Below are 72,089 nucleotides of genomic sequence, written 5' to 3' on the forward strand. Positions count from 1 at the left end.
AGTCTAATAATACTTGGCATTGAAAAATAGCAGGTACCTTATACTGCACTAAGATGGGATTAATTGTCAATAATTACTAAGGTTGGCACTGGAAATGTATGTTGGAGAAAACATGATTTAAAAGTGTCATAGCCTGGTGCTGGATTGATAGCAAAGCATTTGCCTCGTATTTGGCTGTCCCAGGTTAGATTCCCAACATCCCATATGGTCCCCCGAGCACCAGCAGGAGTATTTTCTACGTGCATGAGCCAGTAGTATCCCCTGTGCGACGTCTGGTGTGACCCAAAAAGAAAAAAAAAGAAAAGAAAGTGTAACGGCCTTTTGGCTTTTGACGGAAATACCATCTCGATGTCTATTTTATTCCAGTACCACACTATTTTGACAGTTACAGCTTAATAGTACAATTTAAAGTAAGGGAAAGACAAGTCTCCCATCTTCTTCTCCCCCCACCTCCAGGTTTGTTTTAGTTATGTGTGTGTGTCAGGGGTGTGGGGGCAGTTCTTATACCGTACATATTTCCAGAGTATGTTACTGGAATAAGGATGGATCCTCAGATTAACGGAATTGAATTGAGAGTCCAGAGACAGAGCCCTGGGTCTATGGGAAGCTAATTAGTTATTGATAAGGAATCAAAAAGTATAAAATCAAGCAAGGAATGCCGTTTTTTAAAAGTGGTATTGGGATAACAAATCAGTTATGCAGAAAAATGAGTAAACACCCTTATCTAACACCATGCATACAAGACAAATCAAAATGGATTAAAGACCTCAATATCAGACCTAAATATGAAAATCATTTTGAGGAATATATTGGTAGGACATTCCATTTCATTGAAGTGAGAGGTATTTTCAAATGAATCAACCCCGTTGGCCAAGCAAACAGAAGCAAAGTTAACCAAATGGGACTATATACAACTAAGAAGTCACTGCACTGTAAAAGAAACAAGGACCAGAATACAAAGATACACCAAAGATGGGGAGAAGAGATTTTCCCACTACTCATCTGATCAAAGGTTAATATTCAAGATACATAAAGCACTGATAGAATGTTAGAGGAAATAATGAGGAAAATATATGAATGAGAAATTTCCGAAAAGAAAACATAGGTATGGCTAAAAGATATTTAAAAAATACTCATTTTCACTTATGTAGGAAATGCAAATCAAAACAGTAATGAGATATCATCTCTCTGCTGTGAGTTTGCCACACATTGCAAAGTACAAAAACAGCCAGAGCCGGTGTCTATGTAGATGGGAATGTCAATTGGCCCAGCCTTTTTAGAAAATAATATGGACACCTAAAAATAGTCGGAATTGAGCTTCCATAATATCTAGCAATTAAACTTCTTGGCACTTATGTCAAGGGCCAAAAAATTCTATTCAGAATAAATATATTTACACTCTGAGTTCCTTGCAACATCAATCTCAATAGCCTAAATCTGTAAACTCAACTATCCAAGAACTGAAGACTGGATAAAGAAACCCTGGCACATAAACAGGATGAAATACTATAAAACTATAAGAAAAGACAAAATCAAACCATTTCTTGACATGTATAGCATGTATCTGTAAAGCATCATTCTGAGTGCAGTTAGATGGAGAGAGACAAGAGCAAGAACAACAATATGGTGTATTTGTAGGACCCAGGTTTGATTCCCCAGAACCACTTATCATCACCAGTTCCCTCCAAAAGTGATCCCTGAGTACACAGCTAGAAGGAAGCCTGAGCATTACTGGGTATGTCTTCGAACACCACCAGGTTTATGCCACCACCGCTACCACCCAAATGGTAAGGAAAAGGACAGAGACAGGATGTTCTATCTCATATATGGAATATAAAGAAACAAAGAAGTGTATAAGAAATGCCCAAAGTCAACAGAAGCTTAGAACTGATTTTCAGTACGAAGCTTTCCATAGGGGAGAGATAAAACTGATTAGACTGAGGAGTAGAATTCTGGGACAGTAGTTTAAAGAAGTGGACGTCTTGGGGAGAGTGTGGTGAGGGATTGTGTTATGCATAAAACTTATCACTAACGTTATTTTAAACCAGTGTTTCTATATTTTTAAATGACCCAGCAAACCACTGAGATGCTGATAATCAGGTTGCGAGGATGACTTTCTTAGAGGAGATGTGGCTGGATACCCTGGGCAGAGAAGCTTAGTCTCTGAAACAAAGGCCATAAAAAGAATATAATAAGACTGTCAACAGCTCCAAGCTCACCCCCTTGGTAACCACCCTAGCAATGAACTGGGTGGGAGGAACTGTTTATATGCTAATGTGGCAGTGGAAGATGCACATTTGCCTGTGTCTCTTCTTGAGTTGTGGATTTTTTCAGCTTGCATTTCCTCTTTGACCACCATCTGCTTGAGATATAAACTTGCTTACTTTATAGTTCATTTTCTTATTCTGGAAGTGTTAAATGGGCAAAAGTACTATGCTCTCTTTTACATTAGACAAACTCACAGTCTTATTTATTTTTGTCTTTTGGGGTTGCACCTGGTGATGCTCATGGGTTATTCCTGGCTCTGTCCTCAGGGATCACTGCCAGCAGAGCTCTGGGGACCATATGTGATGCTGGGGGTCGGACCAGAGTCAGCTGCATGAAAGGCAAATGCCCTACCTGCTGTACTATCAGTCCCAACTGAAGTCACTATCTTAAATGCCCATTGCTCCTTTGCACTCCCCTTGTTTCCAGAATAAAACTTGTTTTACCTCTCTGTTCCTCTATTTCTGAAATTTTTTTCTGTGAATAAAAGGCAGCAGGCCTGAAAGGCTTGGATAAGTTTTAGGACTGACTTTCCTTTCCTGCAGAGAGTAATTCCTTGCTGCAGCATGTGTTCCATGGCTCCTAGAGAAATTGGGTAGCAGAGATCATTTCCCATGCTGGGCAGAACAAGTAGAATCCAAGTATTGTTTGATCACTGCCTCATGGAACCGGTGATAAGTGAGGTCTGCATCCTGCTGGTGCTTACTGCAGAATTTCATCTGTCCAAAATTTCCCAAGCATTTCTTCAGGTAAACAAGTGGAATAGAGAGTAAAGTGATAGATTACTTTCTTGAGACCATTGCCTTTCACCTGAGCCACCTGGGGAACCCCACTTATTCACTGGTGGGTGTCACATCTCCCACAGGCAACAGAATTAAAGTGACAAAGATAAGGGAGAAAAATGTTGTTTCTTCTACTGCCTGAGTTTTTGACGGAGACACATATGTAATAAAATATTAATAACATAAAAAGGCAAACACAAATTTAATAATGTATATCTTGTGCATACATGAAAGAAACACAGGAAATCTGGATAAGTTACTAAAGTGGAATAAGACTCATCCTTAAGAAATATATTAAGTTAAAGATAAAAAAGTTTTTGTGGTGGGCACCAGGAAGGAGCTGTGTAAAAGGACTGGTGGCTTATGGAAAGCTACTAGGACATGCATTATATTAAATTCATCACTAGAAATCTAATTCTATCTTTTAACATTTAATTAAATCTTTTGATGTGGTTTATGAAAGGGTAACTTATATTTTGTGTTTCCAAGCTTTTGTCATGTTTCTACATAAATAATAAGCTAAAAATAATCTTTACTACGAGGAGTACCATTTTCAGGTGTCAAATTTTTCCCTTTACTATCATATAGTTTGAGAGTGGGAAATTGTCCCTTTCCTAACAACCTCAAGCTTGGGATAATCATCTGGGTTAAACAAGTTTAACTTGCTTCCTCTTCGTCCCCCAAACTGTGCTGGTTTTCTCCCCCACCCAGGTCATTTTATCCACCGGTATTCGAACCCGGGACTTGGATTTCTCCCTGCAAGTCCCCCAGGCATTCTCTCGGACCATGGGAGAAAAGCTGCCCTGCGCCTCTGCCTCTTCCTCTTCGTCCCCCAAGCTGTGCTGGTCTTCTGCCCGAACCAGTCTTTACTTCCCCCATACACACCAGGTCTCCATGCGGCAGATGCCTCTTCAGATGTGGGCATGGCTTCTATAGAAGTCGGCATTGCCTAATTATCAGCGGGCAGCCTCTCATGCAGCCGCAGGCAATTTAGTCATAACAAGAAATCTAGTCCCCACACCTACACACCAACATGAAGAAAGAACGCAACTCCCCACTACTCGGGGACAAAGATGAAAAGAGTCCAGAAGCCTCAGTAGGTGCTACTCACATAAAGGACCTCTCTGACAAAGAATTCAGATATGAAGTCATAAAGATGTTCAATGAACTCAATGAAACAGTCAGAAAGATATCCAGTAACATGACAGAAACTATTGACAAATTACGGGAAGAAATGAGAGCAGAATTGTCACTAATAAAAGATTCTGTAGATGAAATAAAACTCAGTCTGTGCCCTCAACAGTAGGATGACCGCAGCTGAAGACAGAATCAGTGACCTGGAAGATCAGCTGCACCAACAACAAACAGCGGCAAGGGTCCTCAAAAGAGCTCTAGAGAGAATCAGAGTCCTAGGAGATGATTCCAAGAGAAATATTAGAAACATTGGACTACCAGAAGCTCACGGAAATAATCCCAATGAAAAAAACCCGGTTAAAAAAATTATTGCTGAAAAATTCCCAGAGTTCGACAATGCAGCCATTCAGGTTCAAGGACCCCAAAGGGTGCCAGCTAAAAGAGACCCTAACAAAAATACTCCAAGACATATCATAGTTAGAATGATCGATGCCGCCTATAGAGACACAATACTGCAAGCACCAAGGGCAGAGAAGGAAATCACATACAAAGGAGCACCCCATAGATTCACAGCAGACCTATCAGAGGAAACCTTCAAAGCCCAAAGGCAATGGCAGGATATAGAGAAAAAACTCACTGAAATGAATGTTTCACCAAGAATACTCTATCCAGCTAAATTCTCACTCAAAATAGAAGGAACGGTACACTATTTTCTAGAAAAAAAGCAGCTCGGGAACTTCATAGACTCAAAACAAAACCTAAAAGAAAGGCTAGAGGGGTTACTATAAGAAAAAACAAGCCCTACAGGCACAACAGACCCTTAAAGAAAGATGACACAAAACCCCATAACAATAATCACTCTCAACGTCAATGGTCTAAATTCATTAACTAAGAGACACAGAGTGGCAAAATCGATTCAGAGACAGAACCCAACATTCTGCTCCCTACAAGAAACTCATCTCAACAGTCAGAGCAAACACAGACTCAAATATAAAGGATGGAGAACAATCCTGCAAGCACACAGCTCCCTCAAAAAGCTGGGGTGGCCGTACTAGTATCTGACAACATAAATTTCATGTTGGAAAAGATTAGAAGGGACAGCGAAGGTCAATTTCTCTTCATGAAGGCATACGTTTAACAGGAAGAAATCACACTCTTAAATGTATACACACGTAATGAGGGAACAGCTAAATACTTAAAAAAAACTGCTAATAGATTTTAAGGAGGACATCGCTAGCAAGCCAATAGTAGCTGGAGATTTCAACATCGCCTTATCACCTCTGGATAGATCAACAAGAACAAAACTCAGCAAGGAAACATTGACTTTGAAAGGAGAAATAGAAGAGAAAGGGCTTATAGCCCTATACAGGGCTTTACACCCCCCCCAAAAAAAGAATACACATTCTTCTCCAGTGTGCACGGAACATTTTCCAAAATGGCCCATGTGATAAACCACAAAACATACATCAATACAATGAAGAAGATAGAAATAGTATCAAAAATCTTTTCAGACCATGATGCACTGAGAATAGAAGTAAATCACACACAGACACGGAGAACCAAATCAAACACCTGGAAATTAAACAACTCAATGCAGAACAATGAGTGGATCAGGAAGGAAGACAAGGACGAAATCAAAAGATCCTTGGAAACAAATGAGAATGAAGACACAAGCTACCAGAACTTATGGGATGGAGCTGAAGCCGTATTAAGGGGAAAATTTATAGCTCTGCAAGCATATCTCAGGATGGAAGAAATGATGCACATAAACAACTTGACTTCACAGCTCAAGATCTTAGAAAAGGATCAACAGAAGGAGCCCAAATCGGGCAGAAGGAAAGAGATCATAAAACTTAGAGCAGAGGGGCTAGAATGATAGCACAGTGGGTAGGATGTCTGCCTTGCATTCATCCGACCCGGGTTCGATTCCCAGCATCCTATATGGTCCCCTGAGTGCCACTAGGAGTAATTCCTGAGTTCCAGGAATAACCCCTGCGCATAGCCGAGTGTGACCCAAAAAGAAAAATAAAACTTAGAACAGAAATCAATGACATGGAAACCAAAGAAACAACCTGAAAGATCAATGAAACCATTAGCTGGTTCTTCGAGAAAATAAATGAGGTAGATAAACCACGAGCAACAATCACAAAGAAAGAGAGAAAGAATCCTAAGAAACCGAATCATAAATGAGAAGGGGGATATAATAACAGAAACCAAAGAAATTCAAAAGATCATCAGAGACTACTATGAAAGTCTGCATGCGATGAAACAAGAGAACCTAGAAGAAATGGATAATTCCTGGATTCCTATAATCTCCCAAAGCTGAATCAAGAAGGCATACAGTACCTGAATAGATCTATTAAAATCAAGGAAATTGAAACTGTAATCAAAAGTCTTTCCAAAAACAAAAGCCCAGGCCCAGATGGATTCACTAGCGAATTTTTCCAAACATTTAAAGAGGAACTACTGCCAGTTGTTCTCAAGCTTTTCCAGGAAATCGAAAAAACAAAAACTCTCCCAAACAGTTTCTATGAAGCCCATATCTCTCTAATACCAAAAGGAAACAAAGGTACTACAGGAAAAGAAAACTACAGGCCGATATCACTGATGAACACGGACGCGATGATTCTCAACAAAGTACTAGTAATTAGAATTCAACAACTCATCAAAAAGATTATACAATATGACAAAGTGGGATTCATCTGGGGGATGCAAGGATGGTTTAACAATTGGAAATCAATCTACATAATCCATCATATCAACAAAAGCTAAGATAAAAATCATATGATCATATCAATAGATGCAGAGAAAGCATTTGAAAAGATCCAGCACCCGTTTTTAATGAAAACCCTCACCGAAATGGGGATAGAGGGGACTTTCCTCAATATAGTTAAAGCCATCTACCAAAAGCCTACAGCAAGCATCATCCTCAATGGCGAAACACAAAGAGCCGCCTCCCTAAGATCAGGGATGAAACAAGGATGCCCACTCTCACCACTACTGTTCAATATAATACTGGAATTACTTGTAATAGCGATTAGGCAAGAAAAAAAGATATTAAGGGCATCCAGGAAGGAAAGGAAGAAATCAAGCTCTCACTATTCGCAGATAATATGATACTATATTTAGAGAACCCTAAAACCTCTATCAAGTAACTCTGAGAAATAATAGACTTGCAAAGTAAAGTTGCAGGCTATAAAATCAATACCCAAAAGTCCATGGCTTTCGTATATGCAAATTGTGAAAGAGAAGAAAGTGACATGAAGAAAACAATCCCGTTCTCAATTGTGCCCCAGAAAATCATGTACCTAGGAATCAGCTTAACTAAGGAAGTAAAGGACCTGCACAAAGAAAACTACAAAACGCTACTTCAGGAAATATAAGAGGACACGAGGAAATGTAAAAATATCCCCTGGTCATGGATCGGGAGAATTAACATTGTCAAAATGGCAATAACTCCCAAAGCATTGTACAAATTCAATACGATCCCTATAACTATATCCATTACATTCTTCAAAGAAATGGAGTAGACTCTCTTAAAATTGATATAGAACAATAAACCCGCACGAATAGCTAAAACAATTCTTGGGAAAAGTAAATTGGAGGAACCAACCTTCCTAACTTCAAACTCTCCAACAAAGCAGTAGTAATTAAAACAGCATGGTCCTGGAACAAAAGCAGAGCTGTAGACCAATGGAACAGGGTTGAACATCTCCCCCCAAACATATGATTATCTAATCTTCGATAAGGGGGCAAGAAAAGTGAAGTGGAGCAGGGAAAGCCTCTTTCACAAATTGTGCTGGCAAAACTGGATGGCTACATGTAAAAAAGTGGGCTCAGACCTCTGCTTAACGCCATATACAAAAGTAAGATCAAAATGGATTAAAGACCTCCATATCACACCGGAATCCATAAGGTACACTGAAGACAAAGTTGGCGAAATCCTCCATGATATTGAAGCTAACGGTATCTTCAAAGATGTCAGAACACTGGCCAAGCAAGAGAAAACAGAGATAGACAATGGGACTATATTATACTAAGAAGCTTCTGGACCTCAAAAGAAACAGTGACCAAAATACAAAGACAGTCTACAGAGTTGGAAAGGATATTCGCCGAATACACATCCGACAAGGGGTTGATATCAAGGATATACAAAGTAATGGTTGAACTCCACAAGAAGAAAACATCCAGCCCCATAAAAATGGGGGAAGGAAATGAACAGATACTTTCTCAAAGAAGAAATCCTAATGGCTAAAAGACACATGATAAAATGCTCTATATCATTAATCATCAGGGAGATGCAGATCAAAAGAACAACGAGATATCATTTCACACCACAGACACTGGCCCACATCCAAAAACAAAAGCAACCAGTGCTGATGCGGATTTGGTGAGATATGGACCCTTCTTCACTCCTGATGGGAATGCCAACTGGTTCAGTCCTTTTGGAAAACAGTATGGACGATTCTCAAAAAATTAGAAATTGAGCTTCTATTTGACCCAGCAATGCTACTCCTGGGAATATATTCCAGAGAGGCAAAAAAGTATAGTCGAAGTTAGTTCTGCCCTTGATTGTTTATTGCAGCACTCTTTACAATAGCCAGAATCTGGAAAACAACTGAGTGCCTGAGAACAGATGACTGGTTAAAGAAACTTTGATACATCTACAACAATGGAGTACTAAGTAGCTGTTAGAAAAATTGCAGTCAGAAATTTACATTCAAGTGGTACTACATGGAAAGTATAATGTTAAGTGAAATGAGTAAGAAAGAGAGGTATAGACATAGAACGATTGCATTCATCTGGGGAACATAAAATAACAAATTAGGTAATTAATACCCAGGAGTGACCGAGATTAATACCAGGAGTTTTGCTCCGTGACTTGGAGGCCAGCCACACATGGTGGAAAAGCCAACATGGCTGACCTGAGTTCAATTCCTCCGCCCCTCTCGGAGAGCCCGGGAAGCTACAGAGAGTATCTCGCCCGCACGGCAGAGCCTGGGAAGCTACCCGTGACGTATTCGATATGCTAAAACACAGTAACAACAAGTCTCATGATGGAGACGTTACTGGGCCCGCTCGAGCAAATCAATGAACAATGGGAGGACAGTGACAGTGACATACCATGATTACTATACTACTATGTGAGAAATGTTACACTCTAGAGAACTCTAATGGCTTTGCAGGTCAGACAGGACTGGGATAGTTCTATAACCTGTATTATATTTTACATTGTTAAGTTATTTAAACTGTATAAACTTATTCTTTCAAATCTCTCAAAGCGAAATAATAGTGTCAAGATCTACCAATAGCATTGCAAGGATTCAATTTCACTGTGGATGTATATTATCTTACATGGCATATGAATTACACTGTTTTGTTTAATAAATGTTCTTGCATAACTCTTTAAACATGTACATAAGCAAGTGTTTTCTGCATTATTATTGAACTGAATTTCTGCATTCAATGTTTTCCTTAATACAATACATTTAGTTAACTCAGTTCCACCAAAGAAAGCCATTTAATTTCTTTCAAACTAGTTTTACATATACAAAGTCATTTTAAGAAAATAAACATTTGGCAAGAGTAAATAATTTTAACAGACATTGCCTTGTTTTTTTTATATCTTCATCTCATGGTAACAATATCTTGGTAAACAAGCAAATATGTTTTATGTCTTCTGGGATGAAATAACTGGACAAAAAGTTCTTAGTATTAACACAAAATTGTATTGAATCACAAGTGCTAACAATATTCTGATGCTAAAATAGGAAGTGTGGTAATCTCTGAAGTCTGCAAGATTTCATCTTTTTTTCATCTTAGTGTCTAGACTCAAATGATGAAACTGGCACAGAGACTGTATTTCTTAAAATAACATAGCCTATTGCAGTATTCAAAAAATGTATTAGAAATAGAAATGTTGGACACCATGAGCAATGGTGTATTTGGTGAATTATTCAGTCTATGTATTAAAATGGCAATCATGACAAATAATGATGCATTATTTTCAAAAGACAGGGATAGCTCAGAGAAATGTGTTGAAATTTTAACTGTGACACTGATAACCAAAATGAAATCTCAGAAAATGTCATATTATATTTTCTATTTCCTATGTGAGCTTTAAAATAAATAATTTAGGGCCTCTCAAGCTCAGATGATTCACATTGCAATGTTAGTAACAATACATCCTTGGACAATTTTCTTCCAGATACCTTTATTCACAGATACCTTGGTGATATTTTGGAGGGAGCACAAGACTTAAATCTATAAAAATTTTATTTCCTAATAATAATTTGAAAAATTAATATTTCTAGGGATTGAGATTCTTTTCTGATCAATAGAACAATGGAAACAAAAAGAATTGCTTTTTCTATCTTGCGATCAAAAATGTTCACTTTTTGTAAGTGACTTTTCTCCTCAGAAACTTAAAGCAATTGCACTATGAGATTTTTTTCTATTAGATAGGATTAACTTTGTTATCTATGAAACTTGCTTGCTTTTCTCTGCCAAGTAATACTGTAGTTTGGTGTGTTGTGCATTATTGCTCACTACAGACCTTCAAACTCATTTCATTTGTGACAAGAGCTGAAATTAAACCTTGTTCCCCAGAAATATAATACCCATGTATTAATCTGATCTGTGCTTCCTTCTAAGCCATCTTTTATATTGCAATGGCTCTCTCTCTCCCTCTCAAATCCACCATATGTATTTTTCTTTATTTCATTAAGTAAAAAGAAAAACATCTTTATATTTGTGCTATCTGTAGAAGTAAGTTTCATTATCTCTTTTTTGGCAAGCAGTAAGCCTCCTACAGGGACCAAACAGATGTAGAAAAACTTTAATTTATTGTTTCTCCTTATTTACTATCTACTGATCTCATTCTAACCTTGTCACTAATTTAGCAACTATTCCTAATAATAGGAAGCCTCAATGCTCAAGGTATACCATACTGTCCTGTTTATATCAGAAGAGTTCATATTTTTAGGAGATGTAATTGAACCATGCCCACCTGTACTCAGGGATTACTCTTGACTCTTTGTTCAAGAAAAGTCATTTTAAGAAAGTCATTTTAACAAAGTTAAATCATCTCCTATTATAACTTAATTGAAATGTGAATCAATTTACAGTTTGGCCTATTAAATTGAAAACAATTTCTTCTTATTTGAATTGTACAATTTGAGAGAGTTTCCAAATAACACTAGCAGTACTGGGGAACCAGTGCCAGGATCAAAGACATATGCAAGGTATCTGCCTTGCTTCCTTCACTATTTCTCTAACCCAATTTTTAAAGACCTTTCGAGACTACAAATAATTTTCTTTATATTCTGCTTAAAGATGAATAAATGGGACAGGAGATGGAGTATTTCTAGTAATATGTTTGTCTTGCACACAGCTAACCCACATTCAAATGCTAGGTACAGCCTATAGAGTCCCCCCACCCACAGTAGTGATCCTGGAGCACAGGGCCTGGAGTAAGCCTGAAGCATATTCACCCAAAACATTCCTTCCTGAAGCATATTCACCCAAAACATTCCTTTTAAAGATTACATAATTTGAAATTTGGACATAGAATGATTCTTAATTATTCCAATGAAGAATAATGAATAAATAGTTGATTCCTATTTTTAATCGCATGTATCTGAGCCAGCATTGGCATATGTGTTTTTTTCCTTTATGGAAACATTCAAATACTAGCAAAGAAGAAAAATGTCAATTTTGTTCAACTGATGTTTCCCAACTGAAAATACTGAGGTCATTTATAATTATCATAATTGATTTGAAGTTAAGTAAACATATTAAAGTAAGATACAAATGCATCATCTCCTATTATAACTTAATTGAAATGTGAATCAATTTACAGTTTGGCCTATTAAATTGAAAACAATTTCTTCTTACTTGAATTGTACAATTTGAGAGAGTTTCCAAATAACACTATTTTTTCAAAATTGAATTACTAGCTAAGAAATATAATTAAGCATAAATGCAATAGTAATAGTTATGTTGTGGTCACCCTGACATTTTAAAACACTCTTGCTTACAGGATTGTCTGTTTATTTTGTGTCTCAAATAATAAATTGGCTTTGGTTGTTAGTAAAGCACTTGGCACAATGCCTCAGCCTGAAAGTTTCTTAGAGAGAATACTTTTGAAAGAATGTTCAGATATATATTCATAAATCCGTGAGATGTATTTAATTTTATTTAACTTACAAACATCATGTCAGAACATCTGTATACTATTTACCACCTTTTTTATGGAATCTGTTACCTATGGCTAGCAGGACATATAGTAATAGCCAGATTTTAGTGATAAGATATTTAACCCCTAAATATCATCATTATATTGGTTTTGTTCTGTGTCAATTAAGGACCATGATTTCATTGCATCAGTTACTGGACTAGACCAATTATCATAATGTATAACATATAAAATAATTCAATACACTTATTTTGATAGGTTTTGCTTAGATAATCTCTGGAAATATTACAATTGCATTCTAATGATACATCTGACTTATTTAACTCCTTTCTAGAGATCTTAGGCACAGTGTTATAAGAGTGTCACTAAGGTGTGAACCAAAAACAAAAAAAAAAAAGAAAAAGAAAAGTGGGCATAGTTTTAACTTTGTCCTATATTAGTCCGTCCAGAAAGAATATTTAGGATTATATTTTCTTCCTTATCTAAGTAATAAAGAAGACTGGAGAGGCTTCAATTATTCATGGTAAAAATTATGAAGCAAGTCACTTCATCACAGGGAATTACTGAATCATAATTTTGTCATTATCAGATTAGGAAGGAAACTACTTGATGACCTACAGTTAAGAACAAAACTATGTGTGCATTTTATTTTGTTCTCATAATCTCTTTCTTATCTATGGTACTAAGCAATGAATATGTTTGTTAGAGAAAAATAAATAAATATTAATTTTCACTGTTTACAATAGTAAAACATTATGGCTACCCTCATTCATTGTTTTTTAGAGCATAAATTAGAGCATAAAGGTCATTAAAATGCAAGAAGGGCATTGGTGGAATGAAGTGGACATTGGTTTAGGGATTGGTGTTATACTATTGTATGCCTTACACTTAATAATGATTAACTGTGTAACTATAATTCATGATGATTCAATAAAAGAATATAGAATAAAATATAGAACAAAAGTTAAAGGAAAATGTTTTAAATGTTTATTTATATTTTTAATGGGTGAGCAGGAGATTTGGGGCCACAACCAGTGGTGCTGAGGAGCTGTTCTCAGGATCTGTGTTCAGGATTTACCTCTAGAAGTGTTTAGGGGATGGACTGTACGTGTTGGCAGGGATAGAAACCAGGCCACCAGCATGCAATGCAACTATCTTTCTTCTGTCATATTTTTAATTAAAAATTCTCTCAAATACTGATTATCAAAAATGTAGCAAATTCAATTATCTGAGGTGTGCTTTTAACACAGAAAAAAGTCTTGCATAAATTATAGCATTTATTGTGTTACATGGAGCACATAGGTTAAGAGGTTAGAGTAATCTCCAAGAAATTGAGAAAAGTAGATGAAAGGTGTGGTGAGCAAAAAATACATGAAAAGTTATGGTAGGCATAATGATAATTAGGAAAGCCACAATTCCAGTTTAAATGGTATTAGGATCAATGAATGCTGATTGAGGTATTGATGATAAAATATTAAAATGTCCCATGTCAATAGCATTTCATGGTTCTCAGTAAAATAAAATATAATTCTTCTTTGGAGAAAATTATTGAACATATATAAATATGAAGGATTTAAATTCTATGCTCAGAGAAACCACAAAATGCACAAAAATATTGACCTATAATGAGTTAAAGTTAGCCAGATAAACCAACATGACTAAAACCTCAACAAATTTAGACTCAGAGAGGTTATGCAACCTCTTGTTTTTTTAAATACACTTTTATTATTTAAAAACATATTAAAATTATAATTAAATGTCATGAAACACACTGAAATAGAAGTATAAAATAATCAACAAAATACTAAAAATGTGATCATGCAGATTTAAATGGAACCCCATTAAAATACCAAAACAGTGTTCTTTGTAATTGTTTTTTTTTAACCTATTTTGTTAAGCTGATTTCCAGGCACTTGATTTTCAGAGGTGTATTGTCAATGGTATTACTTTATATTGGATTTTATCTCTTTTCTATTCATCGGTAGCATAATTAAAAGCCAAAGATTTCTGTGTAGTGATTTTGTAGCTTTCTAGTTCTCTGTATAAGACTCATTTCTAGGACCTTTAGGAGTGTAAAGTGGGGATTGTGGAGCCTATGATTTTCTACATACAGTATGATGTGAACCACATGGACTGAGAGATTGGATTCTTTTCTGATCTCGATACTTTAAAATTCTTTATTTTCTAATTTCTATGGCAAGGACTGCAAGCACTAAAATAGTGACCAGTAAATATAAGGACATCCTTAGTTCATGAATTGGAAAGATTAATATTCTTAAAATGACAACCTTGACCAAAACATCATACATATTCAATAAAGTCTCTACAAAAATGACCCTTGACAATATCTAGAACATAAATTAAGTGCCAGTAAATGTTTATGGAGTAGATACTCCCTGCATAACTCAAACATCTAAACAATCCTAAGAAAAATAAGATTGGAGGCTTTTTTTCTCCCCAACTTCAAACAATAATATAAAGCTGCAGTAATCAAAAAGTTCAATTCCTGTGCCCCTCTTGGAGAGCCTGGCAAGCTACCGAGAGTATTCGATATGCCAAACACAGTAACAACAAAGTCTCCAATGGAGACGTTACTGGGCCTGCTCGAGCAAATCGACGATCAACGGGAGGGCCTTTACCTTTTACCTTTACCTAATCAAAAAGTATAACACTGGAATTAGGATAGACTCTCAGATAAGTGGAATATAATTGAGCATCAAGAAACAGATCCGCAGTTATATAGATAGTTATTGTTTGATAAAGAAAAATATAGCATAAAGGAGAGCGGGAAAGCCTCTTCAACAAATGGTCCTTGGGAAAAAAATTGGTCTCATGCACTGTCCTCCCGTTGTTCATCGATTTGCTCGAGCGGGCCCAGTAAATATGTCATGGGGAGCTTGTCAGGCTTTGCTGTGCAGGTGAGATACTCTCGGTAGCTTGCCGGGTTCTCCAAGAGGGGCACAGGAATTGAACCCAGCTATGCAGGGCCGGCTGCGTGCAATGTAAACCCCCTACCACTGTGCTATCAGGGTAAGGTAAAGGTACTTTACTTTACCTAGTCTCATGCAACAAAAAACCCAAAAAAGCAAAAAAACAAAAACCTGGTGAATACGGCATGCTAGGGGAAAAGGCAGCTCAGAAAGAGAAGGGTGTTGGAACGATCCTCCCAGGATGGGATATGCATGCTGCAAGTAGACTACAGACCAAACATGATTGCCACTCAATGCCTCTTTTGCAAAGCACAGCACCCAAAAGGAGAGAGAGAACAAAGGGGAATGCCCTGCCACAGAGGCAGGGTGGGATTGGGGGTTGGGAGGAATACTGGGATCAGTGATAGTGGAGAATGGGCACTGGTGGAGGGATGGGTACTTGATCACTGTATAACTGAAAGCCAAGCACAAAAATTTGTAAGTCTACAACTGTACCTCATGGTGTTTCACTAATAAAAATTAAGTAAATAAAACAGTGATTCTATGGGGAAAAAAAACCCTGGTGAATACAGACCTCCTTCTATCATGCATCAAATCAAATCAAATGGATTAAATACCTCATTATGGGATGTGAATATATACGTTCTATTGAGAAAAACATAGGTAGATCACTTGAAGACATTGTAGCTAGTTGTTTTCAATGAAAATGAATAATTTCATTGGCCAAGCAAACAGAAGATAAACAAATTGGACTACATCAAATGAAGAAGGTTCTTTCAGCAGGAGAAATATTTACTACTATAAAAAGATACTTCACAGACTGGGAGAGAATATTTGTCCACCATTTAACCTATAAATGATTGATATATAATACATATAATATAATGCATTTATAGAATTTTAAAAGAAAGAAACTCAGTCTCATAAAAATGTTGATTGGGAGCAAGATATGAATAGAAACCTCTTCACAGGAAACATACATATGGCCAACAGTTGTACGAAAAAATTCACTTTATCATTTGTTATTATAGAAATACAGATTCAAACAATGAGATATCATCTCACACTAGTGATGTTGGTACATATCACAAAGGGATAAAACAAAAAGTGTCATAGGCATGACAGAAAAGGGACATTCATTCGCTACAGATGGAAATGCCAACATGTCCAACCAATTTGGAAAATCATATAGACCCTTGTAAAAAGCAAGAAATTGAGTGTCCATGTGATTAAGCCTTTTTGGCATCTATCATGAAGGTCAAAAAATGTTATTCAGAATGACACCCTCTTATCTATGTTCATTGCAGTACAATAGTGAGAATTTATAAACAACCAACGTATATAACAGATGACTGCATGAGTATACTATGGTACATACACAATAGAATACTGCTGAGTTATAAGAAAAAGAATAAGAAATTTGTGGCTATGTAAAAGTATTTAGAGGGTCACTGTCACTGTCCTACCATTGTTCATCAATTTGCTGGAGTGGCCCAGTAACGTCTCCATTGGAGATTTTGTTGTTACTGTGTTTGGCATATCGAATACATAATGGGTAGCTTGCCAGGCTCTGCCCTGTGGGCGAGATACTCTCGGTAGCTTGTCGGGCTCTCCAAGAGGGGCGGAGGAATCGAATTCGGGTTGGCCATGTTGGCTGAGTGCAAGGCAAACGCCCTACCGCTGTGCTATCGCTCCAGCCCCTATTTAGAGGGTATTACGCAGAAAGAAGTTTGTCATAAAGAAAGGAACAGACAAATTTGTTATATGCTCAATGCATTTTCAAAGGAAAAAGAAACTGAGAAATGGTCTTCAGTAAGAAGCCTATCATGGGGAAGGGAGTCAACTGGGGCAATAGTGGAGGGAAGTGGACATTTAGTATAGGGTTTGATGCTGGTGTGTTTTATCTATCAAAAACTACCAACAACAGTTTTGTAAATCAGGATGCATAAAATAAAATATTTTTAATAAGATTAAATGCAAAACAAAAATTGTTTTTGCTGAAATAAACACAAAATTAATGGTTATGTCATATAATGAATTCACAAATAAGTATTAAGAAAAATAATGTAATTCACAAAGAGTTCTGTTTTGTATGCAAGTGTTCATTATATAGACAGAGTAGCTAGGAAACTTGGTGTTTTTTCATTTTCTTGAACAGAGTTCAACAAAATCTGGCCAAATCCCAAATCATGTCAATTATAACCAGTAGATTAAGTATTATTTATTTTTCTTTTGTCTAAAAGGCAGAGTTATGAAATTTACACAAAGTCTTCATGGTCTTTCAAGTTTAAAATAGTATGTAGACACTCCATCATTAATCATCAGGGAGATGCAGATCAAAACCACAATGAGATACCATCTCACACCTCAGAGACTGGCCCACATTCAAAAGAACAAAAGCAACCGATGCTGGCACGGATGTGGTGAGAAAGGGACACTCCTTCACTGTTGGTGGGAATGTCCACTGGTTCAGCCCTTCTGGAAAACAGTATGGACGATTCTCAAAAAATTAGAAATTGAGCTCCCATTTGACCCAGCAATACCACTCCTGGGAAAATATCCCAGAGAGGCAAAAATGTATAGTCGAAGTGACATCTGCACTTCTTTGTTCACTGCAGCACTCTTTATAATAGCCAGAAACTGGAAGAAACCTGAGTGCCCAAGAACAGATGACTGGTTAAAGAAACTTTGGTACATCTACACAATGGAGTACTATGTAGTTGTTAGAAAAGATGAAGTCATGAAATTTACATACAAGTGGTACAACATGGAAAGTATCATGCTAAGCGAAATGAGTCAGGAAGAGAGGGATAGACATAGAAAGATCGCATTCATCTTGGGGACATAAAGTAACAAAATATGAGATTAATACACAAGAATAGCTGAGATCAGCACCAGGAGGATTACTCCATAGCTTAGTGGCCAGTCGGGCATTCTAGAGGAAAGGGCAGCTCAGATAGAGAATGGAAAACCAAATAAAAGGTGTTTGGAGGATCCTCCCAGGAGGGGAAATGCATGTCGAAAGTGGACTATGGACTGAACATGTTTGCCACTCAATGCCTCTTTTGTAGACCACAACACCCAAAAGGAGAGAGAGAACACAGGGGATTGCCCTGCCACAGAGGCAGGGAGGGATGGGGGGATGGGGGTGGGGGGGGTATTATCCATGGTGGTGGAAAATGGGCACTGGTGAAGGGATGGGTATCTGATCATTGTATAATCAAACCCAAGCACAAAAAATTGTAAATCTACAACTGTACCTCATTTTACTAATAAAAAAAATTTAAAAAAAAAAGAAATGTAGAAACAAAAAAAAATAGTATGTAGACTCTCAAAGAATAGATATTTTTCTGTTCAGAGAGATAGTACACTTAGTAAGGCACTTATCTTGCATGCAGCTAATCCTGACACTACATATAGTTACCTGAGCACTATCAGGAATCTGGAGTAAGCACTGAGAACCACCACAAACTGTAGCACCAAAAAATAACCAGAAACAATCTTCAATCCCTGTTCTTTAAAAACTGTTTTGTTACATCTAGGATGAAAAAATATATTCTATTTAATATTTATTAAATCACATTAAATATTGAATATGAAATATTTAATATAAATTGAATCATAGAGACTAATTTCATTGCTACTGGAGTATGATGTTTAATAAATTTATAAGAATTCCAAAATCACAAGGAAGAGAACCCACTAATAGTCGAAAATATCTGAATATAATAGAGAAAAATACAGTTAAATTACTTTGGTGGAATTCATGATCACTCCATTTATGCAAAAATAATGATAATATGGATAGTATGTTATTGAAAAAGAAACTATATTCATCATTAACAGCATCACTATCAATGTAATGCCTAGAATTTAATTTGTGCCAGATACCAATATATATTAAAGAATATTATCATCACAGAAACCTTGTGAGGATAATATAATTCTGGTCAATTTTACAAAAAAAAAATTGATTTTCAAAGAAGTTAACAAATCAATTGACCAATGGAAAGAATATAGACTTCAGAAGACTCTTCCCTGAAATGCTATGTAAAACGTTATCCCAAAACTTAATAGCTTGAATAAGAACCATAAATTTTTTATCTGTCAGAGTTTATGTGGGTGAGGAATTTGAGAGTATTCATTCCCAAGTGAGATGTTCTAACTCTGAATCTTATTAGGGAAGAATTAGATGCTATAGAGAGCTAGCATTGTCTTACAAGGTTTTATGTCTGAATTAGGACAAATAATATGTATTAGACTACTTGGAATATGTTAGACATCTATACTCCTTTATAACAATGAAATGCGGAAATAAAGTAGCTACATCAAGTTTTATTCATTAATCTCAAAATAAAGCCAGTGTAACCTAGAGTTTGTGGGAAGAAAATGAAAGACTTTCACTCAATGAAAGATTAGCCAAGTCATCATCTGGGGAATCTCAGAGGGAGGTGGATGAGTTCCTCCACCTGCCCAACAGAAATCTGGCAGCCACATACTCTAGAACCCAATCGCCACTGTGCACAGGACTGATCTTCACAGGCTGGAGAAGAGACCCTCATGCATGAGAATGTTTCTTTTTAAGCCGGTTATGCAGATTTTGTGACTGAAACTTCCAGGCTTGCATATAGTCAGGAATGGGTATTCTACCCAAATCTTCTTGTGCTACGGCTGCCTGGCAGTCATGCCCATGAAATGCCTCTGGGCGCCATATAAGCTCATTAACGACATGATCCATAGATTCAGGAATCAATTTTGGAAGAGAGCAACATGCTGTAGAGATGCCTCAGACCCCCAAATCACCATCCAGTTAAAAACTGAACCTAGCACCCTATTTAAAATTTTAGAATTCCTGGAGTGTGTGGCCATGGATATACCAAGAATAGCACAACACAGTTGATGGGGTATAAAGTAGAAGGCAACAGATTTTGATATATATTTTGATATGTATATATATATCAATCTTTAATAACATGTTAGTGATCTCTTGTTCAGGGGCTTAATGAATCCAAGATGAGATACAACAATTTTTCACACAATTTCCTATAAGGAAAACTTCAAGATAATCATAGTGAAAAGGTGTAATGGTAGTGGGTTTAGTGTTGAAATATTGAATGTAATAAATTACTGTGAACAACTTGATATAATAAAATTAAAAAGAGAAGAACAACAAAATCATATTATACAAAGAATGTTTTAAACAGGTTGTATTTATGCAGACATCATTAAAATATAAGATCAAATACTATCTGTCATATATATAAATAACAGTTTATTCATGTTTCTGTCCAATAAAAGTGGTGGGAGATGGACCATGATATAAGGTATGCTATAACAACTGGGTATATTAAAAAGAAAAGTTTTAAATCTAGTATTAAATATCACAACAAGCTCCCGGGAGAGCACAAGGCAGAGTCTCCTACCCTGTGTCTGACTATCCTCGCCAGGGCCCAACAGCTGAAGACCTCCAGGCCCCAACCAAGGCCTTACTGGGGCCACTCTCCACACACTTGGATAAGCCTCAGACATAACAGAACTGGCAGAGGAACCCAGGTGTGTGGGACCCGGGGCTGAGATCTCCAAGCCTGCATGGTTTGGGACTAGACCTGTCAGTAGCTGGACAGTTACACCCTCCAACTGCCGTGTAACCCCAACAACGGCCAGGATCCAGAGATTATCACAACAAGCTCCCGGGAGTGCGTGGCCGCATTTGCGGCCGCGCGACTATTTATTTACTTTTCTCTAAGTTTTCAGGGTACCTTAAATATCCAACCTGCACGGCAGAGCCTGGCAACCTATCCGTGGTCTATGCCAAATAGACCAAATTGATATGTCAAATCCAGTAATAAATGGATCTCATTTCCCTAACCCTGAATATGCAGAGTCGAGAAGGATATGGAAGGAGAGGCTGATAAAACACCAAGGCAGACATCGGCTGCCAAAACGTAGAAAAACAAAAATGATTGTCTGTACTTTTAATGCTCGTACGCTGGCATCTGCTGCATCCATTGAAGACCTTATGGTACAAGCGCGAAAGATCAAGTACGACATCATTGGTCTGACCGAAACGAGAAGACATCAATTCCATCATGCTGTTTTCGACACTGGAGAAGAACTGTTCCTTGGAACATGTGATAAAAGAGGCACCGGTGGTGTCAGTATCCTTGTCAACACAAACTTAGTCACGAGCATTGATTCATTCGAATGCCTAACAACCCGAATCGGACGATTACACTTGAATAAATGTGGCTCACTACCGGCAGTTTCTATCTTTGTTGTCTATGCACCAACATCCAGTTATGGTGAAAGAGAAACTGGGAAATTCTACATGGAACTGGAGAAGTTCTATAAAGAAAATCACACCTTCTACAAGATCATTGTCGGTGATTTTAATGCCAAGATAGGACCAAGAAGACCAGTCGATGAACTCCACATCAGAACCCATGGCCTGGAATGGAATGAACAGGGTGACAGACTGTCTGAGTTCATCATGTCAACCAAAACCTTCCATGGTAACTCAAAATTCCAAAAGGCTGAATCTACATGTTGGACATGGGAGTCTCCCGATGGACGGTTCCACAATGAAATAGACCACATCATATTGAATCGGTGGTTTTGCCTAACCGATGTTGCTGTTGTCCCAAAATTCCAAAGAGATCAGACCACCGTGTTCTTCGTCCAAAATTCTACCTCACAGAACGAGGAGAAAAGAATGCAAGGTTTAAGAAGAGGACTCCCAGAACAACCACCAACTGGGAGCTCTTTGGCTCTATTCCGGCAACATGGGAAGATGCCGTCATTGACAACATTGATGAGCAATACGATCGAATGATTCAGCACCTCCATGATTGTGCAAGGAATGCCAAGAGAGAGATAACCACAAAAAACCGTCTTTCTTCGAACACTCTTGAACTTATTCGCCAACGTGGCTTGGCACATGCCTCAGGCAACCACAAGCGAACATCTGAACTGGCAAAACAGTGCAGAGAAGCCATCAAGGATGACCTCAAAAACAGGAGAGCAGCAGTACTGGTAGATGCAGCAGAAGCTGGGAAAAACATTCGTAATGCCCGCCTGTCCTTCACCAACTACAAAACCAAGATGACTGCCCTCCGACATCATGATGGATCTATCACATCTTCCAGAAGGGCAATGGAGAAGATTATTCATGACTTCTACTCAGATCTCTTTAATAGCCACATCCACTTGCCCACATACCACATACCACATGATGGATATGTCGTTCCCAATGTTCTCCCTTCCGAAATCCATCATGCCATCTCGTCGGTAAAGAAACAAAGAGCCCCTGGCCCCGACAAGATCAGACCTGAACACCTGAAGAACTTACCATCAGTACTCATAAATACATTGGCTCGACCCTTCACACGCTACCTGTCTGAATGCAAGGTTCCATCCCAATGGAAAACCAGCAGCACTGTACTACTATACAAGAAAGGAGACATCCACGACATTGGCAACTATCGCCCAATCTGCCTATTGTCTGTCATCTACAAACTATTCACTCGAGTCATCCTGAATAGGATTAGCAGAACACTAGATGAAGGACAACCATGGGAACAAGCTGGATTCCGAAAAGGATTCAGTACCATCGACCATATCCACACAATAACAAAGCTCATTGAGGTATCTCGGGAGTTCAAGATGCCGCTCTGTCTAACGTTCATTGATTTAAAGAAGGCCTTTGATTCTGTTGAGACGGAAGAGGTCATGGAAGCCCTAGCCAATCAGGGCGTACAAACTCAATACATCAGGATCCTTCGTGAGCTATATTGCGGATTCACTACCAAGATCTCACCATTCTACAAAGAAGTAATCATCCATATCAAGAGAGGGTTTGGGCAGGGTGATACCATTTCACCAAAACTCTTCAGTGCCACCCTCGAGAACATCATGCGATGACTGGAATGGGAAAACATGGGAGTGAAGATAGATGGTCGGCAACTACAACACCTCCGCTTTGCTGATGACATCGTTCTAATAACACCAAACATCAGCCAAGCGGCACAAATGCTGAATGACTTTGACCGTGAATGTGGAAAGGTCGGACTACACCTGAATCTTACGAAGACAATGTTTATGAGAAACAGCCTTGTTCCTGACGCTCCATTCGCTCTCAACGGAACCACCATCTCCGAATGCAACAGTTATATATACCTAGGTCGAGAAATCAACATGATGAATGACCTGGCACCTGAGTTGCGCAGGAGGAAGAGAGCGGCTTGGATTGCCTTCAAGAGCATTGAAGAAATAACTAAAAGGACAAAGAACCTCCAGCTATGAGCACATCTCTTTGATTCCACTATTCTTCCTGCATTAACATATGCCTCAGAGACCTGGACCCTACGAAAATAGGATGAGAATGCTATTCGGGTCTCTAAAAGAGGATTCGAAAGAACTATGCTTGGAATATCACGATTCACTCAAATGAGAGATAGAATCCGGAGTTCTGATCTTCGTCAACGCTCAAGAATCAGGGACGCTGTCTCATTTGCCAAGACATCAAAAATCAGATGGGCTGGACACGTAATGAGGTTTACAGACAACCGCTGGACTAGAGCCATTACTGATTGGATTCCACGGGACATCAAAAGATCACGTGGACACCCACCTATAAGATGGTCAGACTTCTTCGTCAAGACCCTAAATGATCGGTTTGAGGCTCTGCATGTTCCTAGAACGAACAGATACCATTGGGCTACGCTAGCACGCAACCGGGATGAATGGAGACATTACTGGCACCCGCTCGAATAAATCGATGAATAACGGGGATTAAGTGATTAAGTGATTAAGTGATTAAAAATCCCAAATAAATTTCTGCTTAATTATATATTTAAATATAAAATATAACATATTGAAATGTATATAAGAATAAAATATGGAATGAAATTAAATAAGAACTTTTTTATGTAGTCCTCTACACAGGTGCTCAAAAATCCATCGGAATGTCTCTGAAATATTTAACTCTATTGTGTAGACCTGCTGGTTTAATGACCTGGCCAAAGATATTCTTCTAAGCATGGTGATGCTGAGTTGATCCAATCCCATAATTTGAGTACAAGGCGAGAGGAATGGACTGTTGGTGATAAAATGTGGGGTATCCCATATTCGAGGCATATGATTCACTCCTTTTAGTTATGTTCCTTCACCTTAAAATATATTAAATTTTACCTTTTTTATAACTTTGATTTACCAAGTTGCTCATAATACAATTGTTTCAGGCAATAAATATTCCAACACTAACCCACCACCAATGTGACCTTCCTTCCACCAGTGTCCCCATTCTCCCACCCATCACATCAGCATGCTCTCTTAGCAAACACAAACAAATTTACTTCATATTATTTGTTATGACAGAAAGGCACATTGAATTATCAAACGTTAACTCAATAAATCAATTTTTGATCATTGTTATATGTCACAATGGTTACTAAAGTCATTGTCTGAGGATTTACTCGGCTGATTAGTATTAGTTGAGCCTTGTGTGTTATTGTTTTCAATCACTGAGCTTGGTGGTCTTCTATGCAGCTTTCCCCACCAGATTAGCTCTGATTCTACTAGTCTGAATAATACTATGAAACTTGGAGACATCATAGGGTTTCACAGTCCAGGAGCTATGGAGCTGGAACAATTTGATAGCCTGGCAGCTTGATAAGATTTGGTTGTGGCCATTTCTATGTTGGAGGATACTCGTGTGGCTGCAGGATATTGTGCCTTCAGGCAGTAAGGAGGATCTGCCTACCCACATTATAAAAATGCCCCAGAGTTGTTAGATCAGACTATCTACCTGGGAGAATTCAGTGGTAACATGTTCTTCTTAAGATGCTTTGTGCAGTTGGGCAATTTATCTGCAAGTGGGTATGGGTATGGGTGTGGGCTGCTAGGTTTTCCAGCAGCAGGAGTAGGGAAGAATCTACCCTATCTCCATTCCAAGAAAGTCACAGAGTTTTCATCTCATGGACAGGTCCCACATGGGAAGATTTCAGCTGCTCATGGTTCTTTAAATAAAGGTATTTTAGGATACTGTCATTACCACTCCATGGCTCCTGTGCCACCTGAGACCTCTTTGTGAGGAATCCTATATCTCAAAGCCTTCTCAAACTCTTTAGCCCTAAAGGTGCTGATGCCTTCTTCTGCAATTCAGGTGCATCAAGGTGTCCATCCACCATCCTGACCTCTGGCTCCAAGGACATCTGCAAAATCTTCCTGTGTCCCTTGAATGTAGCAAGCCCCTCCTAAATACTTCTCAAAACCAGAAGAATGTGGATGTGGAACCATCTGTACAAAAATACTATCCTTTCATCCCTACCAATTCCAAGAGTTCTTGGATCTTATATATCTCCACAACTATGCCTATTATAACCCTTATATACAAACAAATATTGAAAACTGAACTACATGACAAGTTAAGTAAAATCTGGAGGGGACAGACATTTTTAGATGGACAGATTATGAAGAGCACTGCTTGTTGGAAAATAAGAAACTAGATCATACCTCAAACATTTGGGAATCTGAAACTAAAATCATAGTACCTACAAATATTAGGAACGAACAATGGTGAAACAAAGAATTTCTCCCCCTAAAGCACATAGGATCACTGTCATGGCAAAGTACTGAGTTGAAATAAACCCTCAAACATCATTGACAAACACAAAATAATGCTTCATACACTTCACTTAATCACTTAACTTCCCGTTAGTCGTCGATTTGCTCGAGCGGGCGCCAGTAACGTCTCCATTTGTCCCTGTCGCGTGCTAGTGTAGCCCAATGGCATCTCTTCGCTCCGGGAACATGGAGGGCCTCAAACCGATCGTTCATGACCTTGACAAAGAAGTCTGACCATCTGGTAGGTGGGCGGCCACGCGGTCTCTTGACATCCCGTGGAATCCAATCAGTAACAGCTCTAGTCCAACGGTCGTCTTTAAATCTCATTACGTGACCAGCCCATCTGATTTTTGACACCTTGGCAAATGAGACAGCGTCCCTGATCCTTGATCGTCGACGGATGTCAGAACTCCGGATTCGTTCTCTCATTTGAGTGAAATGTGATATTCCAAGCATAGCTCTTTCTATTCTTCTTTGGGAGACCTGAATGGCGTTCTCATCTTGTTTGCGTAGGGCCCAGGTCTCTGAGGCATATGTTAATGCAGGAAGAACAGTGGAATCAAAGAGATGTGCCCGGAGCCGGAGGTTCTTCGTCCTCTTAGCTATTTCTTCGACGTTCTTGAAGGCGTTCCAAGCCGCTCTCTTCCTCCTGCGCAGCTCGGGTGCCAGGTCATTTCTCATGTTGACCTCTCGACCTAGGTACACATAGCTGTTGCATTCGGAGATGGTCGTTCCATTGAGAGCGAATGGGGCGTCAGGAACAAGGCTGTTTCTCATAAACATTGTCTTCGTAAGATTCAGCTGTAGTCCTACCTTTCCACACTCACGGTCAAAGTCGGCCAGCATTTGTGCTGCTTGGCTGATGTTTGGTGTTATTAAAACAATGTCATCAGCAAAGCGGAGGTGGTGTAGTTGCCGACCATCTATCTTCACTCCCATTCCTTCCCATTCCAGTCGTCGCATGATGTTCTCGAGGGTGGCACTGAAGAGTTTTGGTGAAATGGTATCACCCTGCCGCACCCCTCTCTTGACATCAACGATCACTTCTTTGTAGAATGGTGAGATCCTGGTAGTGAATCCGCAATACAGCTCACAGAGGATCCTGATGTATTGGGCTTGAATGCCCTGATTGGCTAGGGCTTCAATGACCGCTTCCGTCTCAACAGAATCAAAGGCCTTCTTTAAATCAATGAACGTTAGACAGAGCGGCATCTTGAACTCCCGAGAAACCTCAATGAGTTTGGTTATCGTGTGGATATGGTCGATGGTGCTGAATCCTTTGCGGAACCCTGCTTGCTCACATGGTTGTCCTTCATCTAGTGTTCTGCCAATCCTATTCAGGATGACTCGAGTGAACAACTTGTAGATGACAGACAATAGGCAGATCGGGCGATAGTTGCCAATGTCATGGATGTCTCCCTTCTTGAACAGTAGTACGGTCCTGCTGGTTTTCCATTGAGATGGAACCTTGCATTCAGACAGGTAGCGAGTGAAGAGCCGAGCCAGTGTATTGATGAGTACTGACGGCAGGTTCTTCAGGTGTTCAGGTCTGACCTTGTCTGGGCCGGGTGCTGTTTGCTTCTTTACTGACGAAATGGCGTGTCAGATTTCGGAAGGGAGAACGTTGGGAACGACATACCCATCCTGTGGAATTTGGTATGTCGGCAAGTGGACATGGCTATCGAAGAGATTTGAGTAGAAGTCATGGATAATCTTCTCCATTGCCGTTCTGGAGGATGTGATGGATCCATCAGGACGTCGGAGGGCAGTCATCTTGGTCTTATAGTTGGCGAAGGACAGGCGGGCGTTACGAATACTTTTCCCGGCTTCTGCCGCATCTACCAGTACTTCTGCTCTTCTCTCTTTGAGGTCTTCCTTGATCGCATCTCTGCACTGCTTTGCAAGCTCGGACGTTAGCTTGCGGTTGCCTGAGGCATGCGCCAAACCTCGCTGGCGAATTAGCTCAAGAGTTTTCGAAGATAGGCGACTTTTTGTGGCTATCTCTCTCTTGGCGTTCCTCGCACATTCATGGAGGTGCTGAACCAGTCGATCGTATTCCTCGTCAATGTTGTCAACAATGGCATCTTCCCATGTTGCCGCAATAGTACCAAAGAGTTCCCAGTTGGTGGTCGTTCTGGGAGTTCTCTTTTTGAACTTTGCAGCCCTTTCTCCCCGCTCTGTGAAGTAGAATTTTGCACGAAGGAGACGGTGGTCCGATCCCGTTCGAAATTTTGGGACAACAGCGACATCAGTCAGGCAAAACCGTCGATTGAATATGATGTGGTCTATTTCGTTGTGGAATCGTCCACCGGGAGACTCCCATGTCCATCGTTTAGATTCTGCCTTCTGGAACTGTGAGTTACCATGAATGGTCTTGGTCGACATGATGAACTCAGACAGTCTCTCACCCTGTTCGTTCCATTCTAGGCCATGGGTTCCGATGTGAAGTTCTTCAGCTGATCTTCTCGGTCCTATCTTGGCATTAAAATCACCCACAATGATCTTGTAGAAGGTGTGGTCTTCTTTATAGAACTTCTCTAGCTCCATGTAGAACTTCTCGATTTCTCTTTCATCATAATGGACACTACTTCCACTACCCAGCCGTCGCCACACTCCAGGACGCTTTCCAGACCCGCGCGGCAGCTCCGGCCGAGACCCACGCACAACTGAAGACCCACAGAACAAGGTAAGCGGAACTCTTTGAGACCTTGGACTCCAGGCTCGGCGGACCCAGGGACAGAGCTTCTCTGCTTGCTCCCACCACCACAGGTGACAAAGGGATTCTAATCAGGAGCCCCACCCTACCCTGCCCTGTCTGCTTCCATCAACCACCCAGGGATCGAATTGTGCACAGGAGACCCACCCTACCCAGATAAATACCCCACTGGCAGACTTCCACTCTCGACACTACTTCCACTACCCAGCCGTCGCCACACTCCAGGACGCTTTCCAGACCCGCGCGGCAGCTCCGGCCGAGACCCACGCACAACTGAAGACCCACAGAACAAGGTAAGCGGAACTCTCTGAGACCTTGGACTCCAGGCTCGGCGGACCCAGGGACAGAGCTTCTCTGCTTGCTCCCACCACCACAGGTGACAAAGGGATTCATGCTTCATACAATGGTCATGGAAATAAAAGAATCACTGGAAGTAATATTTAATGAAATTAAGAATGATCTGATGCAGGGTATAAAAAAGTCCATTCAAATTAAATATGGTGTTAAAAATAAAATAGCAAGTCACATGGCAGAAGTCAACATGCAAAGGAATATGATGTAAGCAGGATAGGAAAAGGCCCCTCCCAAGACAATGGCAAAAACCTGTCTTCCAGAAAACAGGAAAAACAGGAAGTAAGGCCTGATCAGACCCTCACCTATCCACAGCAACAGACCCAGAGAAGCTCCTGCAGAAACAAAAGGCCAGGAAAGGAATTTCAAAGAAGACCATCAGCAGTTTCAATCCCCTTGGTAACCTCCTTAGCAATGAACTTTGACCTTGGTAGAAGTCCCACATCAGAGCAGGTTTGAGAAACCCTATAAAGGCCACCTTGAGCAAAGGAAGGGCCCACATATGCTGCCAAAGCCCATGTATTGTTTGCGCCCATGTGGTCAAGCACATGTGGTGCCTGGGCACATGTGTTGCCACATCTCCCCTCTTGAGATGTGCACTTTCATGCTTTCATGTCTAGTGCTGGGATGTGTGTAGGGGCTCTCTCTGCCCTTGGAGAAGTCCGGATTCTCTCTTGAGCACATTACTCTCCACTCCCTCTTTCTCTTTCTCTTCCTTCTCTACTTCAAAACCTCCAAATACTATCTGTTTTACTTCACTCACTGTGTATTCCTGAAATTCTTTTCTGTGAAGCTAGACAAGAACCCAGTAACCCTGGGTCCTGGATGGCATAGGCAGATCTGGGGAAAGTGACCATCTTTCTCCTCCCCGCTTCACATGAGGCACCCATGGGGCCCACCACATCAAATGTATCAGTTATATTAAAAATCATATACAAGATATCACCAGTAATGAAGTGAAAAAAGGAAAGGAAAGGAAAGGAAAGGAAAGGAAAGGAAAGGAAAGGAAAGGAAAGGAAAGGAATGACAGAGGATGTAAGGTTTGTCACAGATAAGAACACATAATTTTCGAATCATATGAATACCAGAAGAAAAGGAGAAAGGGAAAGGGAAAGAACAACTGGTGGAACAAATAATAACAGAATTTTCCTGGTATCTTGAAAGGAGCCCCTGCACAGATTCAATAGGCCCAAACAGTTCTAAACAAAACTGACTCAAACAAAAGAAAGCTAAGTCACATAACAATCAATATGGTAAAATCAGAAGATAGTGACAGACTATTTAAAGCAGAGAGAAAAGAGAACTCTCAAACATAAGGGAAACAATGTAAGAATTGCAATTGACCATCAACATGACATCTCACAAGCCAGGAAGACCTGGAATGACATATTCAAAATACTTACTGAAAAAAAGTTCCAGAATAGAGTCCATTACTATGCAAAGTTGTCCTTTAGATTTGAGAAAGGGATAAAAAACCTTTCCAGACAAACAGAGCTGGCTGTATTTGTGACAACTAAAGTAAAGCTAAAGAATTACTGAAAGACTGCTTTTTAAAAAATAGGCTCCTAACAATTGAATCACACATATACACATACAGACACACACACACTCACACTCACAAATAGTAATACATCTGTTTATGTCACTTAAATTTCTATAGATGATTGACTTAACTCCCCTATAAAATGGCATAGAGTAGCTGGACGGAATAGGAAAAAATAATCCCTCCATTTGCAGCGCACAGGAAACATACCTAAACTCATAGGATAAACACAGACTTAGAATGAAAAGCATGGTAAACAAGCCAATGGGGAGAAAAAAACAAAACAAAAAACCTGGGGCAGCATACTTTATTGATGAGACAGGCAGGCAGATAGGAAAGACTCCCTCCCAAGGCAATGGCAAAAGCCAATCTCACAGAAAACAGGAAAAAACAGGAACTAAGTTCTGGTAAGACCTTCACCTCTTTACAGCAACAGACCCAGAGAAGCTCCTGCTGAAACAAAAGGCTACGAAAGGAATTTCAAAGAAGATCATCAGTAGTTCCAATCCCCTTGGTAACCTCCTTAGCAGCGGACTTTTACCTAGATAGAAGCCGCATATGAGGGCAGGTTGGAGAAACTCTATAAAAGCCACCTTGAGCAAAGGAAGGGTATGCATATGCTGCCTGAGCCCATGTGTTGCTTGTGCCCACATGGCTGAGCACATGTGGTGCCAGAGCACATATGTCGCCCAAGCACATGTTGCAAAACGGGTTTTTCCCCAACATGCCTGCTGGACATGTTGTGCACTGGGTGCAGGCAGACAGAGTGGCTGTGAGAGATGGGAGGAGGAGGGGCATGGGAGAGAAGGGTGATGGGAGCTTGGAGAAACACCCTTTGGAAGCAGCTGGTTCACTTTATTGCTAAATACACACTTTTTTTTTCTTTTTGGGTCACACCTGGCGATGCACAGGGGTTACTCCTGGCTTTGCACTCAGGAATTACTCCTGGCGGTGCTAGGGGCACCATATGTAATGCTGGGAATTGAACCCAGGTTGGCCACATGCAAGAAAAACACCCTACCCGCTATGCTTTTGCTCCAGCCCCATACATACATATTTTATAGAGGCTTACAGAAAGGTCCAATCACAGAAAGTTTAGCATTATTGGCCTATCAACTCTCCTACTCTGCTTTGCCCCAGTCCAATCTCAATCAAGGCTAGTTGCTAAGGTTAAGATGACCTGCTAAGAATATGTGACAATTTCTGTGTCTTTGGCGCATGTGACTAGGAGGTTGAGTGAGGCTCAAGGTCAAACACCCAGTGCTGGCTGACACTATTCTTGCGAACTTTACCCAGGTACTCCCTCTGGTGAGGCTTCACTTCTAGGCCGCTTTGCAAGGTCAAGTCTTATCTGCTCCTGTGCCTGTCACAATGCTCCACAATGCTTGGATGTTTGAAGGGGCTCTCTCCACCATTGGAGAAGCCCAGGGTCTATCTTGAGCATGTTACTCTCCACTCTCTCCCATTTTCTCATCCTTCTTCCCTTGAAAACTTCCAATTAAAGTCTGTTTTACTTCAATGCTTATCTACTCCTGAAATTCTTTTCTGTGAGGCGAGACAAAAACCCAGTAACCCTGGGACCTGGTGGCAGGAGCTTCACATAAGTCACCTGTGGGGCCCACCAACATAAATATCAGACTAAATTTCAATCTATATAAAGAAAGTAACGAGAGGTAATGATGGATGCTACTTATTGGTAAAGAGGACAGTAGATCAAGAAATAATGCCATAAACATAAACAAATGAAGGCTCAGCAAAGTTCATAAAGATTCTGCACACAAACCTAAAAAACCACATTGACGGAAACACACAGTAGTATGGGAGATATCAACACAACACTTTCCCAACTAGACAGATCAACTAGACAGTATATCATAAAAGAGACCAGTAAAAGAAAAGAGGAGCTGAAGGAATTGGGATTCTTGAACATATTCATCCCCAAATTTTGCATCCCCTAAAGATTGTTGAACATATGCAAATTTATGCAATTCCTCAAAGATTGTTAGACATCAGCATCACCCAAACAAGAATACATATTCTTCTCTAATACATATGAAGCATTCTGCATGATAGATTGCACATTAGGTCACAATTCAAACATACATATATGTACAAATATAGAAATTGTACAAACTACCTTCTCACACCACAATGCCATGAACGTAAAAATTGAAATAGAGAAGATGAAAGCTGAACAAAACACTGCTAAACAATAAATGGATCAAAGATGAAATTAAGCAATAAGTCAAAAAATTTCTTAAAACTATTAAGAATGAAGATACAATATACCAGTATCTAAGGAAGACAGCAAAATCCATATAAAAGGGGAATTTCATGTCATGCAGGCTACACTAATAAAAAATAGAAAAAGTCCAGTCAGCAACTTAAAACACACATCTCAAGAATCTAGGGAAAGGACAATAGACAAATCCAAAAAGTAGTAGAATGAGGGAAATAATCAAAACTAGAGCAGAAATAACATAGAAATAAAAAAAACAATTCAAAGAATCAATGAAATGAGGAGCTATTTCTTTGAAAATATATAGAAGGTCGATAAATTTTTAGCTAGTGTCAAGAGGAAAAAAAGAGTAAATGTTCAAATAAATCAGATCATAATTGGAATGGGTGAAATTACAATGGATCCTTCAGAAATAAAAAATATATATATAATTAGAGGTACCATAAAAAACTTTATGCTCTACCTGGAGAATCAGGAAGAAACAGATTCTTAGAGTCACCTCCCAAATCTGACCAAGGATGAAAAAGAAAGCCAAACTAGACCAACCACAAGTAAAGAAATTGAAACAGTAAATAAGAATCTTTCCAAGAACAATTGGATTTCCGATCCAGAAGGGTTCACTGGTAAGTTGTTTCAAACCTTCAAAAAGATATGTTTTTTCTCCTTAAGTCCTTCCATAATATAGAAGACACAGGATTCCTTTCTAATACCTTCTAAGATGCTAACAGTATAACATGATAAGGCAAAGCAGAGACACTTTCAAAAAAGAAAATTTCAGAACAATCTCCCTCATGAAAATATAAGCAAAAAAAAACTAATAAAATCTTCGTTAACAGACTTTAGCAATACATAAAAAATCCATACCCCTAATCAAGTGGGAATCATATTGGTGATGTAAGAATGAGTCACCTAATAAAACCTTAGTTAACAGACTTCAGCAACACATAAAAATAATCCATACCCCTAATCAAGTGGGATTCATATTGGGGATGCTAGAATGATTCAATATGTGCAAATCAATTAATGTACTACACCACCTTTGTAAAAGGAACATATAGGATAGTAAAAATCATATGATCTTATAAACTGATGCAGGAAAACACTTTGACAAGATCAGGCATTTATTTACGATAAAAACGCTATACAAATGGGGGTGGAAGGAATTTTCCTGAAGTTAATAATGGCCAGCAATAACAGACACACAGGCAATATTATTTTTATTGATGAAAAATGAAATATTTTACTCTGAAATCAGGTTCAAGGTAAGGATGTTCACTCTCTCTGCTCTTATTTAGCATAGAATTGAAAGTCCTGGCTGCAGTAATCAGGCAAGAAAAAAAAAATTAAAGGGATTCAAATTGCAAGAGAAAAGCTCAAATTATTACTAATTGCAGATAACTTGATTACATAAATAGAAGACCCTAAATCTTCTAGAAACAATACCCCAATAAAACAAACTATTTGGCTCATTCTTAAATATAAAGAATCAACATAGGAAGTGGTAAAGGAGTCTATCCCATTTAAAATCCCAAACTTCAAATATCTAGGAATTAGTTTAACCAAAAATGTGGGAGATCTGTACCATTTTAACTTATATCCACTTAAGAAAGCGATAGAAGACCTTAGGAAATTGATAGAAGACCTTAGGAAATGAAAAAGTACCTCATATTCATGGATTAGAGGAACTATTATTAAAATGACTGTCCTACCTAAGCTATTATATAGATTCAATGCAATTCTCATCCAAATTCAGGCAACACTCTTGGAGGAAACAGAAAAATCAATAATGAAGTTTTATAGAATCAGAAAAGATCATGCATAGTCAAACCTGTACTGAAAAATAAGAAACTGGGAGGTATTTTATTACCTAATTTTGAACTGTATTATGAAGCTAAAGTGATCAAAATTGTGTGGTAATTGCATAAAACTAGACCCTCTGATTAATGGGCCAAATCAAATACCCAATGACAATATATATGTATATATGTATATATATAAACACACATACACAATTTTCAATAAGGGAAATGAATTAAAACTTGATTGATATCTTATACCTCACACAAAAGTAAATACCAAGTGGATCGAAGAACTTGAGGTTTGAACAGAAACTATAAATTACACTGAGGAAAACATATACAACACTCAAAGGTGTTTTTAATGATCTGATACCATTGAGAAAGCCAATAAAATAAAAAATAAGAAATCAGGACTTACATAAAATTAAAGAGACACAGTATGGAAAGAGAAAGACAGAAATTCAGGTCTTGGGATTGTACTTGAAATATTTCTGGTCTAAAACTCAACTATTAATAGTTTTATAAATCAAAGTTCTTTATTAAAGAAGAGTAAAAATAAGCCTTTTGAAAAATATAAAGAAAAATCATAAAATGTAAGATTGGTGCAGAAAGATAGAACTGTAGGTAAGGCATTTGCCTTGCATGCAACTGTTCCCATCTCTAGCACACTGTATTATTCCCTGAATCCACCAGGACATGTAAAGAAATAATCCCTGAGCATAGCTGGTGTACTATTCTCAGAAATTGAATTAAAATTAATAATTATAAGTCTAAAAACGTTTTATTGCTCAAGGCTAGCCTAGTAACAGTGAGATCCAAGGTTTCATGGGTTTCTTTCTCTTCATTGTTTTCACTCTTATTTTCCTAATTTTTTTATTAATTAATTTATTTATTTTGAATACCCATCCCTCCACCAGTGACCATTTCCCACCACCACGAATTCCAGTATCCCTTCCACCCCCCACCCCGTCATCCCACCCTGCCTCTGTGGCAGGACATTCCCTTTTGTTCTCTCTCTCCTATTGGGTGTTGTGGTTTGTATAAGAGTTAAGCCTGATTTTCAGGGAGAAACGTTGGATGATTTACTTTCCATTGATCACTTTGTATATAGGGAGATGTTGTGCGGCCACGTAAGAGATTGCGTGATTTGGAGTAAAAGTCCTGGTTCTTGCATACTCGAGTTATGCTTGTAGAGGCTTATGGTCACTGGGGTTCCATCTGGAGGAGGCGGGATGAGGTATCTACCCCATCTGGGACTTCCGTTGATCTCGGCTCTTTTTGGGACCTGGTGCATTCTCCGGGAGCTGTGGAGCTGCCCAGGGGCCTTTCTTCTCTGCGGCTGTGTGCTGTAAAGATGGTGCTGGGGGGGTGAGTTGTGGGCATGACTTAGGGAATCAGAGGTTACCTGGGAGCCAGGGCAGTCCCGGCAGTTTGTAGTAAAAGTCCAAGTCATGGTTCCCGCATACTCAAGCTATGATTGTAGAGGCTCATGAGCATTGAGCCAGAGCCCAGCCCAAGCTTTATATGATCTTTGTTTGCTTGGTTGTTTGTAGTTTGGGGATCAGACCCATTCCTGTGCTCAGGGGACCATGAAGTGTCAAGAACTGAACCAACACCTCAGGCAAAAGAGCTCTCTGTGTCCTGATTTATGATTTTTAATGCCTCTCAGGAAATTTTTACTTTTGTCATAAAAATATTTTTATTTGTATTAAAATTTTATCTCTTACATTCTCTCTTTCTCTCCCTTCCTCCCTTTCTTCCTCTACTCCCGAACAGTGCTTTGGAGGCCTGGAGAAACCTCCTGGTGATTGAAGCCAACCAGCTTCAATGCAAGGGTCCCAGAGCGTGGTGATGTCCCCCATATGGTCCCCTGAGAACCACCAGGAGTGAATTTTTCTCTCATTAAATAACCATAAGAATCATCCTTCTTAGATTGCATTCATCTGGGGAACATAAAGTAACAAAATAGGTGACTAACACCCAACAATGGCCGAGATTAGTACCAAGAATTTTACTCCATGGCTTGGAGGCCAGCCACACATGCTAGGGAAAAAGGTAGCTGAGATAGAGAAGGAGCACCAAATAAAGGGTGTTGGGAGGATCCTCCCAGGATGGGAGAAGCATGCTGAAAGTAGACTATAGACCAAACATGATTGCCACACATTGCCTTTTTTGCAAACCACAACACCCAATAGGAGAGAGAGAACAAAAGGGAATGCCCTGCCACAGTGGCAGGGTGGGATAGGAGGGATGGGAGATGGGAGGGATACTGGGATCCGTGGTGGTGGGAAATGAGCACTGGTGGAGGGTTGGGTATTTGGTCATTGTATAATTGAAACCCAAGCACAAAAATTTGTAAGTCTACAACTGTACCTCATGGTGTCTTAAAGGTAAAGGTAAAGGCCCTCCCGTTGATCGTCGATTTGCTCGAGCGGGCCCAGTAATGTCTCCATTGGAGACTTTGTTGTTACTGTGTCTGGCATATCGAATACTCTCGGTAGCTTGCCGGGCTCTCCGAGAGGGGTGGAGGAATCGAACTCGGGTCGGCCATGTTGGCCGCTTGTAAGGCAAACGCCCTACCCGCTGTGCTATCGCTCCAGCCCCCTCATGGTGTCTTACTAATAAAAATTAAAAAATAAATAAATAAAAAATAAAAACGTTTTATTAAATTTTAAAATTTTATTTTCATATACTTGTTCACAATAATTGATTACATTCAATATTTCAAATGCTAATCTCACAACCATTACACCTTCCCATCATTATTTCAAACTCTCCCACCAACTCCCAAGCCTGCCCCACAGGCAGATACTAAATAATTTATTTTGTATTGCTTGTTATGAATAATTGACTAAAAGTGATAAAAAAAGTTTTCCTTAGCGGAAAGTGTGTGAAAATTGTTGATCTCATCTTGGAGCCATTAAGGCCCTGTATAAGAGATTAATAAGAAGTTAATCGATGCAGTCTTTGTATTATTTTTGACCAAAATTGGTTGTCTTCTACCTTACACCCCATCAGATGTGGTGTGCAACTCTTATTATATCAGTGGCGTAAAGTATGAGGTGTCACTCCTGGAATTCTAAACTTTTAAATTGGATGCTAGAGCTGGAGTTAGATTTTTTAACTGGATAGTGATTTGGGGGTCCAGAAGTATCTCTGCAGCATGTTGCTCTCTTCTGAGATTCATTTGTGAGTCCTAAAAATGCTTTTATAATAATAAAATAGCTCATTGTTGTTAGTTGAGTCTTTGGGGCTAGCATCTTTAGTCACTAAACCTGGTGGTGTTGTGTTGCTTTTCTGTCATGACCTCTGCTGTCTGGACTTGCTTTTTGAGTATTGTTGTATAGTTAGTTAGGTGCCTAGACTAAGATGTCTTTGTATGTTTATGGTGAGTTACAGAAAAGTGAAGAAATACACGGCTGTGGATGGGGTACCATTCTGATCTGGGGTACAAAATGGTGCTCCTGAGCACAAAGAAAGGCCTTAACACTTTCTCCATTAAATTTCTTCATTTATTTTACTGGGGATAGGCAGATCCATGCCAGAATGAATAGCACAATGCCCCTGCCATATTATTATTCACTTTGTGGAAAGTAGGGTGCAGAAAAGTCATATGTACTCCAATGTTCATTGCATCACTATATACAATAACCAGAATCTGGAAACAACTCAAGTTTCTGAGAGCAGATGAGGGGATAAAGAAACTATGTCTCATCTACACAATGGATCACTATGCAACTGTTAGGAAAAATGAAGTCATGGAATGTTTTTGATACATGGATGGACATAGAGAGTATCATGCTGAGTATAATCAGTCAGAGAAAGAGAGCAACAACAGAATGATTGCAGTCATTTGCTGTATATTAACAAACACCATCAGCAAAACAATGATGTAGTATAGTACCCAAAGACATAGAAACAAGGACAAGGAGGACCAGTTTATGGCAGAAAGCTTGCTATAAAGGGGGAGGAGAAGTGAAGTTAGGACAGAGAAGGGGCCACTATGACAATGACAGTGTAAAATGATAACTCCAGACAAAAACTGAGCACTGAAAGCAGGCAAAATGATATCCATGATAACCTTTCAGTAACAATATTGCAAACAACAATGCCTTAAATGAAAAGATAGAGAGAGAAAGAGGCGGGAGAGTGTCTGCCATAGATCTAGACTGCAGAGACAGAATGGGGGGAGGTGCGCAGGAAGAAAATTGAGAACATTAGTGGCAGAAAAAATGCAATGGGGAAAGGATGGATGTTGGAACATTGTATAACTGAAACTAAATCATGAACAAATTGGTAGCGGTATATTTCATGGCAAGTCAATTAAAAATAAAATTTTGTCCTTTTGATTGTGTGCCAGTCTCTGTAGTATGAAATGATATCTCGTTGTTTTTATTTGCATCTCCCTGATGACTAGTGATGTGGAGCATTTTTTCATGTGCCATTTGGATGGATTGGATGTGGGGAAAAAGGGACACTCTTTCACTGCTGGTGGGAATGCCGACTGGTACAACCTTTCTTGAAAACAAAATGGACAGTCCTTCAAAAACTAGAAATTAAACTTCCATATGACTCCACAATACCACTTCTGGGAATATATCCCGAGGATGCCAAGAAGCACAGTAGAAATGACATCTGTACCTATATGTTCATTGCAGCACTGTTCACAATAGCCAAAATCTGGAAACAACCCAGGTGTCCAAGAACAGACGACTGGTTAAAGAAACTTTGGTACATCTACACAATGGAATACTATGCAGCTATTAGGAGAGATGAAGTCATTAAATTTGCCTATAAGTAGATAGACATGGAGAGTATCATGCTAAGCGAAATGAGTCAAGAAAGAGAGGAACAACTATAGAAGGACTGCACTAATTTGTGAAGTACAAAATAACATAACATGAGACTGACACCCAAGGACAGTAGATACAAGGGCGAGGAAGATTTCTCCATAATTGGAAGCCTTCCTCATGAGTGGAGGGGAGAAGGCAGTTGGAATAGAGAAGAGATCACTAAGAAAATGAGGGTTGGAGGAATTGGTCAGGATGGGAGATATGTGCTGAAAGTAGATAAAGGACCAAACATGATAACCTTTCACTATCTGTATTGCAAACCATAATGCCCAAAAGTAGAGAAACTCTGTCCACTGTCCTCCCATTGTTCATCGATTTGCTGGAGCGGGCCCAGTAACATCTCCATTTTGAGACTGGTTGTTACTGTGTTTGGCATATTGAGTACGTCACGGGTAGCTTGCCAGGCTTTGCCGTGCAGGTGAGACACTCTCGGTAGCTTGCCGGGCTCTCTGAGAGGGGTGGAGGAATTGAACCCGGCTCGACCAGGCCGCCTGCATGCAAGGCAAATGCCCTACCGCTGTGCTATTGCTCCAGCCCAAAAGTAAAGAGAGCATTTGGAATATTGTCTGCCATGGAGGCAGTGGGAGGGTGGGAAAGGGAGAGTATACTGAGGATATTGGTGGTGGGGAATGTGCACCGGTGAAGAGATGGGTGATTGATCATTGTGTGATTGTAACTCAAACATGAAAGCTTGTAACTATATCTCACAGTAATGCAATAAAATTAAAAAAAATAAATGAATAAAAAATAAGTAAAATTTTAAGAATCCACAAAAAATATTTTAACAAATTGAATAGGAATGTCTTCTCACTGAAAAATACAATAAAGAAATTGAAAAGTTAAATCTAAAACGATCAGATGATAGGTGACATGAGGCAACAGCAAACAGAGAGGGTCCCTCTACAGCTGCAGTTGACTAGTCCAGAGGGTACAACTCCTGTGTTTTTAGAAGTGAGGACACTGGCAATGAAACTCAAGCTGTCACTCAGAATTTGTGACAACATGTGTTCTCCCTCCCTCCAACCCCACTCCCCCTGCCCATTAGTACACAGGAAGGGCTTTCACTTCTGGGCTGCAACCATTCATGCAGCCAACAATTTATCTCCCTTTCCGTATTGCATTTGACCCACATCATGGCCTTTTGTACCGAACTCTTACATGGGAAACCTGGCTACCCCAACCACATTAGGACAATTTTCCATTAGTCCATTCTAATCAGCATATTACAAAAAACTCACAAAAATAGCAGTGAACACAAGAATCAATACAAATCCAATCTAAAAGTAACAGTAAGTTCAGGTCAAAGAACACATTCCCTTAAATCAGTGCTAAAGAACCAACACAAGAATCACAGTAGGATCAAAGAGAAAGGTAATATCCTTGAAGGGGAAATGGGAGACCACCATCTAGAGAATCCCCTAGAGTCTTACCTGGCAGTAAGAGGGATTCAAAGATAACACTAATAGTGTACTGGAAGGAACACCGCCAGAGTATACTGCATCATGGGGAAACAGAACAGATATCCACCACAAGAAGTAGATAAAGACAAGAACCCTGAATCCTCCATAAATAATACTCACATAATCTCTTTGAAAAATAATTCAGAGACAAAATGGTGAGTATGTTTGATCAGCTCAAAGAAACAGTGGAAAAGACATCCAATACAATACAGGAGGAAGTGAAACAGTGGAACGGATAAACAATAAAATACAGGAAGTTTTGAGACAAGAAAACTACAAACAGAAGTGTCATTAATAAAAAAGAAAACTTGGCCCACCATTCCTGAGCCCCTTCCTGTTTGTCCTCAACGCTGCACCCGGTTTTCATCCTCTCCCAGGTTAGTGAATACTCCAACTCGGAGAAACTAGACTCTACCTCTCTGGCACTCATGCCCCACGTGTCCTCTGGGACACCGAGCCGCCCACCATCTGTACCACCCCCACAGACCAGGTACCTATAGGGGGTGGGGCTTCTGCATAAGTGGGCGGGGCCTCTGCAGGAATGGGCGTACCCTATTTGGGGGCTGGCCGCCTGTCACATGCCCGCAGATAAATTATCCAGACCCAGCAATCTTGTATAACATCTCAGTCTCCATACCACCACAACAACAGGAGAAACAATGCAAATCCCCACCATAAGGAGAGGACGATAAAGAGTCCAGAAGCATCAATAGGTGATACCCACATAAGGGAGCTCTCTGACAAAGAATTCAGATCAGAAGTAATGAAAATGTTCAATGAACTCAAAGAAACAGTAACACAGATATCCAGTAAATTAAAAGAAAACAATCGAGAAAAGAAAACCAGGAAGAAATGAGAGCAGAAATTGGAAAGGTATGCACAGAAATGTCACGATAAAGGGATTCAGTAGATGAAATAAAAAAATAACTCAGTGTGTGCCCTCAAGAGTAAAATGACTATTGCTGAAGACAGAATCAGTGAGCTGGAAGATGAGTTGTAGAAGGCTACAGGCAACAACAAACAATGGCAAGAGACCTCAAAATAAATAGCCCTAGAACAAATCAGAGTACTAAGGGATGATTGCAAGAGAAACAACATTAGAATCATTGGAGTACAAGAAGGTCAGGGGAACAATTCGAATGAAAAAGCCACAGTTAAAGAAACCATTGCTGAAAAGTTCCCAGAACTGGAAAATGCAGGCATCCAGATTCAAGGAGCCTGAAGCGTGCGAGCTAAAAGAGACCCTAACAAAAACACCCCAAGACGTATCAAAGTTAGAATGATGAATTCCAGGGATACAGACACAATACTGCAAGCAGCAAGGTAAAATAAATAACATACAAAGGAGCACCCCTTAAATTCACAGCAGACCTACCAGAGGAAACCCTCCAGGCCCGAAGGCAATGGTGGGATATAGTAAAAAAAACTCAATGAAATGAACGCTTCACCAATAATATTTTAGTCAGCTAAATTCTCACTCAAACTCGAAGGAACGGTACACTATTTTGTGGAAAAACAACAGCTCAGGAACTTCAGAGACGCAAAACCAAACCTTAAGGAAGAGCTAAAGGAGCTTCTGTAAGACAAGACAAACCCCTACAACCACAACAAATACTTACAGAAAGAAGACACAAAACCCCATAAAAATAATCTCTCTCAACATCAATGTTCTAAATTCACCAATTAAGAGAAACAGAGTGGCAAAATGGATACAGAGACAGAACCCAACATTCTGTGGTCTACAAGAAACTCATCAGAACAAATACATACTCAAAGTCAAAGGATATAAAACAACCCCGCAAGCAAAACCCCCCTCAAAAAAGCTGGAGTGATCTTACTTGTATCAGACAAATAGATTTCAAGTTGAAAACAATTAGATGGGACGGTGAAGACCATTGTTTATTCATCAAGTGATATGTACAGCAGGAAGAAATCACACTAGTAAATGTATACGCACCCAATGAGGGACCAGCCAAATACCTACAACAACTACTAAAAGACATTAAAAAGGACATTGCAAGCAACAGAATAGTAGTTGGAGATTTGAACACCAACATATCACCCGTGGATAGATCAAGAAGACTAAAACTCTGCAAGGAAATAATGGCTTTGAAGGAAAAAATAGAAGATGGGGCTAATAGATCTATACAGGACTTTATATCCCCCCAAAAAAATATAGATGTGGCTCACTGCTGGCAGTTTCTATCTTCGTTGTCTACGCACCAACATCTAATTATGATGAAGGAGAAATTGAGAAGTTCTACATGGAGCTGGAGAAGTTCTATAAAGAAAACCACACCTTCTACAAGATCATTGTGGGTGATTTTAATGCCAAGATAGGACCGAGAAGATCAGCCCAAGAACTTCACATCGGGACCCATGGCCTAGAATGGAACGAACAGCGTGAGAGACTGTCTGAGTTTTGCCCGATCTGCCTATTGTCTGTCATCTACAAGTTGTTCACTCGAGTCATCCTAAATAGGATTGGCAGAACACTAGATGAAAGACAACCATGCGAGCAAGCCGGGTTCCGCAAAGGATTCAGCACCATCAACCATATCCACATGATAACTAAGCTCATTGAGATTTCTCGGGAGTTCAAGATGCCACTCTGTCTAATGTTCATTGATTTAAAGAAGACCTTTGATTCTGTTGAGACAGAAGAGGTCCTTGAAGCCCTAGGCAATCAGAGCATTCAAGCGCAATACATTAAGATCCTCCATGAGCTGTATTACGGATTCACTACCAGGATCTCACCATTCTACAAAGAAGTAATCATTGATGTCAAGAGAGGGGTTCGGTAGAGTGATACCATTTCACCAAAACTCTTCAGTGCAACCCTCGAGAACATCATACGATGACTGGAATGGGAAGGAATGGGAGTGAAGATAGATGGTCGGCAACTACACCACCTCCGTTTTGTTGATGACATTGTTTTAATAACATCAAACATTAGCCAAGCAGCACAAATGCTGGACGACTTCGACTGTGAGTGTGGAAAGGTCGAACAGCTGAATCTTACAAAGACAATGTTTATGAGAAACAGCCTCGTTCCTGATACCCCATTCGCTCTCAATGGAACGACCATCTCCGAATGCAAAGCTTTGTGTACCTAGGTCAAGAAGTCAACATGACAAATGACCTGGCACCCGAGCTGCGCAGGAAGAAGACTGCGGCTAAGAATGCCTTCAAGAGCATTGAAGAAATAGCTAAGAGGACGAAGAACCTACGGCTCAGGTTCCATCTCTTTGATTCCACTGTTCTTACTGCATTAACATACTCCTCAGAGACCTGGGCCCTACGCAAACAGGATGAGAATGTTATTCAGGTCTCCCAAAGAGAAATTGAAAGAGCTATGCTTGGAGTATCATGTTTCACTCCAATGAGAGAAAGAATCCGGAGTTTTGACCTCCGTCGAAGATCAAAAATCAGGGATGCTGTCCCATTTGCCAAGGCATCAAAAATCAGATGGGTTGGTCACATAATGAGATTTAGAGATGACTGCTGGACTAGAGCCATTACCAACTGGATTCCACGGGATGTCAAAAGACTGCATGGCCGCCCACCTACCAGATGGTCAGACATCTCCATCCAAATCCTGAACAATCGGTTTGAGGCTCTTCGTGTTCCTAGAACGAACAGAAGCCATTGGGCTACACTAGCACGCTACAGGGACAAATGGAGACATTACTGGCGCCCACTCGAGCAAATTGGTGATTAACGGGACGTAAAGTGATCAAGTTATCAAAACACACATTCTTTTCCAGGGCACATATAATAGAAAAGGTGCTGGATATCAAAACACTTCAAGAGAATCAGGAAGATAGACATTGTATCAACTGTCTTCTCAGACCATATGCACTTAAGATAGAAGTTAATCATGTACAGGCCTGGAAAACCAAATCAAACACCTGGAAATTAAACAACTCATTTTTGAAAAAAGAGAGAGTCAGGAAAGAAATCAAGGAAGAAGTCAAAAGATACTTAGAAACAAATGATAATGAAGATACGAACTAGCAGAACCTATGGATGCAGCCAAAGCCATAAGAAGGGGAAAATTTATATCTATGCAAGCAATTCTCAAGAAAAAAGAAAGGGCCCACATAAACAACTTGACTTCACAGCTCAAGATCTTAGAAAAAGATAAAAAAGGAGCCCAAATCAGGCAGAAGGAAAGAGATCATAAAACTTAGAGCAGAAATCAACAACATGGAAACCCCCCAAAAAAATCTGAAAGAACAATGAAACCAAGATCTGGTTCTTCGAGAAGATAAACAATATAGATAAACCACTAGCAAGACTCACAAAGAAAGATAGAGAACCCAAAAAACCGAATCAGAAATGAGAATGGAGATATCACAACAGAAACCAAAGTAATTCTAAAGATCATCAGAGACTACATTGAATGTCTGTATGACACGAAACAAGAGAACCTAGAAGAAATGCATAAATTCCTGCATTCCTATAGTCTCCTAAGGCTGAATCAAAAAGATCTGGAATCGACATATTCATATCAAGGAAATTGAACTGTAATCAAAAGTCTTTCCAAAATCAAAAGCCCAGGTGCAGATGGACTCACTACAGAATCTGTCCATACATTTAAAGAGGACCTATTGCCAGTTCTTCTCAAGCTTTTCCAGGAAACTGAAGAAACAGAAACTCTCCCAAACAATTTCTATTAAGGTCATATCAATCTAATATCAAAAGGAAACAACGACAACACAAAAAAGAAAACTACAGGCCAATATTCCTGATGTACACTAATGTGAAGATTCTCAACAAAATACGAGCAAATAGAATTCAACAACTCATCATATAGATCATACACAATGACCAAGTGGGATTCTTCCCGGGATACAAGGATGGTTTCCCATTTGGAAAACAATCAACATAATCCATCATATCAACAAAATAAAAGATAAAACCCATATTATCATATCAATAGATGCAGAGAAAACTTTTGAAAATATCCAACAACCAATTATGATGAAAAACCTCGCCATAATGGGTATAGAAGGAACTTTCCTCAAAACAGTTAAAGCTATCTACCACAAGTCTATGGCGAGCATCATCCTCAAAGGGGAAAAACTAAGACCCCCACCTCTAGATCAGGGAGGATACCTGGATGCCCACTGTCTTCATTGCTGTTTAATATAGTACTGGAAGTACTTGCAATGGTGGTTAGGGTTAGCAAGGAAAAGATATTAAGGGCATACAGGTAGGAAAGGAAGAAATCACGCTCTCCCTATTCGCATATGATATGATACTATATTTGAAAACCCTAAAACCTCTACCAAGAAACTTCTAGAAACAAAAGACTTGTATAGTAAAGTTGCAGTCTATAAATCAAAACCCAAAATTCCATGGGTTTCCTATACGCAAATAGTGAGAGAGAAGAAAGTGACATGAGTAAAGCAATCCAGTTCACAATTGTGCCCCAGAAAATCAAGTACCTAGGAATCAGCTTAGCTAAGAACACGAAAGTCCTGTACAAAGAAAACTACAAAACACTTCTTCAGGAAATAAAAGAAGACACAAGAAAATGGAAAGATATCCCCTGATTGTGGATCAGGAGAATTAACATTGTCAAAAAGGCAATACTCCCCAAAGCATTGTACAAATTTAATGCGATCCCTATAAGAATACTATGACGTTCTTCAAAGAAATAGAGCAAACACTCCTGAAATTCATATGGAACATTAAGCACCAGGAATAGCTAAAGCAATTCTTGGGAAAAAGAAGCTAGGGGAATAAACCTCCCCAATATCAAACTCTATTACAAGTGAGTAATAACTAAAACAGAATGGTACTGGAACAAAGGCAGAGTCGCAGACCAATGGAACAGGATTGAATATACTGACACCTCCCCCCAAATATGTGATCATCTAATCTTTGATAAAGGAGCAAAAAATGTGAAGTAGAGAAAGGAAAACCTCTTTAACAAATTGTGTTTGCAAAACTGGACAGCTGCATGCAAAAAAGTGTGCTCAGATTTCTTAACACCATGTAAAAAAGTAAGATCGAAATGGATTAACGACCTCAACAACAGACCAGAATCAATAAGTTACATTGAAGAAAAGGTTGTAAAATCCCTCCACGACATTGAAGCTAACAGTATCTTCAAAGATGCCATGCCACTGGCCAAGCAAGTGAAAACAGAGGGAGACAAATGAGACTATCTTAAACTAAGAAGCTTCTGCACATCAAAAGAAACAGTGACCAAGGTATAGAGTCTACATAATGAGAAAGGATATTCACCCAATACCCATCTGATAAGGGGTTGATAGCAAAGAAAAACAAAGCAAGAGTTGAACTCCACAAGAAGAAAACAACCAACCCCAACAAAAAATGGGAGACAAAATGAACAGAAACTTTCTCAAAGAAGAAATCCGAATGGCAAAAAGGCACAAGAGCAAATGCTCTACATCACTAATCTTCAGGTAGATGCAGATCAAAACAACAGTGAAATATCATCTTACTCCACAGAGACTAGCCCACATCCAAAGGAACAAAAGCAACCGGTGTTGGCAGGTATGTGGTGACAAAGGACCCTTCTTCATTGCTGGAGGGAATGCCAACTTGTTTAACCCTTTTGGAAAACTTTATGGACGATTCTCAAAAAATTAGAAACTGATCTCCCATTTGACCCAACAATTCCACTTCTGGGAATATATCCTGGAGAGGCAAAAAAGTACTGTCAAAATGACATCTGCACATCTAAGTTCATTGCTGCACTGTTCACAATAGCCAAATTTTGGAAAAATCCCGAGTGCCTGAGAACAGATGACTGGTTAAAGAAACTTTGGTACATCTACACAATGGAATACTATGTAGCTATTAGAAAAGATGATGTCATGAAATTTACATACAAGTGATTCTACATGGAAAGTCCCATGCTAAGTGAAATAAGCCAGAAATAGAGGGACAGACATAGAAAGACTTCAATCATCTGAGGAATATAAAGTAACAGAATGTGAGTAGAACACTCAAGAATAGTTTAGATACGTACCAGGAGGTCTGTTCCATGGCTTTGAAGCCGGCAGCACATGCTGGGGGAAAACGTAGCTCATATAGAGAAGCAAATACCAAGTAAAGGATGTTTGAAGGACTCGCTCAGGATGTGAGATGCATGCTGAAAGTAGACTATAGACAGAACATTATGGCTACTTTATACCTCTATTACAAACTACAACACCATAAGAAAGAGCGAGCAAAAGGGAATGCCTTGCCATAGAGGTGGGGTTGGGTTGGGTGGGTGGGATGGGTGAGTGGGAGGGCTACTGGGATCATTGGTGGTAGAGAATGGGCATTGGTGGAGGGATGGGTACTGGATCATTGTATAACTGAAACCCAACCACGAAAGTTTGTAAATCTATAACTATACCTCATGGTTTTTCAATAATAATATAAAAAAGAAAACTTGGTAGATCAATTGAAAATCTAAATGGGTGTCCTAAACAGTAGAATGACATCAACTGAAGACAGAATTAGTGAGCTTGAAGATGAGCTGTAGAAAGCACACAGCCAACAACAAAAGATTAAAAAAGACCTCAAAAAAGTTCAAAAGCAGGGAAGAGATACATGTGATGAACTTAAGAGGAACAACCTAAGAATCATTTCAGTATCAGAGAGACAGTGAGGCAACCCCAATAATATAGTAACAGCTAAGACATCATTGTTGAAAAGTCCCCAGAGTTAGAGAATGCAGGCATCCAGATACAAGCCTGAAGGTTACCAGTTAAAAGAGGTCCTAATAAAAAACTCCAAGATATATCCTAATCATAATGTCAAATATCATGGATATAAACATAATCCTGTAAGCAGCAAGGACAAACAAGGAAACTGCATACAAAAAAATGTCCTCTAGATTTAGAGCAGACTTGTCAGAGGAAAACCTCCAAGCCTGAATACAGTAGCACGATATAGTGAAAAAACAAACTCAATGAAATGAACACCTGACCAAGAGTATTTTATCCTGCTAGACCACATGAGGGACCACAAAGTACACCTCAATAAAGTCAATTAGATAAAATTTGTATTAACTATCTTATCAGACCACAATGAACTGAAAATAGAAGTTAATCAGACAGAGAGATGGGAAATCCAATCAAGTCCCTGGAAGTGAAACAGTTCACGGTGAATAACCAGTGGATTAGAGAGGACATCAAAGAGGAAATTAAAAAAAAACTCCCAGAAACAAATGGGAACGAGGACCTAAAATAAAACATAAAATAATACATAAATTAATAAGAGATCCTAATAAAAGGATTTCAAGATATAACCTATACGGATATTGAATACCCAATACAAATACACAATACTGAAAGGAGCAAGATCAAAATAGGAATTACATGCAAATGAGTGTGCCTTACATTTATAGTAGATTTATCATATGAAAGCCTCTCAGCCCAAGGTTATTGATGGGACAGAGTAGCAACAACAATGACAAAAAATAAATAAAATGAAGGTCTCACTAAGAATACTTTACCCATCAAGACTCTTGTTGAGATTTTATGGAATGATAAACAACTTCACTGATAAATAGCAGATAAGGAATTTTACAGATTCAAAATAAATTTTCAAAGACAAGCTTAAGTAATTACTGGAGGGCAAGACAAACCACACTAACACAACAAATTTCTAAATAAAGATGACAAAAATTACAATAATTCTATTTCTCTATGATAATGGCTGAAACACCAATTAAGAGACACATACTGTCAAAATCAATTGAAAAATGACTCTGGCATTATACTATTGACAAGAAACAAATTTGAATAGTCAGAATAAAGATAGACAGAAAGTAAAAGTCTGGAACCAATTCTTCAAGAAAACAATTTCTTGAAAAAGAGTGGGTTGGCCATACTGGTATCTAATGGCATAAATTTCAGGCTTTAAAAGGATAGGTCATTTCTTAATAATCAAGCGATATGTATATAAGGAAAAAATTACACTTCTAACCATATGTGAACCCAATAAGGAATAAAAAATACTTAAAACAACTTCTAATAGACACTGGTAATACAACAATAGTAGTTAAAGACCAGTACTACTTTGTACCTCTTGATAGATCAACAGAGCTAAAACTCAGCAATGAAATACTGTCTTTGAAGGAAGAAGTAGAAGTAAAGTGCTGGTAGATATATAAAGGGTTTTTTTTTTCTTTTTTTATTAGTGAAAAACCATGAGGTACAGTTATAGGCTTACAAATTTTGTGCTTGGGTTTCAGTTATACAATGATCAAGTGCCCATCCCTCCACCAGTGCCCATCATCCATCCCCATGGGTCCCAGCATCCCCCCCCTCATCCCCCCCCCATCCCATCCTGCCTCTGTGGCAGGGTATTCCCCCTTGTTCTCTCTCTCTTCTTTTGGGTACTGTGTTTTGCAAGGGTTTTTTTTTAATCCCCCCAAGCCATATACACGTTCTTTATTGCTGGTGGGACATTCTCTAAGATAGACCACATACTGACCTACAAAACATACCTACATAAAACAAAGAGTATAGAAATGGAACTGACTACATTTGCAGACCACAATGTACTTGAAAAGAAGTTAATCACACACAGAAATGGGAGAATCAGGGGCTGGAGCGATAGCACAGTGGTTAGGGCTTTTGCCTTGCATGCGGCCAACCTGTGTTCGATTTCCAGCATCCATATGGTTCCCGACCATTGCCAGGGGTAATTTCTGAGTGCAGAGCCAGGAGTAACCCCTGTGAATCGCCATGTGTGAGCCAAAAAAAGCAAAAAAAAAAAGAGAGAATCAAATTAAACACCTGGAGTTTAGACAGCTCACTAGAGAACATGAAGTGGTTTTGACAGGAACTCAAAAGATTCCTGAAAACAAATGAGAATTAAGACTCAGGCTATCAAAATGGGATACAGAAAAAAACAGTGTTAAGAGGAAAGTTTATAGCTCTGCAAGCATTTATCAGGATAGAAGAAAGATCCACAAAAATAACTTAAATTCAGTTTCAGATCTTGTGAAATGACCAGGAGAAGGTGCCCAAAACAGGGAGGAAGAAAGAAATAATAAAAACTAGACCACAAGTTAACGAGCTGGAATCTCAATAAACAATACAAAATATCAGTGAAACCAAGATCTGGTTCATTGGAAAAAATAAACAAGATTTATAAAAGATCAACTAGACCCACTAAGAAAGACAGAACTCAAAAATACTAGATTACAAATGAAAGGGTAGCTTTACAATAGAAAACAGAGAAATTCAAAGAATAATCAGATATTATTTTTAGAAACTTTATGCTTTGAAACAAGAGAAACTTGAAGAAATGGACACATTCCAAAATTCCTATAATCTTCCTGATATTAATCAAGACGATTTTGAATGCCAGAGAAGACCTAACACTAATGTGAAAATAGAAATTTTAATAACAAGTGTTCCATAAAACAAAATCCAAGGCCCAGATAAATTCACTAGTGCATTCTTTCAAACCTTCAGTGAGGAACAAATGTAAATTATTTTTAAGTTTTTCCATGAAATTGAAGAAACAGTAACACTCTCAACCATTTTTTATGAGGCAAATATCAACTAGATTTTTTAAAAAATGCAGAGACACAACACAAAAGGAACTACAGCCCATATCCTTATAACACAGATGCTAAGATTCTAAACCAAATATTAGCAAATATTGTCCAACAACTCATCAAGAAAGATCATACACCATGATCAAGTAGAAATCATTCCTGGAATGTAAGGATGGTTTAACATTCACAAACCATACACCATAATATACCATACCAATAAAATAAAAAACAGTTAAAAAATATAATCAATCAATTGATGCAGAGAAAATATTTGACAAGATCCAATACCTACTCGTGATAAACATCTAGACAAAATTTGAGTTAAAGGAACTGTCCTCAATGTAATATAAGTGATCTACCACAAACCCCTATCAAACGTTATTCTCAATGCAGAAAACAGTAAAGCTTTCTCTCTAAGATCAGTCTCAAGACTACTTTGTCCACTCTAGCCAATCCTATTCAATATAATACTGAAACTACTTACCCAAGCAGTTAAGCAAGAAAATGATATCATGGCCATCCAGATAGAATAGTAAAAGATAGTTTTACTATTTGTAGATGACACGATTCTATACTTAGAAAATTCTAAAGACTCCTAAAATCCTATAAATGCTCCTAGGAAATACAGGTTTGTATAGTAAACTGGCAGGCTACACAATCAATACACAAAATCCATGACTTTCCTTAATAGAAAAAGAAAAAGCACTGTAGCACATTCCTCCCATTGTTCATTGATTTGCTCGAGTGGGCACCAGTAACATCTCACAACAAATTGTAAGACTTGTTGCTACTGTTTTTGGCATATTTAATACGTCATGGGTAGCTTGCAAGGCTTTGCCGTGCAGGCGAGATACTCTTGGTAGCTTGCTGGGCTCTCCAAGAGGGGCGGAGGAATCGAACCCGGGTCTGCCATGTTGGCCGCATGCAAGCAAATGCCTTATTTGCTGTGCTCTAGCTCCATCCCCTTAATAATGAAAGAAAAAAGGGATACTAAAGATACAATTATCTTCACAATTAGCCTCAGAAAATCAAGTACCTCGGGATAAACTTAACTAAAGAAGCAAAAGAAAACTACAAAAACACTATTTCAGGAAAAAATAGATGACAGAAAGAAATAGAGACACATATTCTTTAATGCATTGGGTGGACTAATATATGAAAATGGCAATACTCCCCAAAGCATTATACAGATTTTATGCAGTCCTTTTAAGAATACCCATGGCATTTTTCAAAGAAATAGATCAAGAAGTTCTGAAATTTATATAGAGCAACAAACACCCATGAATAGCTAAAACAATCCTTGGTAAAAAGAAGATAGGTGCATTGCCTTTCCAAAATTCAAATTGTACTACAAAGTGGTAGTAATGAAATCAGCATGGCATTGGAATAAAGACAGACCTACAAATTAGTGGAATAGAGCTTAATATTCTAGTACAGACTATCTTATATATGATGATTTAATATTTGATAAAGGAGCAAGAAATATGATGTGAAACAAGAAAACCTCTTTAACAAGTGGTACTGTTACGTTTCAGAAACTTCATGAACTTGGACCTCTTTCTAATGCTTTGCATAAAAGTAAGATCGAAGTGGACTGAAAACCTCAATGTAAGACTTGAATCTATAAGGTAGATAGAGATAAACATAGTCAGAACACTTCATGACATTAAGGTTAAGAGCATCTTTAACGATGTTACATTATACAAGCAAGTTGTAGCAAAGATAAGCAAAAAGAACATTGAACGAAGAAGTTTAATGCACCTCAAAGGAAACATTGACCAAGACGAAAAGACCGCCCACAAAATGGGAACAATTATATAGTCAGTACACATCTGACAAGGGTTTAATGTCAAAGGTATATAAAACACTGTACAACTTTACAGGAAAAAAGCTTCCAACCCCATAAAAAATGGGGAAAAGAAATGAACAGAAACTTACTCAAAGAATAAATACACTGGTAAAAACTCACATAAAAATGCTCTATAAAACTAATTATCTGCACTGCACTGTTTTTTTTTTTTTTGGTGATGAAAATGGCCCATTTAATGCAGAGTTGCTAGCATACTTATAGAACATCTGAAAAGGGGGGTTGAGGTAAGGATATAGATGTGATTGATCATTTACATAGATAAATATTTGGCAGAGGAAATTCCCTTGGGGAGATCAACTCTGTTTTAAAGCACTGTCCTCCCTTTGTTCATCGATTTGTTCAAGTGAGCCCAGTGATGTCTCAATTTTGAGACTTGTTTTTACTGTGTTTGGCTTATGGGCGAGATACTCTCGGTAGCTTGCCAGGCTCTCCGAGATGGGTGGAGGAATTGAACCCAGCTCAACCTGGCTGGCTGTGCAAGGCAAACGCCCTACCATAGTGCTATTGCTCCAGCCTCAAAACTAATTAGCAGAGAATTGTAAATAAAAACAATGAGCTACCACCTCACAGGACAGAGTCTGGCACAAATTTAAACAAAACAACTGCAACCAGTGCTGTTGAGATGCTGGGAGAAATGAACTCCCATACATAGTTGGTAGGATTGCCAAGTGCTCCGGCCCTTTAGGAAAATTATATGACATTCCTTAAAGAATGAGAAATTGAGCTCTTGTTTGACTCAGCAAGACCAGTCCTGGAGATATTCCTTAGGAAACCAAAAACAATGCAGAAAAGCCATTTGCCCTTCCTTACTCTTTGTAGCATTGTTTACAAGAGCTAGAATCTGTGAACAACCCACCTTCCCAAGAACAGATGATTAGATAAAGAAACTATGGTACATCTACAGAAATCAAAGAGGAAATCAAAATTTTCCTGGAAACAAATGAAAATGAGGACACGAGTTACCAAAACTTATGGGGCACAGCAAAAGCTGTGTCAACAGCAATGATTATAGCTCTACAAGCATTGCTCAGGAAGGAGGAGCGAGCCCACATAAGTAACATAACCTCACAACTTAAGAGCTTGGAGAATGATCAACAAAAGGAGCCCAATCAGAACAGGAGGAGGAAATAATAAAACTCAGAGACGAGATTAACGAGATGGACAACCAAAAAACAATCCGAAATTCAATGGAACCAAGAGCTGATTCTTCGAGAAAATAAACAAGATCGATAAGCCTCTAGCAAAACTGACAAAGAAAGGGAGAGTGAAAACACTAATAAACTGAATCAGAAATAAAAAGGGGTTCATTACATCAGACACTACAGAAATTCAAAGGATCCTCAGGGAGTACGTTGAGAAGCTTTATGCCACAGAACATGAAAACCTTGAGGAAAAGGGTAAATTCCTAGATTCCTATAGCCTCCCAAGGCTGAATCAAGAAGACCTGGAATACCTGAACAGACCTATCACCACCAAGGAAATTGAAACGTTAATGAAAGTCTCCCCAAGCACAAAGGAGTAAAAAATGTGAAGTGGAACAAGGAAAGCCTCTTCAACAAGTGGTGCTGGGAAAACTGAATATCTACCTGCAAAAAAATCAACTCTGACCTCTGTCTAACGCCAGGCACAAAAGTCAGATCAAAGTAGATTAAAGACCTCAGTGTCAGACTTGAATCTATAAGGTACACAGAGGAAAATGTAGGCAGAACTTCCCACGATATTGAAGCTAAAGGCTTCTTTAAGGATGAAGCAGCACTAACCATGCAAGTGGAAGCAAAAATAAACGAATGGGGCTACATCAAACTAAGAAGCTTCTGCACTTCAAAAGAAACAGTGACAAAGATAAAAAAAAAAGAGCCCACAGAATGGGAAAGAATATTTATCCAATACCCATCTGATAAAGGATTAATATCCAGGATATACAAGACACTAGTAGAATTGTACAAGAAAAAAAACCCAACCCCATCAAAAAATGCAGAGAAGAAATGAACATAAGTTTCCTCAAAAAAAAAAAGAAATACAAATGGCCAAAATACACATTAAAAACTGCTTCACATCGCTAGTCATCAGGGAGATGCAAATCAAAACAACAGTGAGATATGATCAAACACCACAGAGACTGGCACACATTCAAAAAAACAAAAGCAGCCAGTGCTGGTGTGGATGTGGGGTAAAAGGGAAACTTTCACTTTTGGTGGGAATGCCCACTAATCCAGCCTTTCTGGAAAATAATATGGACAGTCCTTCAAAAACTAGAAATTGAGCTTCCATATGACCCTGCAATATCACTTCTGAGACTATATCCTGAGGATGCATAAAAGCACAGTACAAATGACATCTCTACCTATATGTTCATTGCAGCACTGTTTACAATAGCCAAAAACTGGAAAGAACCCAAGTCCCCTAGAACAGATGACTGGTTATAGAATCTTCGGTACATCTACACAGTGGAATGCTATGCAGCTGTCAGGAAAGATGAAGTAATGAACTTTGCTTATAGATGGGTAGACATGGAGAGTATCGTGCTAAGTGAAATGAGTCAGAAAGAGAAGAACAGACATAAAGGGACTTCACTCATTTGTGGAGTATATAACAACATAACATGAGACTGGCACCTAAGGACACTAGATACATGGGAGAGATAGATTCCTCCATAGCTGGAATCCTGCCTCATGAGCAAAGGGGATAGGGCACATGGAATAAAGAAGGGATCACTAAGAAAAAGATTGCTGGCTCTTCCTCTTCGTTCCCCAAGCTGTGCTGATATTCTCCCAAACCCAGGTCAGTTCATCTGCCAGTACTCAAACCCGAGACTTGGATTTTTCCCTGCAAGTCTCCCAGGCATCCTCTCAGAAGCTGGGAGAGAAGCAACCCTGAGCCTCTGCCTATTCCACTTCATCCACTAAGCTGTGCTGATATTCTCCCCTACCCTGTCTTTACTCCCCCCCCCCCCCCCACACACCATACCAGTGGGAATGTGGCCTTTTCAAAAGTGGGCGTGGCTTCTGTAGAAGTGGGCATGGCCTAATTTTCAGTGGGCCAACATCACGCGGTGACAGGTAATTTACCCATACCTCTAAACCAGGTCCCCATACCTACACACCAACATGAAGAAACAACGCAAATCCCCACTACAGGGGGAGGACAACAAAAAGAATCCAGAAGCCTCTGTAGATACTGCTCACCTAAGGGACCTCTCTGACAAAGAATTCAGATATGAAGTCATGAAGATATTCAATCAACTCAGTGAAACAGTCAGACAGATATCCAGTAACATGACAGAAAAAAAAATCGACAAATTATGGAAAGAAATGAGAGCAAAAACGTCACGAATAAAAGATTACATGGATGAAATGAAAAACCCAGTCTCTGCCCTCAACAGTGGAATGACCATAGCTGAAGACAGAATCAGTGAGCTGGAAGATCAGCAGCACCAAGCCACAAGCAACAAGCAACAACAAACATTGGCAAGGGGCCTCAAAATAGCTCTAGAGATAATCAGAGTCCTAGGAGATGATTCCAAGAGGAAAAACATTAGAATCATTGGAGTACCAGAAGCTCAGGGAAACAACCCCAATGAAAAAAATCACGGTCAAACAAATCATTGCTGAAAAATTCCCAGAGCACGACAAGTCAACCATTCAGGTTCAAGGAGCCCAAGGGGGACAGCTGAAAGAGACCCTCACAAAAACACTTCAAGACATATAGTTAGAATGATCAATGCTATGGATAGATATACAAGGTCAAAGAAGTAAATCACATACAAAGGAGGACCCCTTCGATTCACAGCAGACCTATGAGAGGAAACCATCTGAGCCCGAATGCAACGGCAGAATAAGGTGAAAAAAAATCAGTGAAATGAATGCTTCACCAAGAATACTCCATCCAGCTAAATTCTCACTCAAAATAGAAGGAATGGTGCACTATTTTCTAGATAAACAGATTAACTGCATCTCAGTTAATTTTTATAATATCAATAGTGATGTATAATATATTATATGATATATAATATAACATATATAATTATATATTATTGTATATATATATATGTGGACAAATCACAAAAAATCACTAATCATCCTGTTAATCGTCGATTGCCTTGAGCAGGCCCCAGTAACGTCTCCTTCATCCTAGCCCTGAGATTATATTCAAGGCTCTTTAGGAGAATGAGACCCATCATTGTTACTGGTATTTGGCATATTGGGTACGTCACAGGGAGTTTGCCAGACTCTGCCGTGTGGGCAGGCTACATTCGGTAGCCTGCCAGTTTGTCCAAAGTAGGAATGAGATAATAAGATGTTATAATAAGATGTCGCGCGGCCGCATTTGCGGCCGCGCGGTTCCAGGAGCTGGTTTTTATATATGTGGACAAAGCAGTATAATGTGAGCTGTTTTACAGAGGAATCATAACTTAGCTTGTTGGGAGTGAATTTATTGTTCCTTTCTCTAATTAAATACAGTTCACAGTGCTTGACATTTTATTCCAAAAATTTTAGTCAGTGAAGGAATGCCCAGAGGTACTCAGAGCTGACTCCTGGTTCTGCAATCAGCTATCAATCCATGCTGGACTCAGGGACTATAGGGGGTGCTGGATATCAAACTCAGATTTTCTGCTTGCAAACAGATAGTACAGCAAGCACATTGCATGCTTTAGTATCTCTCTGTCTCTCATTTGCTTAAGTATCCATAGAATGTGTTTCTTCAAGTTTGTCTTATGTTATCATAATGTTGTTGATTGTTGAAAATACCTACAATAGCAAAGTAGAGTAAAATATATTATAAAAGCAACAATCAAAACAGATCAATGAATAAAGCATTCACAATTGCTTTTGCAATTATAAATGCACAAATTTTCCACTAATGAGAAATATAGACCTAAATGTATCTAGTTAATTTTTTCTCATACCATCTTTCCCACTACCAACTAGCTGGAATTGGAATAATGCCAGGACCAGGGATCCTAAGAAGATTGATATAAAGGCACTTGAGAATATGGTATTCTTATTGACATTTCTATCAACACCTTTCCAAATCCAAAGGCCCTCCCGTTGATTGTCGATTTGCTCGAGCGGGCCCAGTAACGTCTCCATTGGAGACTTTGTTGTTACTGTGTCTGGCATATCGAATACTCTCGGTAGCTTGCCGGGCTCTCCGAGAGGGGCGGAGGAATTGAACTCGGGTCGGCCATGTTGGCCGCTTGTAAGGCGAACGCCCTACCCACTGTGCTATCGCTCCAGCCCGAAGATATCAAAATTATTTTTAGTTTTGGATGCAGGTGTTCCCAAGTGGTCCATAAGTGTCCTGATTCTTGGCAGACATATTCCTATCCAATGCAATAATTGATTTATTTTATAAGGGCCTGAGGATGCTTCGCTTCTCAGATTTACAGTGATATCTGACTACTCCAGCAATCTGGGATACCCCAATGGTAAGGCAAACTTTAAGGACTATGTTGTTCAGTGCTAAGAGGCCTCTTGGGCTGCACCTGATCTTGAACAGGCAACTATGTTGTGCAGAGCATCAACTGTGCCCAGCCTCAAAATTCTAATTCAATATAAAAGTACTTGTCTGAAACACTGTTATTTGTTGATTTTTTTATGGTTGATGTTTTTAGATACACCCAGCAGTTGGTCAAGAAATAATCTTTTCTTGCAGATGGCATGATATTCTATTTAGAGAACCCTAAAACCTCTACACAGAAGCTCCTAGAATCAATAGACTTATGTAGTAAAGTCGCAGCCTATAAAATCTATACCCAAAAGTCATGGCTTTCATATAGGCAAATAATAAGAGAGAAGAAAATGATATGAAAAAGACAATCACCTTCACAATCATGCTCAGAAAATCAAGTACCTTGGAATCAACTTAACCAAGGAGAAAAAGGACCTATGCAAATAAAACTACAAAAGGCTACTTCAAGAAATAAAAGAGGACCTGAGGAAATGGAAATGGAAACACATCCCCTGCTCTTGGATTGGGAGAATTAACATTGTCAAAATGGCGATACTTCCCAGTGCATTATACAGATTCAATGAGATCCCTATAAGAATACCCATGAAATTTTTAAAAGAAATTCATCAACCACTCCTAAAATTCATATAGAAAAACAATCCCCCACGAATAGCTAAAGAAATTATTGGGAAAAGAAAGATGGGGGATATAACCTTCCCCTCCTTCAAACTGTACTACAAAGTGGTAGTAATTAAAACAGCATTGTATTGGAAAAAAATCAGATCTACAGACAAGTGGAATAGGGTTGGGAATCTTTAAGCATACCCTCAAATACAGGATCAAACAATCTTTTATAAGGGAGCAAGAAATGTGAAATGGAACAAAGACAACAACTTTAACAAATGGTGCTGGCAAAACTGGACAGCTAAATGCAAAAAACATGGGCTCAGACCTCTACCTAAAACCATGCACAAAAGTCAGATCAAAGTGAATTAAATATCATCAACATTATACCAGAATCCATAAGGTACATTGAAGAAAAGTTCGGTAAAACTCTACGAACTTGGAGCTAAAGGTATCTTCAAGGATAAAACACCATAAACAAATGGGGCTATGTTAAACTAAGAAGCTTCTGCACCTCAAGAGAAAAAGTGACAGTCTATAGAATGGGAAAGGAAACCCCTTAACCCCTCCATTAAGGGGTTAATATCAAGGTTATACAAGGCACTGGTTGAGCTCTACAAGAAAGAACCATCTAACCCCATTAGACAATGGGGAGAAGAAATGAACAGAAACTGTCTCAAAGAAGAAATCCGAATGACCAAAAGTTACATGAAAAAATGCTCTTCATCACTAATCATGCAGATCAAAACAACAATGACATATCGTCTCACATCACAGAGACTGGCCCACTTTCAAAAAACAAAAGCAGCCAGTGTTGGCATGGATGTGGAGAGAAAAGATCTCTCCTACACTGCTTGTGGGAATGTTGACTGATCAAGATTTTTGGAAAACAATATGAACATTTCTCAAAAAATTAAAAATTGAGCTCCCATTTGACCCAGCAATACCACATCTGGGAATATATCTCGGAGATGCAAAAAAGTACAGTAGAAATGACTTGTATGTTTATTGCAGTACTATTATTTTAATTTAATTTTTTCTGTTGGGGTCACACCCAGAGATGCACAGGGGTTACTTCTAGCTCTGCACTCAGAAATTACTCCTGGTGGTGCTCAGGGGACCACATGGGATGCTGGGAATTGAACGCACGTAGGCTGCGTGCAAGGCAAATCCCCTACCCGCTGTGCTATTGCTCCATCCCCCAGCAGCACTATTTACAATAGCGAGACTCTGGAAAAAACCTGAGTGCTCGAGAACAGATGACTGGTTAAAGAAACTTGATATATCTATGAAATGGAATACTATGCAACTGTTAAAAAGATGAAATTTGCATTATAAGTGGATCAACATGGAGAGTATCATGTTAAGTGAAATGAGTCAGAAAATGTGGGATAGATACAGAATGGCTTCACCCATTTGTGGAATATAAAGAAACATAATAGGAGAATAACACCTAAGCATATTAGAGATAATGGCCAGGAGGATTGCCCCACGGCTTGTAAGCCAATATTATGTGCTGGGGAAAAAAGGCAGCTCGGAGGGTGAAGAGACCACTCAGTAAATGATAGTTGAAAGGATCGCTCGAGATGGTAGATGTGTGCTCAGAGTAGACTATGGACCAAACATGATGGATGCTTATTGCCTTTATTGCAAACCATAACACCCAAAAGGAAAGAGAGAGTAAGAGGAATGAGTCTGTCACAGTGACAGGGGGAGTGAATGGGAGGTGGTGGCACGAGAGACACTGGGAAGATTGGTGGTGGAGTAAGGGCACTGGTGGAGGGATGGGTACTCAAACATTGTTTGATTGAAATGTCATCATGAAAATTTGTAGTTCTGTAACTGAATCTCATGGTGATTAATTAAAATAAAAAAATAAAATGTAAATAAAAAAGAAAGAATATTGTATAACTAAGACTCAGTTATCAATATTCTTTCTTTTTTATTTACATTTTATTTTTTTATTTTAATTAATCACCATGAGATTCAGTTACAGAACTACAAATTTTCATGATGACATTTCGGTATTTGATCATTGTATAACTGAAACCCAAGCACAAAAATTTGTAAGTCTACAACTGTACCTCATGGTGTCTCACTAATAAAAATTGGAAAAAAAAAGATATCATATGTTATAGAAGAACTATTAATTAAGAATAAATTTCCACAAAGAAAAAAAATAAAAAAAGAAAAAAAGAAAGAATCCTTTCTCTCTTTTCATAGATCACTCATATTAAGGCTTGGGGAACATATGTGGTTCTAGGGATTTTATCGGGTTAGCTTTATCAAGGAAAGCACCCTACTCACTATAATATCTCCTGGGCCATTTGTTAATTTTTTTATTATATTTGGAATACATATGAATTCCTAGGACAAAATTAATTTCCATAGAAAAAATATAATTTTAATGTTGAAAGTGTGGGCTGGAGCGATAGCACAGCAGGTAGGGCGTTTGCCTTGCTTGCAGCTGACCAGGCAGACCCGAGTTCGATTTATCTACCTTCCATTCCTCTGTCCCTCTCTGAGACACTGGCAAGCTACTGAGAGTATCTTGCCCGCAGGGCAAAACCTGGAAGCTACCCATGATATATTCAATATGCCAAACACAGTAACAGAAAGTCTCACAATGTTACTGGTTCCACTTGAGCAAATCGATGAACAACGGGAGGACAGTGACAGTTGAAGGTGAAATGATAAAAATGGCTGTATTGAAATAATCAAAACCATAAATTGAAGGTATGTCTTGTGTATTCTTGTGTGTTCCTTAAGCTGACATTGATATGCATAAAAATGTTGAATACTTTATGAAAAACCTCCCCAAATTATTTCGAGCAGAATGATCACATGGGTAGGAATGTATTTAACTGGTCTATTGAAGAAACATAGTATTCTGAAATTCTACGGGATCATTAACCATTTGAAAGTTCTGCACTTGTGAATGAATCAAATATAAATATCCATCAATCAGGTATTAAAGACTATAGATTCATTGACTTATGATTACTTATGCCGTGCAGGCAGGATACTCTTGGTAGGTCTCTGAAAGGAATGAGAAATGGAACCCGGGTTTGGCCACGTGCAAGACAAACGCCCTACCCGCTGTGCTATCTCTCCAGTCCAATATGGGCATTCCTCAAAAAAAACTAGATATTGAGCTTCCATATGGCGCAGCAATGCCATTTTGGGGAATATATCCCAGGGGTGCAAAAAAGCACAGTAGAAATGACATCTGCACCTGTGTGTTCATTGTAGCACTGTTCGTTTCCAATAGCCAGAATTTGGAAACAACCCAAGTGCCCAAGGATAGACCACTGGTTAAAGAAACTTTGGTACATCTACACAATGAGACACTATGCAGCTGTTAGAAAAATTGAAATTTGTAAGTGGATGGAAATGGAGAGTATCATGCTAAGTGAAATGAATCAGAAAGACAGGGGCAGACAGAATGACTGTACTCATTTGTGTAATATAAAATAACGTAATATGAGACTAACACCCAAGGAAAGTAGAGACCAGGGCTAGGAATTCTGCTCTTCAATTTGAAGCCTGCCTCATGAGCTGGGGAAGAAGGCAGCTGAGAAAGAGAAGAGGCCACTAAATCAGAGATGGTTTGAGGGATTACTCTAATGGAAGATGTGTGCTAAAAGTAGTCAAAGGTCTAAACATGATGGCCTCTCTGTATCTGTCTTACAAACCATAATGCCCCAAAGCAGAGAGAGAGCAAAAAAGAAAGTGCCTGCCATAAAGGAAAGAGAATGGTGTGGTGGGGGTGGCAGGAGTTATAGTGGGGATATTTGTGGTGGGAAATGTATACTGGTGGAGGGATGGGTGTTCGATCATTGTGTGCTTGAAATTCAATCATGAAAGCTTTGTAACTGTACCTCATCATCTTACTGTGATTCAATAAAAAAAGACAAGAAAACATCCTCATATTAGAAGTTGAAGCAGATATGGATAGCAGACTGTATTTCCAAGGCTCTCTACTCTCAAAAAATACATATTCTTCTCAAGTGTACATAGAACAATTTCTAGGACATATCACATGTTAAAACACAAAATAATGTCAATACATTCATGGAAAATTAAGTTATATCAATAATTTTTGGACTATAATACTGCAAAACTAAAAATCAACTATTAAAATGAATTTGAGAAAACTTTATGCTAGAAGGAAAATATTAGATGAAGAAAGAAATCAAAGAAGGAATGGAAAACATTCCTGAAAACTAATGTGAATAAATTCACAATTCATGAGAACGTGTGGGGAACAACAAAAGCATTACTATGAAGAATATCCATTGAAATACAGGTTTTTAACAGGAAATAAGAAGAATCTCCAAAAAAATTCTAGGTATGTAACTGAGTGAGGAAAATTAGATTCAACTTGTGTTACTAATTTAAAATAATTAAAAATATGAAATTTACAGATATATTGTCATTAATAATAGCAAAAATTGCATTCACCGATGCTTGAAGAACATAAAATATAGTAAAACTTAAACACAGATAGTAAGCATAAATGCCTAAAGTTTTAAAACAATATGTGTTGAAAATGGAATACAATGGGAAAAATAGGGTGCTGTAAGAAACTTTAAATGACAGACTTTAATAAGAAAAACATCCTACAAATGAATGACTAAGATAGAGGGAACAACGGCAAAGATATAAACAAACCCTGTTTATCAAACTAAGGATAATTAAATTGAAACTCAAAGACCAAACTCAGTCCACTATTTTCGTAAACAGAATTATTAGATCACAGCTCTATTTATTGTGATAGTTAATTTTTATGTCAACTTGACTACTCTATGAAGTGTGAAGATGCTTTGTTGAGTATTATTTTGTGTGTCTACTAAATAATAGTTCTGAATAATAGTAAATCAGTAGATTGAGTGAAGCACACTGTACTTCTTAATGTGAGTGGCCCTTGTCTAATCAGTGGAAGACCTTAAATAGCACAAAAATCAGAATCCCCTAAACAGTCAGAAGAAACGCCTCCTATATGACTGCTTTTGAACTGAGACATTAAAACATTAGGATTTTTTGTCTGCATATTTAAATTTGAATGTTGTCTCCTCCAATCTATAAAATGCTGGGTTTTGAAATGTATTTTGCCATTATTCTTTAGTTCTTGGCTCTCCTGAGTCTCTTGAGTTTACCAACTATATTAGCACTTCATTATAATGTAAACAGAATCCTTGCTATTAATACACTGCTTTCTCTCCTTCTTCCAGTTGTATCTTTATCTCCCCTTCTATTTCTGTAATATATGATAATATGTATAGAAGATATGTGTATACAGATGCAAATTGTTAGAGGCTGGGATAAGATACAGATAGAGGCAAATATCCATACCTCCTATATATTCTTGTTTTTCTCAGTACCTCTAATACATTCATATTTTAATGTGTTATCACTGAATACTTTTGCAGGCTAACAGCAGAACGTGAACAGAGATGGCATGGGCAACCTATTTGCTTCCTGGCTTTTTACAGCATAAGCTTTCTGACTTCTAATTTAAACTAATATGAAGAACCAAATGAGGGTCCTGTAATGTTATAATGATGATAATAACAACAATAACAGAAACTAATGTTGTAAGAAAGAAAATTAAGATAAATTGAATTGGAAGAAATTATCGAAGTTAATGTATATTTTATTGCTGCTGGGGCTTCATCTCACAGTATTCGGGGCCCTTTAGGGACTCCTAAATTTGATGTATTTGAACACTGTTATCTTCATTGAGAAAAGGATAGATTGATTAAAACTATATTTTCTTAAATCAAGAATAGATATAACATTCTGGTGATAATTACAAAGATAATAAAATTAATATATTTAAAGTGGCATAGTACTCAGATATTTTAAGTAAGGCAAAACAAAAAAAGCAAAAGGTGAATAGAAAGCAAAATGTAATGAAATATTTTTATATACATTATCATCACAAAATTTCAAATAGCAGTTAAATCTCATAGATTGTTTTATTCAATAAAAATTCTGCCATTAACTCTTTATAAATCACTCTTACAAAATAGAAAGCATTGAATAAAATATGGGCTGGAGTGATAGCACAGTGGTAGGGCGTTTGCCTTGCACGCAGCCAACATGGCCAACCCAAGTTTGATTCCTCTGCCCCTTTCGGAGAGCCCGGCAAGCTACGGAGAGTATCTTGCCCGCAAAGCAGAGCCTGGCAAGCTACCTGTGATGTATTCGATATGCCAAACACAGTAACAACAAAGTCTCCAATGGAAATGTTACTGGGCCCCCTCGAGCAAATCGATGAACAACGGGAGGACAGTGACAGTGACAGTGACAGTGAATAAAATATAAGATAAACCATTGTAACTTTATCAATTTTTCCAAACAGGAATTGTCATATATGGGAAGTGGAAGGAAAGTATTACTATAAGGGTATTGAAGTTATAGAGTCACTACATTATTCTAAATTACATTTCACCAAGAATATATGACAGTTCTAAGTTAATCTTATCTACTAATGTAGACTTGATTTACATAAAAAATTAACATAATTATAAAGTACAATTTACCAACAAGATTGGCTAATTTTATGCTATTTCAATGAATGATATCAGGCAAACAAAATATTACTGAAGACATTTGAAATTTTAAGATGAAAACAAACATGCTTTGAGCATAGTAAAGAATCTCCCATCTCACTGATCTTTCTCAAGCTGTATCCAATTACAATTTGTTCTGTCTTTTCTCCTGCTAACAGAGTTCTGTAATAATTTAGGATACTGAGACTAACTCGTTTCCACTAGTTACTCAAAAGAATAGGTTGGTTGCTCTACAGAATTTTCTGGTTCTGCTAGTTTTGCTACTCCTTATATAAGTGTGCAATAATGTGAGCATAACAGTGCATAAATGTCCTTAATATCTGGCAATCTAAGTATTTTCTTTAGAATAGGAAGGCAGTGTTCATAGTCTCTCAAAGATTTAGCCTTGCAACCCAGTAATCGGCATCATAGGAGTTTAACAACATAATTTTAGAAATGAGGAAGTAAATCAGTAAGCTCAAGATTAATGTAGACAAAGTTTTCAAAGAACAGAAAAAGAAAAAGAAATTAAAATATATAAATTATTAGGAAGCATCAAAATAATTAAAATCACGGAGAAGGAGGTTTATTGGTTGAAATAATTGTAATCAATAATTTTCTCAATTATTAAGGATGAAGATGTATCAAAACTCAGGAATCCCAAGGAATCACAAATAAACAAAAACCTAAACAAAGGAAAACGTATGACACTTTATAATGGGCTGGAGCGATAGCACAGCGGGTAGGGCGTTCGCCTTACAAGAAGCCAACATGGCCAACCTGAGTTCGATTCCTCCGCCCCTCTCGGAGAGCCCGGCAGGCTACCGAGAGAGTATTCGATATGCCAAACACAGTAACAACAAAGTCTCCAATGGAGACGTTACTGGGCCCGCTCGAGCAAATTGACGATCAACGGGAGGGCCTTTATCTTTATCTTTATCTTATAATTGCAAAAATAAAATAGAAATATATTTGTTCTGGGGATAGAATATTGGCTCAACATATTGAAATAAATTTTACAACTATATCAGTATAAGGAATGAAAAAATCATATGATTGTATTAATAAATGAAGAGAAATTTTTTGAGAAATCAAGCATACTTCATGATAAAAACCTTAAAGAAAATAGGGATAAAGGGGTTTCCTCAATATAATAATGGTTATCTACAACAAACACACGGCCAATGAATGGAATGGTGATAAGCTGAAAGAATTTTCTCAAATATAATGCGCAAGTCTAGGACATCCACTGTCTCCACTTTTATTAATGTATTAAATGTCTTAACAGCAATCAGAAAAGAAAAATAAATCAAAGGGATAAAAATCGAAAATAGGAAATAAAACTATCACTATTTGAAGATGGCTTAATAATATACTTAGAAGAAACTAAAGACTCCATTAAACATTCCTAGAAACATCAAACTATTACAGTTAATTAGACTATGAAGTCAATACACAAACTTCTCAATACATTTCTATACACAAATAATGAACTAGAAGAGGAAAATACAATAAAGACCACTTCATTCAAAACTGTCCCGAAACATTAATTATTTATGAATCAACTTAACAAAAGATGTGAATTACCTTTACTATGAAAAGAAAGTCATTTATAAAAGACATAGAAGAGAAGTGCATGCTTATTGATAGGAAGAATTCTCATCATCACAAAAGCCATTCTACATAAATTATTATGTACATTCAATATATAAAAATTCCAATGGCATTTTTCAAATACATAGATAAATTACTAATAAAATTTATAAGAAATAAAAAATAGCATGGATAACAAAATTCAAAATAAGAAATAAAAAATAGAAAGCATTGCATTACTTTAAGTTAAAACTATTTTATAAATCTATAGTTATTGCATTTTTTAGGGTTCCTAAAATTTGAAATCAAAATAGCCTGGGGGCTGGAGAGATTGCACAGCGGGTAGGGTGTTTGCCTTGCACGTGGCTGACCCGGGTTTGATCCCCAGCATCCCATATGGTCCCCTAAGCTCCACTAGGAGTAACTCCTGAGTACAGAGCCAGGAGTAACCCCTGTGCATCGCCGGTTGTGACCCCCCCAAAAAAATCCTGGTGGTTGAACAAGTATGGACTTTCTGTGAATTGGTCAGAATGAGAACAAAAACAAAAAAATCCTAGAAGAAAACACCCCAACTTTTCAAAAAGGAGATGGGTACTTTGAGTAGGTTACTTTCCACTTTTTCCCATTTTATCTCCCTCCTTCCCTTCAAAACTTCCAAACAAAAACTGTGTAATTTAAAAAAAAAAAGGAGATGAGTACATTGCAATGGAGTAAAGATAGCCTCTTCCACAAAATGCAACAAAAAAAGGTGCAATATATCTTACTGCTTTCACAAAATTTAGGTCATAGCTTAGAACAGGTTCTATAAAGTACATTATGAAAAGCATAGACAGGATGTTTCAAGACTTGGACCTCAAAGGTGTTTTATTTTGGGTCCACAGGCAAAGATATGAGTCAACTAGCAAAGAAAACATAAACAAAAATAAACAAATAGAATTACTTCAAATTAAGTTGTTTTGCAAGGCAAAAAAAAAAACACTCCATAAAACTAAAAGGTACAATACTTAATTGTAGAAAATATTTGCACTCAGCACATTAGAGGGGTATGTAGCACTCACACATATCAGCCAAAGCATTAAAAATCCTATCCAAAATGGAAAAAGGAAATAAACAGATATTTCTCAGAAGACAGATGAATGTCCAGTAGGAATATACAAAAGAAAAGTTTTCATCATCATCTACTATACAGGAAATCCAAACCAAGACAAAGATATATTGTCTCATACCAGTGAGAATGGCATATATCAAGAAGATTGAAAACAACCTATGTATAAGGAATGAGGTAATAAATAAAAGAAACTCTCATCCACAGCAGGTGGGAATTTTTTATGGTTCAACCCCAATGGGAAAAAAGTATGAAGCTTCCTCAAAAAAATTAAAAAGAGCTTCCTTAAAACTTAATAATTCCACTTTCGCTATCTACCCCCAAGACACACACAAAAGATCATCAAGAATGGACATATGCACACCACTGTTTATTGAAGCACTTAGTAAAATAGATAGGATATAGTGTAAATCTAGGTGTCAAATGCAGAAAAATATATTGTCAAGGTATAAAGGAATACCCAATGGAATATTATGTAGTTACAACGAATGTTGAAATCATGCAATTTTTGAAACTTGGTGGGAACTGGAGTATATTGTAAGTGGAGGAAGTCAGAAGAAGGTCTAATACATGATAAGAAAGTTACCCAAATTGGGCAAAACCTTCAGCAAAAACTGTGGCAATTAATAGGCCAAGGAAGGAGAGAAATGAATTGGAGAGGATTAAAACGCGATATATATATATATATATATATATATATATATATATATGTATATAGGACTGGAGCGATAGCACAGCGGTAGGGCATTTGCCTTGCACGCAGCCAACATGGCCGACCCGAGTTCGATTCCTCCGCCCCTCTCAGAGAGCCCGACAAGCTACTGAGAGTATCTCGCCCGCACGGCAGAGCCTGGCAAGCTCCCCGTGACGTATTCGATATGCCAGACACAGTAACAACAAAGTCTCCAATGGAGACGTTACTGGGCCTGCTCAAGCAAATCGATGAACAACGGGAGGGCCTTTACCTTTACCTTTACTCTATAGATATATAGATATATATATAGATATATATCAATGGGGATGGGAAATGTATAATGGTGAAGGGATGGGTATTGCAACATTGCATGACTAAAACCCAATCAAGAACAACCTTGGAACTGTGAGAAAAAAAAAACTCTTCCATTATAAAACCTTGTCTAAAAAATATAAATAAAATAAACCATTGAGGCTTTTGGGCTGGAGCGATAGCACAGCGGTAGGGCGTTTGCCTTACAAGCGGTCAACATGGCCGACCCGAGTTCGATTCCTCCACCCTTCTTGGAGAGCCCGGCAAGCTACCGAGAGTATCTCGCCCGCAGGGCAGAGCCTAGCAAGCTACCCATGACATATTCGATATGCCAAACACAGTAACAACAAGTCTTATGATGGAGATGTTACTGGACCCGCTCGAGCAAATCGATGAACAATGGGAGGACTGTGACCGTGACCATTGAGGCTTTTATGGAAATCCAAAGAAACAAAGTGAAAAAATCAAAATACATATACAATAATGACATTATTATTTGAAGATAATACGAATTTTTTGAACTGTAATGGACTGAAGTATTTACTGAAAAAGCAAGGGGTATGCAGATATATTAGGAAACACAACCACTCTCTTGCTGCTTATAGTAGAGTCATCAATATTTCACAGATGAATACAATCTCAAAGTAAAATGTAGAAAAATATCATACTGGAAATGCATAGCCTAAAAATGGCAAGAATGCTTATATTTAGCATAATTTGCATTGTTTTAAATAAAACAGCTATGCTGAAAGCAAAATAAAAATTCAATGAAAGTCTTAGAAAAACTCCAATTTCAGGTCCCAGGAGACAATGTAGCATATATGGTGCTTGCCTTGCACATGGCCAACAAGGGTTCGATATCAAGTACTTTATAGTTTCCAAGAACCACCAGGAGAGTGATTATTGAGTGCAGTCCCAGTACTAAGGCCTTTGCACAGCAGGCTATGACCCAAATGCCCAAAAAAAGTAAAAAAAGAAAAAAAATAGAGAAACATCAAAGTAAAAACTCAAATAGCACATTTGGGGACATAGAAAAAATATTAAATTTTATACGGAACCATAAAACTCCTCAAACAGTTAAAGCAATTCTGAAGAAAAAAAAGATATGGTAGGTATCTTGTTATTTGCTTTTAAATTATTCCAAAGGAATAGAGAAATAGTACAGCAGGTAGGTCATTTATCTTTCACACGGATTAACTGAAAGTTTGATACCTCGCACCATATATAGTCCCCATAAAACTACCAGGGATAATCTCTGAGCCCAGAGCCAGGAGTACAACCTGAACACCACAAGGCATATAACCCCAAATGAAAAGTAACCAACTATTTTATACTGTCATAGTCAAAATAGTGTTATGTTAGAATAAAATAAAGACACTAAATATTGTGGTATATGTATGTATCTAAACTACAGATCCAACAATACTGTAAACATAAATTAAAACTGGAATACCCAAACTTTAAAATTTACCTTTCAAGAGGCAGGATGGGGGATGGGAGGTAATCTGTGTACATTGGTGGAAGGAAGTAGACATTGTTGATGGGACTCGTGTTGGAATATTGTATATCTACAACACAACTATGAATTAGTATGTAAATCATGGTGCCTTATATGCAACAGAAATTAAAAATTAATAATATGTTAGCTAAACACAAAGAACTACTCTAAAAGCTATAATAAAATATTAAATCATATTTTTTTTGCTACAACAGAGGTGCAACTCGAAGGCAATGTCTTAAGAGGAATAGAAACACTGTGTGTTCTCGTTTATATGTGGTATTAGTCACAGCAAGAAAATAGACAAAATCCAATTAAATTGAATGCTTTATGATGAGAACTGAGGTTATTAATATAGGGTGGAGATTTATAGATAAAAAAATATGCCGTGGAAAGTGTTGGAGTCGTATTAGCAACAGAGGATAGGTTTTGAATGGTCACATTAAACCACTAAAACATAAATATTTTCACCAGAGTTTCCTGAACTTCTTTGGTGTATTGAAACCTTTTAAGGAAATCATTCACAATGCCTTAGAGATTTACCATTTTAGTTGAATAAACACAATGTGCGGTTTAATTTAATTGAAGGTTATGACCCACCCCCTTCCTGGATCACTCACTATCCACATTGGGAAATGCAAGTGTATATTTAGCACTTATATAAAAAGAATGTAAATCAGTATTATTCCAATAAAAAAATTCTAAATAAGATGAAATTCCCACACATTCATATTTATATCTATATGCCTATATGTCACACCTTCACACAAAGCTCAGTGCTCAGAGATCACCAGTGCTATAAATGGTGATATTCCAGGAACCATGTGGTATAAGATCTTAAATAATGTCACATAGTTCCACAGCCATATTTTTATTGCTGAAAAAAATTGAAAGAATAGATCATTTAAATTTTTCAGGGGCTGGAGTGATAGCACAGTGGGTAGGGT

Source organism: Sorex fumeus, unplaced genomic scaffold (genome assembly GCF_029834395.1).
Source record: "Sorex fumeus unplaced genomic scaffold, SorFum_2.1 ptg000050l, whole genome shotgun sequence".
NCBI lineage: Eukaryota > Metazoa > Chordata > Mammalia > Eulipotyphla > Soricidae > Sorex > Sorex fumeus.